The 72,089-nt window shown below is 45.2% G+C and overlaps 1 long non-coding RNA gene across 1 annotated transcript; it reads right to left on the bottom strand.

The window, feature by feature from the left end:
- Positions 1–22,539: 22,539 nt before the first annotated feature.
- On the bottom strand, positions 22,540–30,696 carry LOC119846957. The gene is made up of 3 exons (XR_005290035.2): positions 30,651–30,696; positions 26,171–26,226; positions 22,540–23,104 (listed from the first exon to the last, which is right to left on the bottom strand). It is a non-coding gene; the product is annotated as an uncharacterized LOC119846957 (long non-coding RNA).
- Positions 30,697–72,089: the final 41,393 nt, after the last annotated feature.

The following is a 72,089-nucleotide window of genomic DNA, read 5'->3' on the forward strand; positions in this document are numbered from 1 at the left end:
GTGGGGCCATGCGGGTACCCATCGCAGTGCCGCTGATTTGAAGGTATACATTGTCACCAAATGTGAAATAGTTATGGGTGAGCACAAAGTCACAAAGTTCAGCCACCAGGTTAGCCGTGACAGTATCGGGGATACTAAGAGTGGCTATTAAGACCTAAGAGTGGCTATACTTCAACAAAAAAGCTTCAAAAACAGACTTCAACGAGAGACTGCTGAATTGGAATTAATTTGCAAACTGGATACAATTAACTTAGGCTTGAATAGAGACTGGGAATGGATGAGTCATTACACAAAGTAAAACTATTTCCCCATGGTATTTCTCCCTCCCACCCCACCCCCCGCTGTTCCTCTGATAGTCTTGTTAACTGCTGGAATTAGCCTACCTTGCTTGTCACCATGAAAGGTTTTCCTCCTTTCCCCCCCCCTGCTGCTGGTGATGGCTTATCTTAAGTGATCACTCTCCTTACAGTGTGTATGATAAACCCATTGTTTCATGTTCTCTGTGTGTGTATATAAATCTCTCCTCTGTTTTTTCCACCAAATGCATCCGATGAAGTGAGCTGTAGCTCACGAAAGCTTATGCTCTAATAAATTTGTTAGTCTCTAAGGTGCCATAAGTACTCCTTTTTCTTTTTGCGAATACAGACTAACACGGCTGCTACTCTGAAACCTGCCCTAACAGAGGTTATGGAGCCAGTTTCTCTCTCTCTGGCCTGGTGACTCTTCAATCAGTTATATACCGTGGACAAGCTTCAATAGAAGAGACTGAGGATGCCGCATAGCAGAATGTCCCATAGCTCGGTTGTCAGGCTCTCACCCAGTTTAAGTCTCTGATCTACACAAGGTAGAGCAGAGATGTGATTTGGGTCTCCCATACCCCAGGGTACTGCAAAGAGAAGCAGCTCCTGATCTCCTCAGCTGTGGTGTATATGCATTTTTCCACAGGGAACAGAGTCCAAGTGAGGAGAGCGCCAAGAGCCCTGGAGATCAGCTTGAGTGTAAGATGCTGCTTCCCTTAGCGCTTTGATTGGTGTTTGGGTAAAAGGGTGGAGGACAGACGAGTCAAAGCAGGGTGACGCCCGGGCCTACAGGGACTTCTCAATGGGACTCTACTCGATGCCAAGTTAGAAGTAGGAGCTGGAATAAAGGTTAATTAGAGCTCGTTGTTAAACGCCTATTAGGGGGATGGGGGTGAAAAATGTTCATTTCTCCCCTGAAATTTCCTCAAAAAAACTCGTTTGTTTTGTTTTCCTACAAAAAGTGGGCAGAGGTGGGGGAGGAATGGGAAAAATGTTTTTGAAATCCATTTTCAGTTAAAGAAATTTTCATCCAAAAAATGGAAAAAATTTGACCAAAATGAAAATTTCCTGCAAATATTTTCATATGGGTCACAGTCATTTTTAATTGTGTGTGTGTGTGTGTGTGTGTATATATATGTGTATGTATGTGTGTGTGTGTATATATATATATATATATATATATATATATATATATATATATATATATATATATATATATATATATATATATATATATAATAAAATTTTAAAAAAGTTTCAGCAGCATCATTTGAACCAGCTCTAGGGATAAAGCAAGTTCTCTGGCATTTCAATGGAAGTTGATACTGATGCAGTCAATGTCTTTCCTCAGATGCCATGATTGTTGGATTTGGCAGGGCCAGTGCTACAGTAAGTGAAAACCTGAAAGTTATTAATTTGACATTTCTATAGTGCCAGGAGACTGCACAGTTCAGTCTGCTTCTGAGTCAGCCTTTTGTAGCTGATATATTGACCAGAAAGTGTTAAAATCAAACCCTACGAGCTGGTCTGACTGGGGTCTGGCTCAAAGCATAAGAACACTTTTGTCATTGGTAGTTTTACTATTGTCTCCTCAGGAAATATTGTAATTCTCATTCCTCCACCAGCCACCTTCTTCCCCAAATCAAACACTACAAGGCCTCTCCATATTACGGGCAACAAAATAAATTTGGTGTCTGAAAGCCATGCTGCTTTGGATATGTCAGCCACAAATCCTCCAGATCTCCAAAAAACCTCATACAATTTGAACCAAACTTTCCAAAAAAAAGTCCCATGCCTTGGGGCAGATGTGCCATAGACAACATCTGATGGGTTGGTTTGATATCACTGCAGTGAGAGGTGTGAAGGGTTAGGGTGGAGGCTAAAACTGAACTTATAAGGAGAAGCTGGCTTCACTATCACAGAGGTAAGTGACGGATAGTGGGTAAAATTTTCAAAAGCTCCTAAGTGGCTACATTCTATTCAAAGCCAGCAGAATTTAGGCTTCTAATCACTTAGAGCTTGTCTACACAGTATGGCAATGCACACGACAGTGAGTAAATTCTGAAGCACACCAACATATTACTCAAGATATTTAAGTCCAAAGCAGACTGCAAAGAACTCCAAAGGGATCTCACAAAAGAAGGTGACTGGGCAACAAAATGGCAGATGAAATTCAGTGTTGAAAAATGCAAAGCAATGCCTATTGGGGAAACATAATCCCAACTATGCATACAAAATGATGGGGTGTAAATTAGCTGTTACCATTCAAAAAACAGATGGTGGAGTTATTGTTGATAGTTCTCTGAAAACATCCACTCAAAGTGCAGCAGTAGCCAAATAAGCTTTTAACAAAACGTTGGGAATCATTAAGAAAGGGATAAATAATATGACAGAAAATATCATAATGCCACTATATAAATATCATAATGCTCACACCTGGAATACTGTGTGTAGTTCTGGATACCCCCTCTCAAAAAAGATATATTAAAATTGGAAAAGGAATAGAGAAGGGCAACAAATTATTAGGGATATGGAACAGCTTCCATACGAGGAGAGATTAAAGAGACTGGGACTTTTCATCTTGGAAAAGACGACTACTTGGGGATATAATTGAGGTCTATATAGAATCATAGAATATCAGGGTTGGAAGGGATCTCAGGAGGTCATCTAGTCCAACCCCCTCCTCAGAGCAGGACCAATCCCCAACTAAATCATCCCAGCCAGGGCTTTGTCAAGCCTGACCTTAAAAACTTCTAAGGAAGGAGATTCCACCACCTCCCTAGGTAACGCATTCCAGTACTTCACCACCCTCCTAGTGAAAAAGTTTTTCCTAATATCCAACCGAAACCTCCCCCACTGCAACTTGAGACCATTACTCCTTGTTCTGTCATGACTGGTGCAGATAAAGTGAATAAGGAAGTGTTATTTACCCCTTCACATAACACACAAACCAGGAGTTGCCCAATGAAATTAATAGGCAGCATGCTTAAAGCAAACAGAAGTATTTCTTCACACAACACACAGTCAACCTTTAGAACTCATTGCCAGGGGATGTTGCGAAGGCCAAGACTATAACAGGGTTCAAAGAATAAATAAATTCATGGAGGAAAGGTCCATCAATGGCTATTAGTCAGCATGGTCAGGGCTGTAACCCCATGCTCTGAGTGTCTTTAGCCTCTGATTGTGAGACGCTGGGAGTGGATGACAGGGGATGGATCACTCAATGATTGCCTGTTCTGTTCATTCCTTCTGAAGCACCTGGCATTGGCCACTGTTGGAAGACAGGATATGGAGCTAGATGGACCATTGGTCTGACCCAGCATGGCCATTCTTATTCACTAACTGGCCCAAGTACACCAAGGGGGCATGCATTAAAAGTTTCCTAGTGTATGTTAACATAGTGCTGACTATTCAAAACAGCCCCATATTAATGGGCACTAGGGAACTTTCAGTGCATGCCACCATGCTCTGCACTGGCCAGTTAGTGTGCAACACATTGGTGCACTTTAGAATTCACACCCCATTGGTGCACAATGCCACACTATGTAGAGAAGCCCTAGACACTTTTACAGTTTTTACTCAGGTTTCAGAGTAGCAGCCGTGTTAGTCTGTATTCGCAAAAAGAAAAGGAGTACCCGTGGCACCTTAGAGACTAACAAATTTATTAGAGCATAAGCTTTCGTGAGCTACAGCTACAGATACATCAAATGCATCCGATGAAGTGAGCTGCAGCTCACGAAAGCTTATGCTCTAATAAATTTGTTAGTCTCTAAGGTGCCACGGGTACTCCTTTTCTTTAGTTTTTACTCAGTCTCTCTATAGGAAAACTTTCTTTTCATTACAAGTTCTTTTCAACTTTCATTCATGTTATTAGTATCAAAAAAGCACTCTCATCGTCCACTCTCATTCTTTTTAAACTTGTCCTGCTTATTGCTTATGGTTCTACTATCTTTACAAAAGTGCACAAGGAAGTTAGGAACATAATATTCCTAAATCTCATAGATGTTTTTAGAATCCTAACCTTGATTTTAGTTACTAATTTTCCCCCATAGCTATTATTTTATTGTTCTTAGCAAACAGAAGTTATTCAATACCTCAGCCATTTTGATTACACATTAATTTTGTCCCTCTTCTTTCTTTATTAAGGGACCTACTGTATTTTCCTCCTGATTAACATATAAAACACTTTATATCCCCTTCTTCTTTGCCTGTGTCATTACTGGTCATTACTGCACTCCGTCCCCCTCTAGGGGTCAATAGATCACCTGTGATGATCCTCGGGGTACCCAGAGTTCCGAGGCACCTCGCTAACACATGCTGTTAGCTTGAGGAATCTTCTCTGTACCTCCTAGGGATCAACTGCCTGATGCCACCAGCCAGAGGCAACCACATGGGCTCCACTGTCTCTCAGGCCTGCAAGCACTGAGCAGACTCCAACCCCTGAGAACTCTGAGCAGCCCCCTGTGGGGTCCAACCCCTTAACCACTCACAGAATGACCAGACCCGCTGTTCCCAAAGGCACAGTACTCCACGGCTTATTAGTTATACCTTAGAACACAGCTCTGTGTAGCACACAGCACTTAATTTATGGAAAAAGCACATATATGTTTATTTAACAAAGAAGAGCGATTCAGTAAGAGCCAACAGAAATTCTGGAAACAAAGGGTTGCATATAAATCAAAATCATAACACACACTGTAGAGCCTAGACTCAATTAAGGAGGCACCACTCACCCATAGGCCTTCTCACTGCATTTTTTTAACCCAGATGGCTCTGACCCTCCTTTCATGAGACTAAGCCCACTGGCAGCTCGTCCCCCCAGGTGAAAGATACCAGGGCATCTTTCTGCACCCCTAGATACCTAGTTGAGCCCGACAATCTAGTCATCTTTCTGTCCACCTTATAGTCCATTCATCCAATCCATACTTCTTTAACTTGCTGGCAAGAATAGTGTGGGAGACCATATCAAAAACTTTACTAAAGTCAAGATATATCACATCCACCACTTTCCCCATATCCACAGAGCCAGTTATGTCATCATAGAAGGAAATAGGTTGGTCAGGCATGACTTGCCTTTGGTGAATCCATGTTGACTGTTCCTGATCACCTTCCTCTCCTCCAAGTGCTTCAAAATGGATTCCTTGAGGACTTGCTCCATGATTTTGCCAGGGACTGAAGTGAGGCTATAGTTCCCCGGGTTCTCTTTCTTCCCTTTTTTTAAAAATATGGGCACTATATTTGCCTTTTTCCAATCATCCGGGACCTCCGCAGATCACCACAAATTTTCAAATATAATGGCCAATGGCTCTGCAATCACATGAGCCAACTCCCTCAGCACCCTTGGATGCATTAGATCTGGACCCATGGACCTGTGCATATCCAGCTTTTCTAAATAGTCCTTAACCTGTTCTTTTACCACTGAGGGCTGCTCATCTCCTCCCGCTACCGTGCTGCCCAGTGCAGCGGTCTGGGAGCTGATCTTGTTTGTGAAGACTGAGGCAAAAAAAGCATTGAGTACTTCAGCTTTTTCCACATCATCTGTCACTATGTTGCCTCCCCCATTCAGTAAGGGTCCCACACTTTCCCTGACCTTCCTCATGTTGCTAACATACCTGTAGAAACCCTTCTTGTTACCCTTCAGATCCCTTGCTAGCTGCAACTCCAATTGTGCCTTGGCCTTCCTGATTACACCCCTGCATGCTCTAGCAATATTTTTATACTCCTCCCTAGTCATCTGTCCAAATTTTGACTTCTTGTAAGCTTCCTATTTTCGTTTAAGCTCACCAAAGATTTCACTGTTAAGCCAAGCTGGTCACCTGACATATTTGCTATTCTTTCTGCACATCAGGAGTGTTTGTTCCTCAATAAGACTGCTTTAAAATACAGCCAGCTCTCCTGGACTCCTTGACCCCTCATATTAGCCTCCCAGGGGATCCTGCCCATCAGTTCCCTAAGAGAGTCAAAGTCTGCTTTTCTGAAGTCCAGGGTCCATATTTTGCTGCTCTCCTTTCTTCCTTTTGTCAGGATCCTGAACTCATCCATCTCATGGTCACTGCTGCCTAGGTTGCCACCCACTTCTATTCCCCTACCAATTCTTCCCTGTTTGTAAGAAGCAGGTCAAGAGGAGCACAGCCCCTAGTTGGTTCCTCCAGCACTTTTACCAGGAAGTTGTCCCCAACACTCTCCAAAAACTTCCTGGATTGTCTGTGCACAGCTGTATTGCTCTCCAAGCAGATGTCAGGGTGATAGAAGTCCCCCATTAGAACCAGGGCCTGTGATCTGGAAACTTCAGTTATTTGTCCGAAGAAAGCCTCATCTACCTCATCCGGTATTCTATAGCACATGCCCACCACGACATCACCCTTGTTGCTCTCACCTCTAAACTTAACCCAAAGACTCTCAACAGGCTTTTCTCCAGTTTCATACTGGAGCTCTGAGTAATCATACCGCTTTCTTACATACAATGCAACTCCTCTATCTTTCCTGTCTAGTTGGCAGCCAGTATCAAGCGCAGTGCCCCAGGGGAGGATCCTGGGGCAAGTTTTGTTCAACATCTTTATTAATGATCTGAATGGTGGGATGAATTGCAACCTCAGCAAGTTCACAGATGACACTAAGCTGGGCGGGAGAGGTAGATACGCTGGAGGGTAGGGATAGGGTCCAGAGTGACCTAGACAAATTGGGTTGGGCCAAAAGAAATCTGATGATGTTCAACAAAGAGAATTGCAGAGTCCTGCACTTAGGAAAGAAGAATCCCATGCACCGCTACAGTGCATGGGATTCTGCTGCTTAGCCACTGGAGACCAAGTGGCTAAGTGGCAGTTCTGCAGAAAAGGACCTGGGGATTACAGTGGACGAGAAGCTGGATATGAATCAGCAGTGTGCCCTTGATGCCAAGAAGACCAATGGCATATTGGGCTGTATTAGTGGGAGCATTGCCAGTAGATTGAAGGAAGTGATTATTCTCTTCTATCTGGCACTGGTGAGGCCACACCTGGAGTATTGTGTCCAGTTTTGGGCCCCCCACTACAGAAGGGATGTGGACAAATTGGAGAGAATCCAGCAGAGGGCAATGAAAATGATTAGGGGTCTGGGGCACATGACTTATGAGGAGAGGCTGAGGGAAATGGGCTTATTTAGTCTGCAGAAGAGAAGAGTGAGACTCATAGATTCATAGATACTAAGGTCAGAAGGGACCATTTTGATCATCTAGTCCGACCTCCTGCACAACGCAAGCCACAGAATCTCACCCACCCACTCCTACGAAAAACCTCACCTATGTCTGACCTATTGAAGTCCTCAAATCATGGTTTAAAGACTTCAAGGAGCAGAGAAGCCTCCCTCAAGTCAACCATGCCCCATGCTACAGAGGAAGGCGAAAAACCACCAGGGCCTCTCCAATCTGCCCTGGAGGAAAATTCCTTCCCGACCCCAAATATGGTAATCAGCTAAACCCTAAGCATATGGGCAAGATTCACCAGCCAGATACTACAGAAAATTCTTTCCTGGGTAACTCAGATCCCATCCATCTAATATCCCATCTCAGGGGATTAGTCCTATTTACCCTGAATATTTAAAGATCAATTACTTACCAAAATCACATTATCCCATCATACCATCTCCTCCATAAACTTACTGAGTCGAATCTTAAAACCAGATAGATCTTTTGCCCCCACTACTTCCCTTGGAAGGCTATTCCAAAACTTCACTCCTCTGATGGTTAGAAACCTTCATCTGATTTCAAGTCTAAACTTCCTGGTGGCCAGTTTATACCCATTTGTTCTTGTGTCCACATTGGTGCTGAGCTTAAATAATTCCTCTCCCTCTTCTGTATTTATCCCTCTGATATATTTATAGAGAGCAATCATATCTCCCCTCAACCTTCTTTTAGTTAGGCTAAACAAGCCAAGCTCCTTGAGTCTCCTTTCATAAGACAGGTTTTCCATTCCTCGGATCATCCTAGTAGCCCTTCTCTGTACCTGCTCTGGTTTGAATTCATCCTTTTTAAACATGGGAGACCAGAACTGCACATAGTATTCTAGGTGAGGTCTCACCAGTGCCTTATATAATGGTACTAAAACCTCCTTATCCCTACTGGAAATGCCTCTCCTGATGCATCCCAAAACCGCATTAGCTTTTTTCACAGCCATATCACATTGGCAGTTCATAGTCATCCTATGATCAACCAATACTCCAAGGTCCTTCTCCTCTTCTGTTACTTCTAATTGATGTGTCCCCAACTTATAACTAAAATTCTTGTTATTAATCCCTAAATGCATAACCTTACACTTCTCACTATTAAATTTCATCCTATTACTATTACTCCAGTTTACAAGGTCATCCAGATCCTCCTGTATAATATCCCGATCCTTCTCCGAATTGGCAATACCTCCCAGCTTTGTATCATCCGCAAACTTTATTAGCACACTCCCACTTTTTGTGCCAAGGTCAGTAATAAAAAGATTAAATAAGATTGGTCCCAAAACTGATCCCTGAGGAACTCCACTGGTAACCTCCCTCCAACCTGACAGTTCGCCTTTCAGTAGGACCCGTTGCAGTCTCCCCTTTAACCAATTCCTTATCCACCTTTTGATGTTCATATTGATCCCCATCTTCTCCAATTTAACTAATAATTCCCCATGTGGCATGGTATCAAATGCCTTACTGAAATCTAGGTAAATTAGATCCACTGCATTTCCTTTATCTAAAAAATCTGTTACTTTTTCAAAAAAGGAGATTAGGTTGGTTTGGCACGATCTACCTTTTGTAAAACCATGTTATATTTTGTCCCATTTACCATTGACTTCAATGTCCTTAATTAATTTCTCCTTCAAAATTTTTTCCAGGACCTTGCATACTACAGATGTCAAACTAACTGGCCTGTAGTTACCCGGATCACTTTTTTTTCCTTTCTTAAAAATAGGAACTATATTAGCAATTCTCCAGTCATTCGGTACTACTCCTGAGTTTACAGATTCATTAAAAATTCTTGCTAATGGGCTTGCAATTTCAGGTGCCAATTCCTTTAATATTCTTGGATGAAGATTATCTGGGCCCCCCGATTTAGTCCCATTAAGCTGTTTCAGTTTCGCGTCTACCTCAGATATGGTAATATCTACCTCCATATCCTCATTCCCATTTGTCATGCTACCATTATCTCTAAGATCCTCTTTAGCCTTATTAAAGACTGAGGCAAAATATTTGTTTAGATATTGGGCCATGCCTAGATTATCTTTAACCTCCACTCCATCCTCAGTGTTTAGCGGCCCCACTTCTTCTTTCTTAGTTTTCTTCTTATTTATATGGCTATAGAACCTTTTACTATTGGTTTTAATTCCCTTTGCAAGGTCCAACTCTACTCGACTTTTAGCCAGTCTCACTTGATCCCTACATGTTCTGACATCAATTAGGTAGCTTTCCTTGCTGATCCCTCCCATCTTCCACTCCCTATATGCTTTCTGCTTCTTCTTAAATCACCTCTCTAAGATGCTTGCTCATCCAGCTTGGTCTACAACTCCTTCCTATGAATTTTTTCCCCTTTCTTGGGATACAGGCTTCCGATAGCTTCTCCAGCTTTGATTTAAAGTAATCCCAGGCCTCCTCTACCTTTAGATCCATAAGTTCTTCAGTCCAATCCACTTCCCTAACTAATTTCCTTAATTTTTGAAAGTCAGCCCTTTTGAAATCAAAAACTCTAGTTGCAGATTTATTTTTGTTAATCCTTCCATTTAGTTTGAACTGAATTAGCTCATGATCACTTGAGCCAAGATTGTCCCCTACAACCATTTCTTCTATGAGGACCTCGCTACTCACCAAAATTAAATCTAAAATGGCATCCCCTCTAGTCGGTTCAGCAACTACTTGATGAAGGAATCCATCAGCTATCGCATCTAGGAAAATCTGATCCCTATTATTATTACTAGCACTGGTCCTCCAGTCTATATCTGGGAAGTTAAAGTCTCCCATGATCACGCAGTTTCCATTAGTATTTACTTGATTAAAAACATTAAAAAGGGCTCTATCCATATCCAAATTAGATCCCAGAGGTCTATAGCACACCCCAAGCACTATCGTAGGAGAGGCTTTACTAGTTATCTTCCCCAATGTAATTTTTGCCCAGACGGACTCCATCTTATCCATTGCATTGCTTCTTATTTCTTTACATTCTATCTCATCATTGATATACAATGCTACTCCACCACCTTTACCTTTGTTTCTGTCTTTCCTAAACATCACATACCCTTCAATACCTGTAGTCCAGTCATGACAACTATTCCACCATGTTTCTGTTATCCCTATAATATCTGGTTTCACTTTCTGCACCAGTAGCTCTAGTTCCTCCATTTTGTTACCTAGGCTCCTCACATTGGTGTACAAACATCTTAATTTTTGCTGTTTGGCCTCGCTCACATTTTGTACCCTATTAGGCACAGTCATTCTACATCCAGTATAACCTATTAGACTAGTATCCACACCTCCCTCACTCCTTATGTACATTCTCCTACCCACGGCTGTATCCTTTCTGACATCGTCTTCTTCCCTCTCAATGCTAAAATCTGGCGTGGAGATTTCCTGGACATCTCCCAACCATCTCCCCCTAATTCCTAGTTTAAAGCTCTCTTTATCAGTTGTGCCAGCCTTGATCCTAGGAGTCTATTTCCTTCCCTACTCAGATGAAGTCCATCCCGAGAGAACTGTCCTCTGTCTGTGAATGCCTCCCAGTGGCCATACATCCCAAAGCCCTCCTTATAGCACCACTGCCTAAGCCATCTGTTGACAGTCATAATCTTGTCACACCTTTGTTGCCCTTCTCTAGGAACAGGAAGGATCCCACTAAAGATCACCTGAGCCTCAATTTCCTTAAGCATCTTCCCCAGCCTAGCATAGTCTCCCTTAATACTTTCCAGCGAGAATCTAGCCGTATCATTTGTTCCCACATGAAGGATAACTAGGGGATTCTTTCCCGCTCCCTTTAGGATCCTTTTCAACCTCAGGTCTACATCCCGTATCTTAGCACCCGGAAGACAGCACACCCTTCCATTCTCTGGATCAGCTCTAGTTACAGGCCTGTCTATTCTTCTCAATAAAGAGTCCCCGATCACATAGACCTGCCTTTTCCTGGTGACAGTGCTATTCTCCAGTCTCTCCCCTGTTCCCTCTGGCTGCAAGTTCTTTCCATTCCTATTTTCCCTTATAATCCTCTTCAACCCATCCTGTATCCTCCTGGGGCTCATATTTGATGTAGTCTCCCTTGACTCTTCCGCTTTTCCTGTAGGACTAGCCTCTCTTCTCTTCTTCCTTACCCTTCCACCTTCAACAAGTACCTGCTGAGCCCCCTTCTTCATTTTCCAACTCTGCAAACCTGTTCCTAAGCTCTGTTTCTCCTTCACTAGCCCGTCTTTTCCTCTGCCAGGTCCTTTTAGTCACATGCTTCCACTGACCACTTTCCTCACCCAGTCTCCCCTCAGAATTCCCCAGCCCTGCTTCCATCTGTGAGTCTGAGCTTTTCCCTTCAGATACCTCATATCTTTGCTCCATCATCTACTCAAACCCCTTCCTAAACTCAACGAGACTTTCCATCTGCATCTCCAAACCTCGGATCTTTTCCTCCATCAGCTCTATCAGACAGCATTTCATGCAGAAAAAACTCTTACTGGGTCCCCCCTCTAGGATCATGTACATACCACAGCTTCCACATCCAATCATCCTCAATGTGTCTTCCACTACAGGAGTTACTCCCACAGCTGCCTCCGTATCTGTCATCGCCTTCCCACCTACGTCCTGTTAATCTGGGAAACACAAGTCACACCAAAAAGACCACCCCCCCCAGCAAAAGCAAACCCCAAACAAGCACCACAATCCAAACTCCCCTTTCAAACTCCCACTCAAACTCCCCTGTTTACAGCTCTGTTTGCTAGCTCCTGTGCCGCTGCAGCTGTCTGTGTGAGGGGGGGATTTGATAGCAGCCTTCAACTACCTGAAGGGGGGTTACAAAGAGGATGGAGCTAGGCTGTTCTCACTAGTGGCAGATGACAAAACAAGAAGCAATGATCTCAAGTTGCAGTGGGGGAGACCTAGGTTGGATATTAGAAAACTCTATTTCACTAGGAGGGTGGTGAAGCACTGGAATGCGTTACCTAGGGAGGTGGTGGAATCTCCATCCTTAGAGGTTTTTAAGGTCAGGCTTGACAAAGCCCTGGCTGGGATGCTTTAGTTGGTGTTGGTCCTGCTTTGAGCAGGGGGTTGGACTAGATGACCTCCTGAGGTCCCTTCCAACCCTAATATTCTATGATCTCAGACCAGTCCTTTGTTCTTCACTGTAAAGCAGCCACACCATACCCGCTTTTTATCCCTTCCTGATAATTTCCACCCCCCCAAACTCTTCATTAGCATGTGGCTCAATATGCTAATAGACTCCTATTGTAAGATACACAATACACAATGGTCAGCTAGGAAGATAAGCATCTCTCACCTCCTGTCTGGTAGAAACTGTCACAAGGCGCACTACCTGCCTTGTGACAGTTTCTACCAGACAGGTGACCTGCCTTTAACCACAAGGCCTTAAGAACACAAGTTCTAATATATACCTGTCTCCTTCCATATTACCCACACATACACTTCGCAAAGGTTTGGAGCACCAGTGTGACACAGACTTTCAGTAGAACCTTCACATGACACACTTTGGTGAACTAGAATGTAAATACCATCCCCATGGGATCACTGTAACACTCAGGCCCTCCGTGCCCTCTGCCAGTTGGCAGCAAGAGGTCTGTAGGTTACACCACACATCTGGGTTAATAAACCTGCTTCAGCCTTTAGTTGAGGCCACAGAGACTCCCAGTTTTAGATTCAGAAGTCCCATAGACAATCCTCACTACCGACAATTCCCCAAGGGATTATACCTGCTTTTTATCCCCCCTTTGCCCATATATTTGTTCTGCAGCCTTAACAGGCTCATTTACACACTATTAATGCATATTTTCCATAGTGCTCACAGCCCAGCAGAGACATATCGGTGACCTACACAAACACAGGTCATTGCACAGCACAGACAGCAGGTCATTTGCCAGCTGGGGAAACAGAAGATGACTTACATCCTTATGGCATCGGTGAGCACATCTGGCAAGTATGAACCCCACTGGCCTCCACTATGTGAAACTTTTGGGGAGGGACCCAAGTCACAGAGTTTGGAGTGGGAGATAAATCTTGCCCTGAGCTTCCCCAAAGTTCAGAGGAATTCAGATTTCCTATTCTGGTCCGGTCCCATTCTAAAGATGCTGTTCTAGTCTGTGTAGATTCTAATCCCAGTCTCCATACAGTAGTATCTGAGCGCCTTCCAGTACCGCACTAAGCGGGATGACTAATGTCTGTCATGTATGGTTTATCCTCTCTCTCATTGGTTCAGAAAATGGCTTTTCTGTCCCACAAAACATTCTGAGATTTCCCAAGAATTTAATCCGGAATCAGTACAAGCAACCTAAAATTTTGAATTTTGTGCATGAAACAAAATTTTAAAATAAGTAATTTTGGATCAACTGAAACGTTTCATTTTGATCAAATCAAATCATTTCCTTTTTATTTGGACCCTTTGGGGGAAAAATACTTTAATATAAAATAAAGTACATTTCCAAAGAAAAACTGATTTTGAAATGGAAAAAAAAAATTTTTCAAAAACATTGAAATGGGATTTTCCCCCCAAGTTATCATATTTTTCTAACTTTTTAAACAAAACTTCATCAAAATTATTATACATGGAGTTAATCAGGAAAAGCTATTCTGGAAAAACTCCCCCTGTAGACAAGCTGTAAGAGGAGAATCATATCAAATATATTTGTGATAATGCATCTACCGAGAATGGAACCATTCCCCCTGCAAGTGATTATTAGTCACATGAATATTCCCATTGTAGTCAGTAGGGCTACTTGTGAGAATAAGATTATAATACCATCTGCAGCTAGGTAGGACTAGAGCTGAGAGAAGAAGTGATTATTCTGATTCAGTGGCAAAACCAAAAAATCTGGGGGGGAAATATTGTTCAATTCATAACCAAAAGTGATTTGTTGTTGTTTTTTCTTGATGAATGTTTCAGTTGAATAAATGGTTCATGTATCTGTGATGTCATGTGTGAATGTCAATTCAAAAGAAAATGTCAAAAATCGAGGGCAGGGGGTTGTTTGTGGGTAGGTTTAACTGAAACTATTTGAAAAAAAAAAATGAAAATGTATTATTTGCTAATTTTTCCCCCGCCTCTAATTATGATACTAAAACATGCTCACATTAAGTGCCCCTCAAAACCTCAGGTTTAGAAGCAGATAAATTCTTGGAGCAAAATTAATCCCACACATATATTAATGTGTGTCTGTCTGTCTGTCTCATGTATTTTGAAATATGTGTATGCACTTCCATTCAGAGTCAGGATCTCTGGTTCTAACTTATAGACTCCTCAATTGCAAGGCCAGAAGGGACCATTGTGATCATCTAGTCTGACCTCCTGTATAACACAAGCCAGAGAACTACCCCCAAAAAATTCCTAGAGCAGAGCTTTTAAAAAACATTCAGTCTTGGCCAATGCAGTCTGTTGTTACCATGAGTCTGCACTATACACAGGTTTGAGTTAATGTAACACCCACAGACTCCAGTCATCAGCGGGCAGCATCAAACCTGGGCCCTTAGAGCTTAGTGCATGAGCCTCTACAGCCCTGTTAACTAAGGCTATAGAGCAGACTCATTAATCTCTCGCTAAGTGGTCTTAGTGCCACTAGATGGGACAAAACACCACACCCAGAAGGTATGTGGGTTACATTAACAGCCCATATTCATGCTGGAGTTCAGGTTGGGCCGTTGAATTGCTGTGAATGTTCATTTTTATGATATTTCTCTCTCACACCCTTTGCAGGTTTTGGTCTCTAATGCGGATTCTCTGAGAACAATGGCCCAGGGCTCAGCTCTTGCAAACTCTTTGGATTTGTTTTCCTTTTTGTGCATCAGATTTGTTTTTTCCCTTTTGGAAACATATTTAGAGCCCTGAGTGACTGATCTGCTTTAGAAGAATATCAGCTCAGCTCCCCAAAGAACAGAAATCTTCTCCCTAGCATCCCCTCACTCCTGTCAGTCAACCAACAGCTATGCCTTTTGTGGAGCAAATGGCACATGAAAAACACAGAATTTAAGGTAGACAAGAAGTTCTATGTTTCATATTTAGCATTATATCAAACTATTTAACGCAGAGTGGCCTGGACTGGGAACTGGGCTCTTATCCTGGCTGTGCAATCTGGATGACCTTGAACAAGTCACAGCCCCACTCCGTGACTCACTTTCCCCATCTGTAAGTTGTGGAGAATGACACTGAAACCTCCTTTGTAAAGTGCTTGGAGATCTAAGGAGGGAAAACACTAGATACAAGCCAATTATTTTTACTCCTGATGGCCAGATGCTGCAGGCCTCACTACTACTGAGTAGTACCGTACTCAAGGAAGAGATAGCTCAGTGGTTTGAGCATTGGCCTGCTAAACCCAGGGTTGTGAGTTCAATCCTTGAGGGGGCCATTCAGGGATCTGGGGCAAAAAATCTGTCAGGGATGGTACTTGGTCCTGCTGTGAAGGCAGAGGACTGGACTTGATGACCATTCAAAGTCCCTTCCAGTTCTTGATTCTATGAACTTTCTATGAGTGGTTGCCTTGAAACCAATGGAATTTCTTGGAATAAGATGCTATGAAATGGGTTTCAGAGTAGCAGCCGTGTTAGTCTGTATTCGCAAAAAGAAAAGGAGTACTTGTGGCACCTTAGAGACTAACAAATTTATTAGAGCATAAGCTTTCGTGAGCTACAGCTCACTTCATCGGATGCATTTGGTGGAAAAAACAGAGGAGAGATTTATATACACACACACACAGAGAACATGAAACAATGGGTTTATCATACACACTGTAAGGAGAGTGATCACTTAAGATAAGCCATCACCAACAGCAGGGGGGGGAAGGAGGAAAACCTTTCATGGTGACAAGCAGGTAGGCTAATTCCAGCAGTTAACAAGACTATCAGAGGAACAGTGGGGGGTGGGGTGGGAGGGAGAAATACCATGGGGAAATAGTTTTACTTTGTGTAATGACTCATCCATTCCCAGTCTCTATTCAAGCCTAAGTTAATTGTATCCAGTTTGCAAATTAATTCCAATTCAGCAGTCTCTCGTTGGAGTCTGTTTTTGAAGCTTTTTTGTTGAAGTATAGCCACTCTTAGGTCTGTGATCGAGTGACCAGAGAGATTGAAGTGTTCTCCAACTGGTTTTTGAATGTTATAATTCTTGACGTCTGATTTGTGTCCATTCATTCTTTTACGTAGAGACTGTCCAGTTTGGCCAATGTACATGGCAGAGGGGCATTGCTGGCACATGATGGCATATATCACATTGGTAGATGCACAGGTGAACGAGCCTCTGATAGTGTGGCTGATGTGATTAGGCCCTATGATGGTATCCCCTGAATAGATATGTGCAGAGAGTTGGCAACAGGCTTTGTTGCAAGGATAGGTTCCTGGGTTAGTGGTTCTGTTGTGTGGTGTGTGGTTGCTGGTGAGTATTTGCTTCAGATTGGGGGGCTGTCTGTAAGCAAGGACTGGTCTGTCTCTCAAGATCTGAGAGAGCGATGGCTCGTCCTTCAGGATAGGTTGTAGATCCTTGATCATCTGGACCCATGGAAAAGAAGCTCTTGAGGAATTCCACCATGATTTCAACAATTTCCATCCCACCATCAACCTCAGCCTGGACCAGTCCACACAAGAGATCCACTTCCTGGACACTACGGTGCTAATAAGCGATGGTCACATAAACACCACCCTATATCGGAAACCTACTGACCGCTATTCCTACCTACATGCCTCTAGCTTTCATCCAGATCATACCACTCGATCCATTGTCTACAGCCAAGCGCTACGATATAACCGCATTTGCTCCAACCCCTCAGACAGAGACAAACACCTACAAGATCTCTATCATGCATTCCTACAACTACAGTACCCACCTGCTGAAGTGAAGAAACAGATTGACAGAGCCAGAAGAGTACCCAGAAGTCACCTACTACAGGACAGGCCCAACAAAGAAAACAACAGAACGCCACTAGCCATCACCTTCAGCCCCCAACTAAAACCCCTCCAACGCATCATCAAGGATCTACAACCTATCCTGAAGGACGAGCCATCGCTCTCTCAGATCTTGAGAGACAGACCAGTCCTTGCTTACAGACAGCCCCCCAATCTGAAGCAAATACTCACCAGCAACCACACACCACACAACAGAACCACTAACCCAGGAACCTATCCTTGCAACAAAGCCCGTTGCCAACTCTGTCCACATATCTATTCAGGGGATACCATCATAGGGCCTAATCACATCAGCCACACTATCAGAGGCTCGTTCACCTGTGCATCTACCAATGTGATATATGCCATCATGTGCCAGCAATGCCCCTCTGCCATGTACATTGGCCAAACTGGACAGTCTCTACGTAAAAGAATGAATGGACACAAATCAGACGTCAAGAATTATAACATTCAAAAACCAGTTGGAGAACACTTCAATCTCTCTGGTCACTCGATCACAGACCTAAGAGTGGCTATACTTCAACAAAAAAGCTTCAAAAACAGACTCCAATGAGAGACTGCTGAATTGGAATTAATTTGCAAACTGGATACAATTAACTCAGGCTTGAATAGAGACTGGGAATGGATGAGTCATTACACAAAGTAAAACTATTTCCCCACGGTATTTCTCCCTCCCACCCCACCCCCCACTGTTCCTCTGATATTCTTGTTAACTGCTGGAATTAGCCTACCTGCTTGTCACCATGAAAGGTTTTCCTCCTTCCCCCCCCCCCCGCTGTTGGTGATGGCTTATCTTAAGTGATCACTCTCCTTACAGTGTGTATGATAAACCCATTGTTTCATGTTCTCTGTGTGTGTGTATATAAATCTCTCCTCTGTTTTTTCCACCAAATGCATCCGATGAAGTGAGTTGTAGCTCACGAAAGCTTATGCTCTAATAAATTTGTTAGTCTCTAAGGTGCCACAAGTACTCCTTTTCTTTTTATGAAATGGGTGACATTCACTCCTCTTCAGCTCAAGGCCTATCACTTACACAGGGTGTAAGAGGTGCATAAGCCCTGTGCAAAGGCATGAATTTCATTCCAGGTAAACAAAGGCAGAAGTATCCAGCCTTTAGTCTCTCTTTCCAATACACAGTAGCTTACAAAAATGTGCTTTCATTTCCATTCATATATATTTCAGCATTGATGATTTGGCCACTTTCTTTTTTTCAAGGAAGCTACTCTCCTTGGGCTAATATACATGTGATGCTACAAGTTACAAACTGTCATGTACTGTGTGATGCTGGAGAAATGTCTCCACCAGTTACACTGCAGACATTTTACCTGTTCTCTTTCCCTTTCCACATTCACAGCTATGGCCCATTAATTTATGAGGCAGTTTTGCTGTCCAGAGTATATGTGAGCAACCCCAGACTTCCGCAGGCACAGGAGACAAAGTTTATTACAAGGTCTTTTAATGTATAACCCATGTTAAGGGGTTCCTTGGATTGAATCTTTCTAGTGTAGAGATATTGACAGAGCTGCAAATTCTTGAATTTCACAAAAGTACATTATTGAGATGAAATTTAAATGTTGTCCTTCAAATAAATGTTACTTTAGCCCTCGATCTAGAGCCTACTTTTGTCTTGTGTCTAGTGTATAGCCACAAAGGAAACACAACAATCCCACTCACTGGATCATGCTATTTAACATTAATATTTGTTGTTTATTATCAGGATGATCTTTGCAGTGAAAACACTCATTTGGGACGCAGAAGATCTGGGTTCAACTCTCAGCTCTGACACAGACAGCCTGTGTCCTTGAGCCAGTCACTTGGGGATGGATTTTCACAGGTTTTCAGGCACCTATAGCTGCAGATGGGCACCTAGTGGGATTCACAAAAGCTTCTAGGCGCCTAATTCCAGTAGATTCCAATGGGAGTTAGACTCACAGGTGATTTTCAAGCTCCAACTAGACCCCCATCTGCATCTCTAGGAGCCTAAATACCTGTGACACTCTGGCCCCAGGTGTGACCGCTCTGGCTTGAAGTGCTGGGGGTGGGGACAGCGGGGTGGGCAGAGGGTGGGTTGGATTTTGCTCTCTGAGAAAGAAAGCAAGATGGGTGAGCTGCAGCCCATGAGAAAATTCCGCCCCCGTAAGAGAAGTTGTGAGCAGCTAATCGCAACAGTGACACACCTTGGAGGTTTCAGAGTAGTAGCCATGTTAGTCTGTATCCGCAAAAAGAATACGAGTACTTGTGGCACCTTAGAGACTAACAAATTTATTTGAGCATAAGCTTTCATGGGCTACAGCCCACTTCATCAGATTCATAGAATGGAGCATATAGTAAGAAGATATATATACATACAAAGAACATGAAAAGGTGGAAGTTGCCATACCAACTCTAAGAGGCTAATTAATTAAGATGAGCTATTATCAGCGGGAGAAAAAAAAAAAAACCCTGGAAAAAAAAACCCGCCTAGCAGAGGTTTTTCCTGGCTCTCCCCTGTAATCTTCCCTGTTATTGCCCAGCTGAAGGCAGTGATGCCAGGTGCTTCTTATCGTGCCCTGCCCCCAAGGCCTCATCTTCCTGCCACCGGGGTTCAAAGTCCATCAATGGCCTCTCTGGGGTTTGGTGCTTCAGCTCAATTCAGTATTCAGACACCTCTGGAGACAGTGAATAGAGAATCTCTGGTGGGCAGAGAGCTGTCATTTATGGAAAATAACCCAGTAATTAGGGAAATGGAGGGCCAAAGGGCGGTATACCCTGAGCTCTGAGCGTCTCTGTGCAGAAGTTGGGAGGACAGGGATTGAAGGGCAGGGCTGCTGTGTATTAGAATGAGATGCAGTGTAATAGCTGATGGGCTAGTAGATTTCTTTTCTTGGCTGATAGTTATGAAGTTAGCAGGCCTCGTTCAAAATTTTCCATCTAAACTTTTATTTGTCAGAAAACTGGATTTTCAACAAAACAAAAAGTTTTGCAAAAAATTATCAGCTTTCATCCAACATTTTCATTTCTTTGTTGGAAAACCGAGAGCCTGAAAAATAAACATTTTCAGCCAAAATAAAAAAGATACAGCACAAAATATTTGGGGTTGTTGTTGTTGTTTTGGCTTGTCTGCAGTTTTTGGCCTAATTATTTTGGCTTTCAGTTCCAAAAAACAGAAATATTTTGGTTTGTGGGATTTTTTAAAGGGGGATGGAAGAAATTCTGACCAACTTTACCAAGAGGCAAAGAGGGATTGGACATTTTATGGATCACAAGAAGATCCAGAGTTTATAATAGTTACTGCTAAATCAAAGCATATAGAAGAGATATTATAGCTCAGGCTTCAGGGTTTAAGCCAGCCTCTGACTACCTGGGTTCAGGATGGAACCTTCAGGGTTCACCCATCACTGTCTATTGTGGGGGTCTTATACTTTCTTCTGAAGTATTTGGTTTTGGCCACAATCAGAGACAAGCTACTGCACTACTAGATAGACCTCAGTTCTGATCCAGCCTTGCTCTTCCCAGTGGGTTTGTCTAGACTATAGCTTTTGGACCTGTGGTAACTCAAGTTGACTCATTACCAATTAATTCATGTTAACTACCCCAGTTAGAAGTCTAGTCCAGACACTCCACACGCATTTACAACCACAGGTTCACCATGTGTCTGAATAAACCATTTATGGGGTGTCTAGATGAACATTTGCAAAGGTGTTTTGACAAACTCCAGTTCACTGGCAATCAAAAGTTGCAACAGGTCCCCAAACTCTAGCCTGGACACAGTGAAAGAGGGCAGCGCAGTCCCATGGTGTAACGGTTAGTACTCCAGCTCATCTCAGGCCAGGTCTACACTAGGAAATTAGGCTGGTATGACTGTCACTCAGGGTAAAAAAACCACATCCTCGAGTGATGCAGTTAAACCAACCTAACCCCCCGGGGTAGACAGCACTAAGTGAACAGGAGATGGATTAACTACACTGATGGGAGAAGCCCTCCCATGGACTTAGTGACATCTTTCCTGAAGCACTACAGTGGTGTACCTGCAGGGTTTTAAGCATAGACCTGCCCTCAGTGGGACCTGTATGTTTCACAGCTGGGGGGCAGGGAGAGAGACTGAGTGGGGAGAGGTTGCTGGGCTGTGCAGCATCCCTGAATATGGGGCCTCCTCTTGGCCAGACTTCAGTCCACGCTGGATCTGCTCTGGGAACCACAAGGAAATTTCTGGTTGAGTGGATGAGAGCTCTGAGATTAGACCCCTGCTGCCCATGTGCCGGCCAGCTGGGCAGTACTACAGGGGAACAAATACCAGGGTCTGTGTATTTGAGTTTCACACACTGAGAATCAGGAGGTGTTTGGAGACCTTCATTTCCCCCCTGTGCTCTGTACCCAGCCCCCTCCTGGCCAGCCCAGGCCAGTGGGGAGTGGAGGGTCCATGGCTTGGCAGAACTACATTGTTCTCGAGGGGAGCCAAACTCCTGAAAATCCAAGAAGGAATCAGCATTGCACAAATTCACACTGCAAGTTTATTGCAATGGGAATAAGCACACTGACATCTGCCCTGGCAATGGAGGGGAGCAGGGATGGGGGAAGCTAAAAGAAATGCACAGAGAGAGCACTGAGATGTTGGAGAGTGGGTAAGAGCAGGGAGGGGTCTGAAGTGAGCAGAAAGACTTTCCCTAAAACTTTGCCAAGTTCTAAGGCTACTCAGCGATTAGCCCATACAGGAGCCACTGGCCTCATCAGCTCCCACCATTTCAGAGTCAATGTAGACCGGAGGTGCAGGTTGGGCCATGTGTTTTAGAAGCCAGAGCATTATCTGGGCCTGCCACAGTCTTTCCCTATGATAGAATATGTTGTAGTCTCATTTTCCAGCACCCGAGGAATCTTTAAAACAAAAATAAAATCCTATTATTCATGTAATAACCCCAAACCCCTACAGCTAGAGAATGACACCATAGCAGAAAAGTCCTTTGAAGGGAGCTTCGGGCAAAGCAGCTAGTCAGAATATGGAGAAACAATTTTCCAAAAAGTATGTGGATTTATTTGCAGCTCACTGGTTTCAAAAGGAGCTGGTTTTTCTTTTTGCACAATTTGCCATTAATTTTTTATCAGAATTCTCAACAAATGTTATCAAAATCATTATAATTGTTTATTTTATTGAAAACCCAGTTCTCAGTAAACAATTTTAGTGACTGCTTTTGATATAAATGTGCACCAAATTTTTGCATACAGAATAGAAAATTTCAAAAGAATCCTGCAATTTTAATGGAAATTTTCATTTCAGACAAAAAGCTCACTTTTCTACAAAAAATTATTTTGTTTGAAAAATTTCAATCAGCTCTCAGTAGAGAGGCAGGAGCAGGTAGAGCTAGAAAACTGGGCAGGAGGAGAGAGAAATCTTGTCCTTTTCATGGATAGTTAAAAGCAATAATTGCAGTGGCAGAAGTTCTGGGCTGGACGCAGGAATCGCTGGGTGAGAATTTGCAGGAGTGCAGAGCAGGGGTCCTTTCTGCATTACAATCTCTGTGGCTGCTCCCTACGCCCAGCAGGGCAGAGAGAGGGATGCTAATCCGAGCTCACACCCCCAGCGCTGGGGGCAGCCCTGCTGCGCTCCAGCATTGGACAGTGTCTCATGGCACAAATTCTTGCTGGGATGCCCCAGATCCTGAACCTGAAATTCACAATCAAGATTCAACCAACATCGTGACTCACCCTGGCTGTGCTGAACTCGCCGATGGTGGCATCTGGGGAGAGAATTAGCAGAGAGCAGGAGGGTAAGTGCTGCTCCCTGGGAGAGTCACCCGCATCTCCTCCCCCAGGCATGCAGCACCCGCTGGAAACACCCACCCAGCCCCCCATCCTCTCCCATCCCCACACAGCCAGTGTCACGAAGGGGCCAGGGCCAGGAGAAAGGCTATCATGGCTGGGGATGACTTGCTGTGTCTCTCCAGCACCTCCAGGGCCTAGGAGAGGGGGAGGGGCCATTCCCACCTCAGCAAAGGAGTCTGCGAGCTGCTGTGATTCTCGGGTGGGCCCAGCTGCTCCAGGCACCTGTGTTCAGCTCAGTACCATGCTGTGCTTTGTGGGTGTCTCAGTTCATGCCCCACCTCACAGCAGCCTGCTGAACGCTAGTACAAGGGGGGGGCAGAGGACGTGCAGGGCCAACTCTGCCCCCACATGAGCCGACACCTCCTGCCCCTTACCCTTCTCCAGCAGCAGGGTCCCCCTGGGGATATCAGTGGATCTAAACTCTAGTTCTCCACCTACTTACACAGTCCCTAGTGCCACCCACGCTCATGGAGTTATTCTCCCAACCGCTCCCGGTGCAGTCGGACTGTGTTATACAGGAGGTCAGACTTGGTGATCACAATGGTCCCTTCTAAACTTGGAGTCTATGAAAAAGCTCATTAAGTTGTTTGCCACCATAACTCCGATTGGGGGCTGTACAGAACCTCATCTCTCTGACAATTAGAAACCTGGTTTCCAGCCTCAGTTTATTCATGGCTAGTTTATTGCCATTTATTCTTGTGCCAACATTATCCTTTAGCTGAAATAGGACAGCCCCTCCATGTTCCTGATCATCCCCATAGCTCTTCTCTGCACCTGTTCCTGTTTGAATTCATCTTGCTTGAACATGGGTGACCAGAATGGTGCACAGCATTCCAGAGGAGGTCGTACCAGTGCCTTGCACAATGGCATTAATACTCCCTATCTCTACTGGAAATACTTTGCCTGGGATCACATTTGCCTTTTTTATAGCCGCAGCATATTGGCAGCTCATAGTCGTCCTGTGGTTGACCAAAACATTTGGTTATTTCTCCTCTTCTGTCACTTTCTACCGATAAGCCCCAGCTTGTAGCAGAAATTCTTGTTATTAGACCCTAAGTTAACATTTTTTACTCTTGAATTTCATCCCATTCCATTACATAGAATCATAGAATCATAGAATATCAGGGTTGGAAGGGACCCCAGAAGGTCATCTAGTCCAACCCCCTGCTCAAAGCAGGACCAAGTCCCAGTTAAATCATCCCAGCCAGGGCTTTGTCAAGCCTGACCTTAAAAACCTCTAAGGAAGGAGATTCTACCACCTCCCTAGGTAACGCATTCCAGTGTTTCACCACCCTCTTAGTGAAAAAGTTTTTCCTAATATCCAATCTAAACCTCCCCCATTGCAACTTGAGACCATTACTCCTCGTTCTGTCATCTGCTACCATTGAGAACAGTCTAGAGCCATCCTCTTTGAAACCCCCTTTCAGGTAGTTGAAAGCAGCTATCAAATCCCCCCTCATTCTTCTCTTCTGCAGACTAAACAATCCCAGCTCCCTCAGCCTCTCCTCATAAGTCATGTGCTCTAGACCCCTAATCATTTTCGTTGCCCTTCGTTGTACTCTTTCCAATTTATCCACATCCTTCCTGTAGTGTGGGGCCCAAAACTGGACACAGTACTCCAGATGAGGCCTCACCAGTGTCGAATAGAGGGGAACGATCACGTCCCTCGATCTGCTCGCTATGCCCCTACTTATACATCCCAAAATGCCATTGGCCTTCTTGGCAACAAGGGCACACTGCTGACTCATATCCAGCTTCTCGTCCACTGTCACCCCTAGGTCCTTTTCCGCAGAACTGCTGCCGAGCCATTCGGTCCCTAGTCTGTAGCGGTGCATTGGATTCTTCCATCCTAAGTGCAGGACCCTGCATTTATCCTTATTGAACCTCATTAGATTTCTTTTGGCCCAATCCTCCAATTTGTCTAGGTCCTTCTGTATCCTATCCCTCCCCTCCAGCGTATCTACCACTCCTCCCAGTTTAGTATCATCCGCAAATTTGCTGAGAGTGCAATCCACACCATCATCCAGATCTTCCTATATCGTATTCCAATCTTCCTCTGCATTGATGATGCCTCCCATCTTCGTGTCATCAGCAAATTTCATTTGCACCCTCCTACTTTTTGTGCCAAGATCAGCCATAAAAATATTAAATAATTGAAGTGGGATTTTTTTTCCAAAAAAATCAACCCCCTGAAAATCAAAATATTTCAGTTCTGAAATCCCACCACTGTCGCTCTTGGGAGTTACAGTTTGGTATCCTCATGCTTCCATTCTCTTCTATTGTGGGGGCTCCCCATCTGGATTTTATACACCATGATGTACTGTGATCATGGCAATCCCAGGATGCACCTAGAAGGGAGTCCATGGTGCATCATGAGAGATGCAGTCCAACCACAGAACCAGTGCACAGAGGAGAATGAAAGCATGAGATACATGAAGTACAACTCCCATGTTGCACTACGTTGGGACCAAAATAGTTCTAATTTTTATTTTTCCCCCCAAAATGCTAATTTTGATGATAAAATTTCCCATAAAAAAAAATTCTGACAAGCTCAGTTCTGAAATACCAGGATGGGACTGAAGTTCAGCCATTGTTTTGATTTTTAGGTAGATCGTATTCAACCCAGATGCAACCAATAAGGAATAAAAGTTAGAGATCAACGTGCCATCTGACAGTTCTCGTAGCTCCAGCCCCAGGCAAATAATATGAACCACCAGCAGCTGGCAAGGAATGACCAGGGACAACACTGACAATGGGAAATCAGTAGCTCTTAGACTTCACAGTCGCTGACCCCTAGAACTCACTGAACTCTCCTCGTCTGGTTTTAAAGATACTTCATGTTCTGCAAGCTGCTGGCAAGGCAATGTGACTAGCACACTGACCACCCGTATGACTCGTATGATGATCCATACCCCATGCATCGGGGAGGGCACTGGGCCTTACCCATCCAGAACTGAAAAGGGAAAAAGGCAGGTTCTTACACTGAATCAGATCATCTGTGCCCATATTCTCAGTGCTTCTGCTTAGATCATGTTCCCTGTGGAAAGCAAGAGTGAAATACATCAGTGTAGCTGGGAATTTCTCTGTGTTTATGCCGCACACCTGCCTTCAGGCAGTGAGGTGTGCAAAGGGGTCACTCTCTCTGGGTAACTGTTTCTCAGTCTGGATTATGGCGACCACAACTGGCACTGACATAAGAATAGCCATACTCGGTCAAACCAACAGTCCATCTAGCCCCTTATCCTGTCTTCTAGCAGCGGCCAATGCCAGGTGCTTCAGAGGGAATAGAACAGGTCAATTATCCAGTGATCCATATCCTACCATCCAATCACACCATATGGCAGTCAGAGACTTAGCCATCCTCGCTAATTATGGACAAATTGGAGAGAGTCCAGAGAAGAGCAACCAAAATGATTAAAGGTCTAGAAAACATGGTCTATGAGGGAAGATTGAAAGAACTGGGTTTGTTTAATCTGGAGAAGAGAAGAATGAGAGTGGACATCATAATAGTTCTCAAATACCTAAAAGGTTGTTACAAGGAGGAGGGACAAAAATTATTCTCCTTAACCTCTGAGGATAGGACAAGAAGCAATGTGCTTAAATTACAGCAAGGGACATTTAGGCTGGACATTAGGAAAAACTTCCTGTCAGGGTGGTTAAGCACTGGAATAACTTGCCTAGGAAGGTTGTGGAATCTCCATCATTGGAGATTTTTAAGAAAAGGTTAGACAAACACCTGGCAGGGATGGTCTAAATGATACTGTTCCTGCCATGAGTGCAGGGGACTGGACTTGATGACCTCTCGAGGTCCCTTCCAGTCCTATGATTCTATGGATTTGTCCTCCGTGACCTTTTCTAATTCTGTTTTGAACCCAGTTACACCCGACGCCAAGAGAAAAACAGGGCAATCCCAATTCAGCATAAGAATCATAGAAATGCAGGGCTGGGAAGGACCTCAAGAGGTCTAGCCCATCCCCCCACACTGAAGCAGCAGTAAGTATCCCTAGACCCTCCCTGTCAGGTGTTTGTTTAACCTGCGAGAGTTGGAAAACTTTTCCTAATAGCTAATTTTCACTTACTACAGATTAAACTAATTACTTCTTCTCCTGCCCTTGATGGACATGAAAAGCAATGATCACCATCCTCTTTATAGCATGCCCAGTTTTTAACCTTTCCTCATAGGTCAAATTTTCTAAACATTTATTTTTCCATTGTCGTTGCACTCCTCTGCACTTTCTCCAGTTTGTCCACATCTTTCCTAACATGTATTGCCCAAAACTGGATACACCAGCTGAAATCAGACCAGTGTTGGGTAGAGCAGGACAGGTACCACTCCCCGCCCCGCCCATGTTTTATATTATGACTCTCGCGGTTAATACACCCCAGCATGACATTAGCTTTTTTCACAACTGCATCATTGTTGACTCATAGCCAATGTGTGATCTACTATAACTCCCAGGTCCATTTCTGCAGTGCTACCACCACTTCATCCCCATTGTGTAGTTGTGCATTTGATTTTTCCCTGCTCAGTTATTGAATTCTCCTTTTTATCAAGGTCATTTTAAGTTCTCATTCTGTCTCCAAGGCGCTTGCAACCCCACCCAGCTTGGTGTCATCCCCAAAATTTATAAGCATACTTTCCACTCCATCATCCAAGTCATTAGTGATGATAGAGAATAGTTCTGGACACAGGACAGACCCCTGTGGGATGCTACTAAATATACCCTCCTTGTTTAACAGTGAACCATTGATAAGTACTCATTGACTAAGATTTCTAAACCAGCTGGGCATAAATTTTATAGTAATTACATCTAAACCACATTTCCCTAGTTTATATAGAGAATGTTGGGTGGGACTGTGTTAAAAGCTTTATCAGACTCAAGCTATTTCATGTCTACTATTTCCCCCATCCATTAGGCTAGAAACCCTGTCAAAAAAGGAAATTAGGCTGATTTGTTCTTGACAAATCCATATTGGCTATTTCTTGTAACCTGTTATCCTTGATAAGCTTACAAATTGATTGATCAATAATTTGTTCCAGTATCTTTGCACATATCAAAGTCAGACTGGCTGGTCTATACTTCCCTGGATTCTCTTTGCCCCCCTTTTAAAAGACTGGTGCTATAGTTGCCATTCTTCAGTCCTCCAGAACCTCACATGTGCTCCAGGAGTACTCAAGAATAAATGCTAGTGGTTCCAAGATGGCTCCAGCCAGTTCCTTAAGTATCCTAGGATGAATTTCATCAGGCCCTGACAACTTTAATACATCTAATTTATCTACATATTCCTTAACTTGCTCTGTCCCTGTTCTGGCTTGTGTTCCTTCCCCGTTATTGTTAATATTAATCGTGTTAAGCATCTGGCCACAATTAATTTTTATTAGCGAAGACTGGAAATCACTGCCATGACATTCACCAGGGCAGCTGAGCCCTCAGTTTCCTTCCCCACCCCATCCATTCCCATCTCCATTCATCACACACTAAGGAATTATTGTTTCCTACCTTTCATGGAGCTGTTTAGGCGCAACTAAAACAAAAAGGAAAAAAAAGATTTTTGGAAAGCCCCCCCTCCATGCCTGACAAAGAGATTGAGTCAGCAATGCTGTGACTAGGGACAGGACTCTGCACCATGGTTAGTGTGGGCTTTTCAAAGGTTCTGAAGAGATTGGGAGGCCCAGTTCCCAAATTAAAAAGAGTCCAAAACCCCAAAGCAGGTTTGACAAATTGTGGCATGAATGTAGCTGCACGTCTACCTTCAATGGACCAAACACAGCTCATTTTAGCCACCTGGTTATTATTAGTATTAGTATTTATATTATGGTGTCACTTCTCAGCCAGAAAGGAGAGTAGAATTTACCCAGTCTATCAACAGCTGATCACTACTCTCTCCATCCATCTGTATTGCCTTTGGAACCCAGTAGTGACTAGGCATTTTGCATAAAATATACCAAAGCATGTAAATCAATTAGGAGGCTAAGCCATGTCGCCAACCCCAGATGTTCAAAAATCATGTCTCAGGTGCCAAAAATCATGAGATTTTTAAAAAAAAATAAACATTTTTGTAAATTATTCTTTGGTTTCTCAGCCTTAATTGGACTCAGGTCACATTTTAAAGGTTTTCTCTGCAACCACAAAGGGATAGACACTTCCTTTTAAAAAAAAAAGTTGAGATTCTCACACAATTTATTGATTCCACCATCAGGGACTATTAGGAAAACACCAAGTACCATGAGAATCACAATTAGTGGTGAGCGAATAGTTGATTATTCAGTGCAGGGTCCGAACTGAAAAAACACGTCCCCAACCCCAAAAACTCAAATTAACTTTTTCAGTTTTCCTTGACAAAACGGAAAAAAAATTGTTTGAACTGAACAAAACATTTAATTCAACCCGAAAAAATTTGGAGTGTTTTTTTTTTTCATTTCTGGTCATTTTGGGATATTTTTCCTCCTTTTTTTAATTTAGCTAAATTTCTAGATGAAACTGTGTCAAAGGGAAACATGAAAAGGTTTCATTTGAAACAGTCAAAACAAACTGCTTCAATTTAAAAAAAAAAGTTGCTTCCAGTTGAAGGTTTTTTATTGAATTTGAACCAGATTTATAAATACCTGTACCCCAAAAATGCATTTTTGGGCAAACTGCTATTTGCAAAAAAAAAAAAAAAAAAAATTGCCCAGAGCTACTCAAGGTAAAATTGCAAGAGACGGCAACTTTACCAGAGCCTCTGTCAAGGTTCCTTCCCCACTCTGAACTCTAGGGTACAGATGTGGGGACCTGCATGTAAGACCCCCTAAGCTTATTCTTACCAGCTTAGGTTAAAACTTCCCCAAGGTACAAACTATTTTACCTTTTGCCCTTGGACTTTATTGCTGCCACCATCAAGCATCTAACCAATATATAACAGGGAAAGAGCCCCCTTGGAAAAGTCTTTCCCCCCAGAATCCTCCCCAAACCCTACACCCCCTTTCCTGGAGAAGGCTTGATAAAAATCCTCACCAATTTGTATAAGTGAACACAGACCCAAACCCTTGGATCTTAAGAACAATGAAAAAGCAATCAGGTTCTTAAAAGAAGAATTTTAACTGAAGAAAAAAGTAAAAGAATCACCTCTGTAAAATCAGGATGGTAAATACCTTACAGGGTAATCAGATTCAAAACATAGAGAATCCCTGTAAGCTAAACCTTAAGTTACAAAAAGATACAAAAACAGGAATATACATTCCATTCAGCACAGCTTATTTTATCAGCCATTTAAACAAAACAAGAAGAAAAGGAGTACCCGTGGCACCTTAGAGACTAACAAATTTATTAGAGCATAAGCTTTTGTGAGCTACAGCTCACTTCATCGGATGCATTTGGTGGAAAAAGCAGAGGAGAGATTTATATATCTACACACACACAGAGAGAGAGAGAGAGAGAACATGAAAACAGAATCTAACACATATCTAGCTAGATTACTTACTAAGTTCTAAGACTCCATTCCTGTTCTGTTCCCGGCAAAAGCAACACACAGACAGAGAGAGCCTTTGTTTCTTCCCCCTCCCCCCAGCTTTGAAAGTATCTTGTCTCCTCATTGGTAATTTTGGTCAGGTGCCAGCGAGGCTATCCTAACTTCTTAACCCTTTACAGGTGAAAGGGTTTTTCCTCTGGCCAGGAGGGATTTTAAAGGTGTTTACCCTTCCCTTTATATTTATGACAGCCCCATTGAAATTATCACTTTAAACTCACCTCCCAAAGCTTTCACTGGAACTTTGGTTCTTTGGAAAATGTTCCTGTTCATCTCCCATTGGCTGACAAGGCTACCTGATTGTCAGGAGCCCAGGTGGTGAGCAGTCTAGCCTAGTGGTAGGAGCAGGAATCAGGCTTACTGGGTGGAATGAGGGTCAGAATTGGAGTGAGAAATGCCAGAGCCCAGGATTGAGGAAGATATGGAACCAGGAATCAGAGCCGAAGGTCAGAACATTACCTACCTTTTTTCATCAGAAGATAAGTCACTGGAACCAGAATCAGACAGGAACCAACTGCAGTACCAACTGCAATGCCCAATATAATCTCTAGTCGCAATCCTGGGGAAAAGAAATAAACATGAAGAGACCTGTTCTGGCAGAGAACCAAGACTATAGGTCTCACTCCCCAAGGAGTCTTCTGAGTTATCAGTGAATAGTGCATACAAATGCTGTAATCATATGTTTGTGCTCTCTCTCCCTGCCAAACTGACCCCCAAATGATGCAGCTGTTGTGTTTCAAAACATCCAGATAAGTTATATATATATATAAAAAAACATATTACTATATTTCTTAGAATCCAGAACCTTAAATTACAAAGAAACAAAAACAGAGAGAGAGAAAGCAAGCTGTTCCCTAAGGCAAAGAGGCTCAACTCACTCAACTTTGCTCCCCACTGGCTCGTGGCAGACTGACTACTGCTAGACCCAGTTTGCACACTTTCCTACAGAGCTCCCAGCCTGCAAGCAGGACCAGGCAACCCCCCTGTAGTTGAATATGAAAGCTTACAATTGTAACATGTTTTTCCATACCCCAAATCAGCAAAGATCATAGAATATCAGGGTTGGAAGGACCTCAAGAGGTCATCTAGTCCAACCCCCTGCTCAAAGCAGGACCAATCCCCAATTTTTGCCCCAGATCCCCAAATGGTGCCCTCAAGGATTGAACTCACAACCCTGGGTTTAGCAAGCCAATGCTCAAACCACTGAGCTATCCCTCACCCTCTAAAGCTGGATAAGGATGGAAGGAACCTCAGAACAAATACCCAGAAGAGCTAGGGCATTTCAGAGCCACACAGCAATTCAGCACCCATGAGAAAAATCAAAGTAATGGGAATAGATCCCTAGAGAGACCAAAAGGAGTGCCTACAGTTCAGGGGGGAGCGTATGGGGGGAGGAAGCATCGAGGGATGGATACAAGTGGCCTGGGGTTCAGAGGACACTGAATGTGACTGGATGATCCACACAGTTTCTCTCCCCACATTACAGCCCCATTTCCCTGTCCTAGACATATCCGTAGCACTGCTGGGCATTTTGGGACCCTAGGCCACTGACACCCCCCCCCACCGATGGAAGGTGCTAGACAGACCCTTGCTGGGGGAGACAGAGCATCCCTTGGGCCAACCATAATTGGGGCCCGCTATGCTAGGTGAAGTACAAATAGAGAAATAGATGGCCCCTGCCCAACAGTCCAGACAGACCCTCGGTGGAGGAAAGAGTAGGGTGCACCAGCAGAATGAGCAGTGTGATAGCAGCAAACAGCCTGTTGGTGCCCGGGTGGGGTTTTTGTTTTTGTTTTTTTGATGGGTTTAGTTAGGAGGGGGCTAGCAAAATGGAAAAAGTGAATGCTGCTATTTCAGCAGTGCGGGAGGCCCTTAAAGGGGCCAAAGATGCCCTGACTGGCTGGGTGTCAGTGGCCCCTAAAATGTGCCCTGCCCCTCACACAAGCCCTGGGAGATGCTGCCAGCTGTAATGGGGGGGAGCGGCTCTGGGGAGATACCAACGGTTAGAGTCTCTCTCAGCCCTGGCCACTCTTGTGTGTGCTGCTCCCCCCACACTCCCTGCTGTGGGGCAGGTTGGATGGGGGCTGCTCAAGGCCACGCCTAGAACAGGACACCCCCCTCCCATCTCTGAACATGAGGCACTCAGCATTCGGGCCTGATCCACAGCCCACTGTGGCTCGGACACTGAGGGGGAGATTTTGAAGAGCTCTAAACCCAATGTGCTCTCAGTGTGCTGAGCGCTGTGGAAATCAAGTCCGTGGTGAATACAGTCACTCACCTTCCAGAGGTGGAGTGTTCTCAGACTGGCCAGTGACTGGGCTGTCATCAGGGGAAGCCTTCCTGTCTTGGCAATAAACACAGGAAATATCACAGTGTCTTAGCTGGGAATAAATTCCTGTGGGGTCTGCATCTTACTATGTCTGAATACCTTTACATGTCTGGCTCCTGGCTCCCCTATAGCCAAAGCTCAACCTTTCAATACATGTGAAATTTACAAACTGCCCTGTCTTCACGACAGTTTTACCTTGTTAGTTAATTCTAGTGGAGAACACAGCTGTTTTCCTATTGAATGCACAGCTTCTGCAGCAGAAAATGACACAAAGACACCTGAGATGGTCGGGTGAGGCAGTGGTAGCACAGAATAACTTTCTAAATGCCTGATACCTGCCTGCTCACCTGTGACCTTCAGTTGCAAGGGGGCACTGAGATCAGAATTGGCCACCTGTTTTTTCTCATCCTTGTGCTGATACCCACAGGAATAGCGCCCTGCACTCATACTGGAGGTGTTAAGGAGCAATGTGTAACTATCTTGTCCTGGTTTGAATTTTTGGCTGGAAACCTCCACCATGTCTTTGCAGAAAATAACTTTGGTAACAAGAAAGTTTGGAAGATCTGCACATCGGGCTAAAACTGGGAACCCATCCGGAGCTGATGTCGTATTCAGGAAAAACTGAGGCGCGGGGAGATCTCCTGGAACAACAAAGAGACATGGACGCGTGTGCCTGAGAGGGGAATGACAGGGAGCTGAGTGTTATCTATCACTGAGATGAGAAAAGCAGTGACTGGTGAAAGGCTGTTCACATCGGAATTTACATTCATACACCAAGACGTATCAGACTTGCTTATTTAGTCTGTTTTATTTTGGATGGGTGTGAATTCCTGCTACGCTGGGCCAAATCCCCAGCTGCTCTAAACTGGCATCAAAGTGGAGTGGAGTGGAGTGGCATGGCATCTAAACTGGAGTCAATGGAGCCAGATCCCAGCTGGTGTAAATCAGCCACATCTCCTTTAGGGTCAATAGGACCAGAGCCCCAGTCTGTGTAACTCAGCCATAGCTCAGTGGCATCAATGGGGAAAATACCCAGCTGTTGTAAATTGGCCCCACTCCACTGGAGTCAACAAAGCTACACCCGCTTACACCATCTGAGACTCTGCCCCAAAACATTTCCTTTTTGTTAATGTTCATGGTCGCCCACTGTGAGTATTCATTCCTTAATTAACTGTGCAATGAACAGGATTTCAGGCAGGGATTTCACAGAAGGTTTCTCCCCTCCCATCTCCTCCCATTGCAATCTCCCTGGGGATTTTCTTCCTTGCTCTGCCATTCTTTTCCTTCCCATGTCTCTTGTGCTCACATACTCACCTGGGGAGCTGCAGAACTCCTGGCCTGTGACCCCAGCACCTGCACCAAACAGCAGAGATGGTGAGTAGCAGACAGGGCATCTCTAACAATAACTAGCCTGCACTGGGGAAATGCTAATATTGACATTTGAGCAAATAACTGTCAGAAAATCCAAGCAATCAGAGGCCCCTGTTCTGCAGTGAGATCCATGCTGGTGAAGGTTCCTCACACCCGATCTGACTCCAGGATCAGGGCTTTAACTGCGCCTTGCATACACTCACCACAGGATCACACAATGCTCACAGCAGTAAGAGACGCGCAGGGTTACACCATCCTGTCCTTCCCCACCCCCCGGCCATGGCCAGAGCAAAATATTCTCTCTCTCTCTCTCTGCCCCATCACCATAGCATGTAAGCACCAAACATTAATGGATTGGGTCTGGTGAGATGGGGAAGTATAATTATCCCTGCTGTTCCAGGTGGCACCTGAATCACAGAGTGATCTGGGGTCACAGTGGGACTCAGTGGCAGAGCCCCAACTTCACCCCAGATTTCTCGGGATCCCAGGTTGGGCATTAACAACAACCCCAGTTGCCTCCTCTTTCTCCAAACAATTTTGAGAAGTCCCAACCGATGGGGTCACAACCATGTGCAACGACAGACCTAACGGCTGGGTGCCAAAAACCTCCGTTCACTGAACTAGACCAATGAACATTCACTACTTAGAGTCTGAAGAACTTGGACTTTTGTAGACATTTCATATTCTGCTTGCACAACAGACAAATTTTAACAATTGTTATTGTAATTATTAAGTAATCTTAGTACTGCATTGAGGTAGCACCTGGAGATTCCACCTTATTGTGCCAGATGCTGAACACAGCCATAACTGGGTTTGGAAGAATGCAAACTTTATTTTTTATAATTTCAATGGCTAATATTAATGATTTAGGCATTTTTTTCCATTTTATCCATTTAAATGTTCACAGTTGTAGGAAATTATGGGGGCAGACAACTGGAGGCTCAGCCAATGATTGTTTAGTGACAATCAATGCTGAGACACAAAAACTGAAAGCTTGAGAGCTATTAAAGGACAAAATGTCAAGATCACAGGTCAAAATACACAAAGTAAAACACCCTTAAATCAAACTCCATACGCTCTCAGGCAGCACTTTTGTTTCTGTGCCCAGCTAGACATTTGCGTTATTGCTGATGGAAATATTGATTCATCGGTTTCTGAGTTTATATAGTAAAATAAAACTAAAAGTAAGGTAAACACTTACTGGCATGTACTGATAAAAATCTCATCCTTCCAAGCCTAAATCCTAATAAAAAGATAATCATTGCGCTAGAGAGTTTACAGTATAAATAAATGATGCATAACTTTAGCCCCTGGACCCTCACACAGTTGAGCACCTGCATATTTTATTCATGGGAGTCACCCTGTTATCTTCAACGGGATTACTCACAAGAGTAAAGTTATGTATGAGCACAAGTGATAGCAGGCGCAGGGTCTCAGTAGTTAGGGAGTGTTTTCTTTCCAAACTAGCAAAGCCAGAATTCCTCACTGGGGTACGGCCATGTCGAAAATGTGACATTTTAAACTTTATCCATTTAGTTCAAACTTCTTTGTAACAATATTTTTTTCTCACCTGTCTCTAAAACAATTGAACAGCTTTGTAATATTAATTAGGGGGCTCTTTGCAAAGTTTCCTAGTTGATGTAGAATATTCCCAGATTGCTTTTCAATATCACAGCCTTGCCACTGAAGGTCAGTGTCCGTATCCCCATTGTACAGATGGGGAAACAAAGGTTGGATGAAAAACTAGGAGAAGGGAGCAGGGGAAATGAGCAAACATTTTGTCTAAAATTTTCCCATTTATTTGCAAAGTTTAAAATATTCTCAAATTTTTGACCATGTCTAATCCCCCTTGTTTTCTGCAGACTTGATTAATTAATCTTCCCAGAATGTTTGATAACAAACAAAACACAATCAGTGCATGTGTGATAGGTCTCAATGCAGATACCAGTGGAAAGTCCCAGTTAGGAATATGACAAACTCTGGCTAGTTTTAGGGTAAGACTATAAAGCCTCCAGTAGAGTTTGAGGGTTTGACAAGAAGTCAATTGAAGTCAATGGAAAAAAAACTCTCCTTGACATCAATGATCAGACTGTAAAAAAAAAGAAAAAAAACCCTTTAATAAGAAAGAATCCCCCACAATTCCCTGGGAAACTCAGAAGATGGAGCATAGGAACATTTTCCAATATTTTACACCTTAATACATCAGAGTTTTTGAGTTTGAAACCTCAATAACATTCTTTTAATGTAGTTTATTTATGTGTATTATTAGTATTCTCTACTGCGGTGGCACCAAGCAGTGCCTGTTATAGACCAGGACCAATTGTGCTAGGGGCTGTACAAACACAGAACAAAAAGATGGCCCCTATCCCAAAGAGCTTACAATCCAAGTAAACTCAGAGGTTCTAATTTTCAAAGCTGTCTACAGGATTTGGATCCAAATTGCATAATATTTAATGGGAAATGGGTGTTTCAACAACTAGGCTGCTTTGAGGATATACTATATATATCATCCTATGACACCTTCACAAGGACACGTAGAGCAGAAGTTACAAACATAGGAAGACGATTGAAAAATCATGTCAGACATTGTAAGAAACTGCATGCCATGAATTTATCACCAGCTTTTCAGTCTGAGATTAAATAACTGCCCAAATCCTGGTGAAATAGCCCCGAGTAGCCCCCATTTCAAATATTTTTAATAATTCTGATCCCAGGCTGATCCCCGCATCCCCTCAGTCCAGGAAGACCCATAAACCTACATCTCTCCCTGCTCTCCACATCCAGAGACACCCCCTGCCTAAGCCTGTTGGCAGAGAGCTCCCCAAACCTACAGAGCAGCCACAGCAGGATCATGGGGAGTGGAAGATGGTGACCAAGCCAGGAGATTCTGCAGCAGTGTCTGGGCCTCCGAGGAGAACTCCCAAGGCTCAGTGCCTCTAGTTCCCTCCTCCCCAGGGAAGCAGAAGAGGAACTGGCGGGTTGTGGTCTCTTGTAGCATGTCTGGGAGCAGCCCTGACATGTGTATGGCCAGAGGGGCCCTCCCCTGTTGAGATGTGAGTGGAAACATTTTCCACCATTCCCTGCCCACCCCAGGCTGGTCTCTGTGTCTGTGATGGCTGAATGCGCTGGTTTTCCATTTACATTTCCCAGCACACACACTACTAGCCAGAGGTCAAGGCTGGTCTCACTCACAGGGAGCAGTCACCCCCACCTCACCCCCAGGCCAGTGCTCCAATGGGGACCCCATGGCTCACAGGTGGGGCAGTGACCTACACCAATAGTGTGAAATCCACGGACTTCAGCATCACAAACAGGGGCACTTTCCCAAGGACAATTTTTAGGATCATGAAATACTCAGACAGGACACAAAGGGGCATGTGATTGGCCTGAGCTGGTGCCTGTCCACACAGCTCTGGTCTCCGCAGCCTCTCAGGGACATTGTACCCAGAGCAGGAGCTTAGCACGTGGGAGACTTTACCAGCAAACACTGAGCAAGTGACATTAACATGAGCTCTGACTTCCAGTCCTGCTCTGATAGCATCAGCCCTCATCCACCGCTCTTCACTTCACACCCTCAGCCCAGCCCCCGAGCGACCCTCCAGGGACCATGTGTCCCTGTCACACAGAGCCTGTCCTGCTCAGCCCAGGCACACAGATCGGACACACACCATGTGACAACCTGCTATGTGCACGGAGGGAATGAAAACCTGGCTCATCGCAATGTTTGGGCATCCCCGGGAAAATGAGGACTGTGCTGCTACTACAGGACATGTGGCCCCTGTACAACACTCCCAGTGGCTGGGGGTGATACAGCAGCTGGGGATTGGGTGGCTTCAGGAAAGTCCTCGCCATGCCCCCATTCCCAAGCCACGCCCCCTCTCCAAGTTCAGAGTGATACACTAGGCAGGGATTGGCTGGGCAGAGGAATGTCCTGGCTCTGCCCCCTTTCCCAGGCCTCGCCCTATGCCAGTAGCTGGGTTGTGGCTAGTCCAGTTGACACATGCTGCTTCGAGCTTCTAGTACAGCTGGGGTCATGGGAACGGGGTCAGTGAGGGGCAAGGATCCTGCACTGCAAACACTTCTGATAATGCAGTGATCACAGATGGGGCGGGGCATGCAGCTCGGTCTCTGGGTCTGTACATAGCAGACAGGCAGGTCCCTACATGGGTCAGTAACCACAGCACCATCTATGTTAGTTTACAGGTAGCTCCTATCTTGTCTCTCTCTTCCATCTACTTTTGCTCGTTATATTTAGGAAACTTCTTTAAAATGTGCCTTAAAATTTTTCTTCCTGATAAGATGGTTGCTCAGCCTGGGCCCCATAGATCCATGGATACTGAGGCCAGAAGGAACCATTGTGTTCCTTTATTCTGACTCCCTGCATCACCCAGGCCAGAGAATCTCATCCACTGACCCCTACATCCCGCCCATAGCATGTGGTCGAGTTAGAGTGCGTTGTTTAGGCACAACTGTTAGGATAAAGATATTCAGGTCTGTCTGCAAAGGCCTATACTTTAAGAATTTAGGTGGATTCTTATCACTTAGCTAGTTATAGAGGTACAAAATAAGAATCAAAATTACAGTCTGCCTGTTTATAGGCCTTCTCTCACTATGATAATCTAAGGCCATGTTCTTAGGCTAAGATTTTTGGCTAAGTAGCAGAGGCAGCCATAAGCTGGGAAGCTAACGGTCACATCCTCATCAGTCACACTGAAATAAGGTGCTATTGGGCTGTTAGGAATACAATCCTGTCCTGATAATGCCCATCACCCCCAGAGAAAGGGAAGAGCCTAGAAGATGTAAAAAATGAAACTTAGTTTGATAGCATCCTGTCTGGCAAGAACTCACTTATCAATAGCAGGGATGTGAAATCCTTATTTCTTTGTTGTTCTATCACTGTAGTCTCCATTTCCCCATTATTTATCTGTATAATCTCTGTCTGGTTCTGTGATTGTTTGTCTTCTGTATAATTAATTTTGCTGGGTGTAAACTAATTAAGGTGGTGGGATATAATTGGTTAGATAATCATGTTACACTATGTTTGGATTGGTTAGTTAAATTTCAGTAAAACGATTGGTTAAGGTATTGCTAAGCAGAACTCAAATTTTACTATATCGTCTGCAGTCAATCAGGAAGAAAGGAGGGGAATGGGAACAGGGAATGGGGGTGCGGGAACCGGACTTATGTTTTGCTAAGATGGGGAATGGGAACAGGGACACAGGCAAGGCTGTGTGTTGTCAAAACTGGGAAGGGGAACGCTAAGGAAGGAAATTGGAATCATTGCTTGCTGAAAGTTCACCCCAATAAACATTAAATTGTTTGTACCTTTGGACTTCAGGTATTGTTCCTCTCTGTTCATGTGAAAAGGACCAGTGAAGTGAGCAGATGAAGGAATAAGCCCCTTAACAACAACCATTTTACTTACACACTCCAAGTGTTGGAGAATCCCCCATGTCATAAAATCATAAACACATAAAATCAGCACTGATAAAATCTGCAGAGGAAACAAAAACTGGGGGCACAGATAAATAATGACTAGGACAGGTCACTGATTCAGAGCCACCTAGATCATTTGGTAAACTGGGAGCAAGCAAGAAATATGTGTTTTAATGCAGCTAAGTGTAAGTATTGTGACAAAGTTCCTGCTCTACCTTGGTGGGTCTTGCACTTATTGGCAGATTTGCTCACGTTGGAGCTTCACTGCAGTCCTCAGCTTGGCCATTTTTCTGAATTCACAGTCCTGGTCAACTCTTCCTGAGTCTGACCAGGAGTTGGGAGGATTTGGGGGGAAGCCGGGGCCGCCCTCTACTCCAGGTTCCAGCCGAGGGCCCTGTGGAATGCAGCTGTCTAGAGAGCCTCCTGGAACAGCTGTGTGACAGCTACAACTCCCTGGGCTACTTCCCCATGGCCTCCTCCCAACACCTTCTTTATCCTCACCATAGGACCTTCCTCCTGGTGTCTGATAATGCTTGTACATCACCCTCACCTCCTAGTGCCTCTTGCTCCCAGCTCTGCGCGCGCACGCACGCACTTCAATGGGTACCCGCATGGCCCCACAGTATGCCAACATTTTTATGGCTGACTTAGAACAACGCTTCCTCAGCTCTCGTCCCCTAATGCCCCTACTCTATTTGCGCTACATTGATGACATCTTCATCATCTGGACCCATGGAAAAGAAGCTCTTGAGGAATTCCACCATGATTTCAACAATTTCCATCCCACCATCAACCTCAGCCTGGACCAGTCCACACAAGAGATCCACTTCCTGGACACTACAGTGCTAATAAGCGATGGTCACATAAACACCACCCTATATCGGAAACCTACTGACCGCTATTCCTATCTACATGCCTCTAGCTTTCATCCAGATCATACCACTCGATCCATTGTCTACAGCCAAGCGCTACGATATAACCGCATTTGCTCCAACCCCTCAGACAGAGACAAACACCTACAAGATCTCTATCATGCATTCCTACAACTACAATACCCACCTGCTGAAGTGAAGAAACAGATTGACAGAGCCAGAAGAGTACCCAGAAGTCACCTACTACAGGACAGGCCCAACAAAGAAAACAACAGAACGCCACTAGCCATCACCTTCAGCCCCCAACTAAAACCTCTCCAACGCATCATCAAGGATCTACAACCTATCCTGAAGGACGACCCATCACTCTCACAGATCTTGGGAGACAGACCAGTCCTTGCTTACAGACAGCCCCCCAATCTGAAGCAAATACTCACCAGCAACCACACACCACACAACAGAACCACTAACCCAGGAACCTATCCTTGCAACAAAGCCTGTTGCCAACTCTCTGCACATATCTATTCAGGGGATACCATCATAGGGCCTAATCACATCAGCCACACTATCAGAGGCTCGTTCACCTGCACATCTACCAATGTGATATATGCCATCATGTGCCAGCAATGCCCCTCTGCCATGTACATTGGCCAAACTGGACAGTCTCTACGTAAAAGAATGAATGGACACAAATCAGACGTCAAGAATTAGAACATTCAAAAACCAGTTGGAGAACACTTCAATCTCTCTGGTCACTCGATCACAGACCTAAGAGTGGCTATCCTTCAACAAAAAAGCTTCAAAAACAGACTCCAACGAGAGACTGCTGAATTGGAATTAATTTGCAAACTGGATACAATTAACTTAGGCTTGAATAGAGACTGGGAATGGATGAGTCATTACACAAAGTAAAACTATTTCCCCATGGTATTTCTCCCTCCCACCCCACCCCCCACTGTTCCTCTGATATTCTTGTTAACTGCTGGAATTAGCCTACCTTGCTTGTCACCATGAAAGGTTTTCCTCCTTTCCCCCCCCTGCTGCTGGTGATGGCTTATCTTAAGTGATCACTCTCCTTACAGTGTGTATGATAAACCCATTGTTTCATGTTCTCTGTGTGTGTGTATATAAATCTCTCCTCTGTTTTTTCCACCAAATGCATCCGATGAAGTGAGCTGTAGCTCACGAAAGCTTATGCTCTAATAAATTTGTTAGTCTCTAAGGTGCCACAAGTACTCCTTTTCTGTCTGAAAACTAGAACATTTCGAGTTCAGGTATTTCACACTCAGGCTTTCTAAAGCCAGGAAACCGAGCGAAGGGTCAAGCCTGTGCAACCTTAACTCTGCCCTCGTTGATTGATGCCCCAATACGCCCAGGCTCTGCCTTCTCCCTGTAGCAAAGAGGAGCTACAGGCACCCGCCCGCCGCTCACAGACTGAGCCTGCTCCACCCTAAGGACTCTGCCTCTGCTACATTTACACCCCTTCCCCCAGCCCCCCGCTCCTGCGCGCACAACGCCATTTAATGCTCAACTTTCCCTCACCCTTCAGCAAACCCACAGAGCAGCCCCACCCCCACCTCCCTGCTGACAGTCCCCGTGCCGAGAACACCCCCGAGCCCAGCAATTGGCACAGCCTGCACAGAGCAGTGCTGCACAGGGCAAACTGGGTCTCTCAAGTACAAACACCTCTTGGGCCTTTGCTCACCACCCTTACCCGATGGCTTTGGAGCCCATCACAGCCCTGCCACGCTTCTCAGACGAACCCCTCCACCATTCACACAGCCACACCTAGCGCAGGAAACACAGCCGGAGCACAGACCCATGGTTCCCAATGGCTGCCGCCAGCTCCCGGGGAGCAGAGGTGAGGTGCGTGTACGTTTACCTTAACTCTGCTTTTCCTGGGGATCACAATCTGAGCTTTGCTGGACTCAGTGCCCTGTCAGGGCAGGAGCTATCGCCGGGCACCTGAACCCTGCATTACCAGCGTGTTTTGTCAGTGACTGATCCAGAAGCAGCTCTCACAAGTGTGTCCTCCCCTGTTCTGTGCCGCTAAAGCAGCTTCGCTGCAGACACCCCCAGAGCAGGTGTTGTGTTCCCCTGTCATGGGGGAGAATTCCTGCTACTGTCAGCTACCGACTGGGGGAACTGGGGCAAGTGGCTTCATGTCCTTGTGCTGGTGAAATGGGAATAATTCTCCCCTGCCTGCCAAGGGTGTTGGGAGGGTGAAATCTGGGTATGAATGGGAGCAGCTGAGATGCTACAGTGGTGAGGGCACCTAGCTAGACACGGCTAAGGCAGAATGTCGTCTCCCTGTTCCAGAGAGAAAAGCAGCTTCAGTTGGGCAACCCGGACAAGCCAGGGCCTGCTGTAGCTCAGCCACAGAGCTGACCAGCCCGACAGACAAATAACGTGGTGAATTCATGTTACTGGGGCTGGGGCTTGAGCTGTGGGAAGTAAAACCTGGGTTTGGGCACGAGATGGCGATTTAACATGTGAGAACTCTGGAAAGGTCTATTGGGTTGCTAGGAGATGACATGGCACATTCATGCCAGTTTCAGCAGGTGGCCGAGGACAGTGGGAAAAGAGAATTGGGGGTTGATGGCTAAAGGTGGGGTTTTCCTGGGGTCCGGCTGAAGGTGCCAGAAATAGATGATCAGGACATCAGAGACTAGTCCCTGAGGGGGCTGTATGGTCCAGGATACTGGGAAGGTGGCACTGAGACCAAGTTCTGAGGACATAAGACCCAGGAGCTTCTGAGAAGAACGTCTGGCCTGGGATCTGCAGTGAGACTTTCCTGACTTGAGAGGGTAAAGAGGACACCCCTAGATGGACAGTCACTGAGTTCACTCCTGGATTTATGTGCAAGTAGTAAAGTAAGAGTTCATTAAACAAGCCTGGAGGGGAGCTGTGGTGAGTATTTGTTCCTGCTGTCGCCTTCAAAAACCACTTACCGTGTTTATCAGCGAGCGTCCCACTCCTGTGGCCAAGGGCCTGGGAATAAGGAAGCAGAGTGAGGCACAAGTAAAATTTCCCAGCATGACGCTCAGTAGTGGCAGGATTTACGTAAGCCCAAGGCCTAGGAAACCAGAGGTTATGACCGGTGGCTGTGCTGTACAATGAGCACTGGGACCACCAGAGGGTGAGGGATGGGAAAGGAGGAGCTAGGCCATGAGGAGAGGTGATTCCCTCTTCCTGGAGGTTGAAGATCAAATGCCTGAGCTCTATAAAGGAACAGGATGATCTGACCTGTCTGGATTCTGGTTCTGAGACAGTTACAAACTGGTTTGAGTACTGGCCTGCTAAACGCAGGGTTGTGAGCTCAATCCGTGAGGGGGTCATTTAGGGATCTGGGGCTGCTGCGATTCTCACCACTTCTCCCAGTGGTCCTGCCGCTGGGCCTCTGCCCGCTCTGAGTATGGACACAACTGGCTGGGTTTAGCTTGGCTTTAAGGGAGACTGAGAACAGCTAATGAGTCAGTTAATTAGGTCTAATCCTGTCAGGGTGTGCTGAGCCCCTCCTAGGAGGTATGTTCAGGGTCTGCTTTTTGGCATCCGCAGCTCCACCAATTACCATTGGAGCAATTTTACAAGGGTCTTGGTGGATTCTCCATCACTGGCAGTTGATGGTTGGTTTTCTAGCAGATCTGCTCTGTTCAACCAGGATTATTGTGGGGAAGCTCTAGACAATCACAATCATCCCTTTGGTCTTAGACTCTATGAATCTAGGAACCGTGTGCATCCATGCCAGCCCCAGCGAAGGCGCAGTGTTCAGTAGCCTCTAAGCACTGTCCCATAGAGCACAGCCCTGTATTGCCATCACGGTTAGCAACTGTAAAATGCTTCCAACTCTTTATTCCAACTCTCCTTTCTGCTGCACATTTGAATTCAGAGGCAAATGCTGTGAAATATGTTCTGTTTGCAGCAGGGTAATCCAAGAAACTGAGCTTCCCACTGACCCAGCAAGACAGCAGGATATATGCAGGATTTTACATTTTTATATGAACTTAGAGTTTTTCACTCTGTGCATGGGTCTGTTCTGGACTCTCCTACGAAATCTGAGAATGCAGCTCAATCACAAATTTACTGCCAACTGAATTTCTACTTTTGATCGTTGTTTGAATATTACTTTCTTCAGAAACCCTCCATGCACATATCACCCCAAATCACCCTTTCTGTAATGTTAGGATCAGTTAAACTGTCAAGTACAAGCCTCAAATAAAATAAAAGGAAATTTCAAACAAGACATTTTCAGACATCCTAAAATGTATCTAACGTTAACTCGTCTGAGTCACAGAGCTGTAATTTTAAGATCGTATATCATATAAATTGCCAAAAGAAGAAAAATTATTGTAATGTGAACAATCTTTATTATTTGTCCACCAATCATACATTGCTAGCCAGAATTCCCTTCATTTTATACTAAAGCTACATTTTCATTGCAAAAAGAGGTTTGTTTGTACATCAAGAAGGCAACCTCCCTGTACAGTCCTAGTGGAGACAAGGCACAGCTAGTTGTTACTTCAGCGTAGCAAGACAATGTAAACTCTAACCCCGCAGCTGGGGTTGACCTTGCAGAGCTGCACTGCAGTAAAAACTCCCAGTGTCTTTTCTCCACCAGGATTTTATGCCAATTTAGCTATGTTCATGTCAAAATACATTGTTTTCAGTGAAGACACGGCCTAAGGGAAAGACAGCAAAGCAAGGAAGAACCAAACTAAAATATCCAGGAGGGTGCACAATGTGTTGTGTGAGTGTGTGTGTGTGTGTGTGTTTACTGTGGGCTGTGTCTGAACTGTACATGATAACTCTGTATTCACTAGAAAATTTAATCTAAAAGTCCTATAAGTGCATTAACACCATACGAACTCTAGTATAGATAAGACTTCTGTGGCAGGAACTGTTTTTATTGCTGTTTTAGTTAAACGAAGTTAGCCTCCACAAAGTGATGATCAATATGGCCCCAGTTGTAGCACTCATGTCCATACTAGTGCTAACATCCATTCAGCTGAACTGGGGCTCATACCAGTCAGATTTTTTTCTCAATTTTCTCAGTGTAGGCAAGAGCAGAGCAGACCCTCAGGAATTTAGAGCTGCAGGACACAGAAAACATACTCTGCAGTTACATAGCAACAGCCATCCAGAAGATCTGCAATGGGACACACCAAATTGCTCACCCCAATTATCTTTGTGATACCAGTCTCAGCCTGGTCTCTGATCCAGGACAGAATTTTGCCAGAGTCACTTTAAATGCCTGATCTCCATTTCAGGAAAAGGAGGAAAGGAGCTGTCTGAAACACTACAAGCAGCCCGAGGGGGAGGTACTGTATGCAGAGGGCAACCAATAAAAAACAAATTAGTTCCTTGCACAGTGGCAGAATTGTAGGAATTTATTCTGTGGTTAGGATGATGACTGAGATGATTTATCAGGTGTATTACAATAGCCCCTAGAAGCCCCAGTCATGGCCCAGCACCCCATTGCAAGACGCTGTAAAGGTTCCTTCCCCACTCTGAACTCTAGGGTACAGATGTGGGGACCTGCATGAAAACCTCCTAAACTTACTTTTACCAGCTTAGGTTAAAACTTCCCCAAGGTACAAACTATTTTACCCTTTGCCCTTGGACTTCCACTGCCACCACCAAACATCCGGGTTTACTGGGAAAACGTTTGGAAACATCTTTCCCCCAACATCCTCACCAAAACCTTGCACCCCACAGCCTGGGGAAGGCTTGATAAAAATCCTCACCAATTTGCATAGGTGACCACAGACCCAAACCCTTGGATCTTAAGAACAAAGAAAAAAGCATTCAATTTCTTACAAGAAGAATTTTTATATAAGAAAAGGTAAAAAGAATCACTTCTGTAAAATCAGGATGGTAAATACCTTACAGGTTAATCAGATTCAAAACATAGAGAATCCCTCTAGGCAAAATCTTAAATTACAAGAAAGACACAAAGACAAGAATATTCATTCTATTCAGCACAGTCTAATTTCTCAGCCATTTAAAAAATCATAATCTAACGCATCTCTAGCTAGATTACTTACTAAATTCTAAGACTCCATTCCTGTTCTGTCCCCAGCAAAAGCACCACACAGACAGACAGACCCTTTGTTTTTCCCTCCCTCCAGCTTTGAAAGTATCTTGTCTCCTCATTGGTCATTGTGGTCAGGTGCCAGTGAGGTTATCCTAGCTTCTTAACCCTTTACAGGTGAAAGAATTTTTCCTCTGGCCAGGAGGGATTTAAAGGTGTTTACCCTTCCCTTTATATGTATGACACACCCCCCAAATCACAGATAGGGTGAAACATTGTCTGGGATTTCTTCCTGGAGCTCTAGGAGAAAACAGAGTTAATAAGACACATGCACCTCTAAATATACTACCAAGTATATAAAGACTAACAATATTTTCCACATCTCAAGGACGATTTTAACCAGTTGATTCTGGGAAACTTTCACAGGAGACTGCATCAGCCACTTTGTTAGAAGCTCCTGAGATGGGTTGGATGTCGAAATCAAAATCTTGGAGAGCTAAACTCCACGGAATAAGTTTTTTGTTATTTCCCGTGGCGGTATGAAGCCACCATAGCGCAGCATGGTCAGTTTGCAGGTGGAAACGCCGTCCCCAAACATATGGGCGTAGCTTTTACAGAGCGTAGACTATGGCGTAACGTTCTTTTTCACTGACTGACCAGTTGTTTTCCTTCTCAGACCGTTTTTTGCTGAGAAACACTACAGGGTGGAATTCTTGATCCGGTCCTTCCTGCATTAAAACTGCTCCCGCACCACGCTCGCACGCATCTGTGGTTACTAGGAACAGTTTGTCAAAGTCTGTAACCCTTAGTACAGGGTCAGACATGAGTGTCGCTTTAAGTTAGCTAAAGGCTTTCTGATACTCTTCGGTCCACTGAATGGCATTTGGCTGTTTCTTTTTGGTTAGGTCTGTCAGCGGGGTGGCGATTTGGCTGTATTGCAGTTCAAATAGTCTGTAACAACCGGCCAAGCCTAAGAAGGATTGAACCTGTTTCTTTGACTTTGGGACAGGCCACTTTTGGATAGCATCCACTTTGGCCTTATGGCGGTTGATAGTTCCTTGACCCATCTGGTGTCCAAGGTAAGTTACTCTGTTTAGGCCTATTTGACACTTCTTAGCCTTAACAGTTAGTCCTGCCTCCCTTATGCGCTCAAAGACTTTTTGTAGATGTTCCAGGTGTTCTGCCCAGGAATCCAAAAATATGGCCACATCGTCAAGGTAGGTGACGGCATATTCTCCTAATCCCGCTAGGAGATCATCTACATGTCTTTGGAAGGTGACGGGTGCATTCTGCAGCCCGAAAGGGAGTACATTAAATTTATACAGCCCGACATGTGTGGTGAAGGCTGACCTTTCCTTGGCGGATTCATCTAGCAGTACCTGCCAGTACCGCTTGGTTAAGTCCAAGGTTGAGATGAACTGGGCCCATCCCAGGTTCTCTAATAGTTCATCTGTGCGTGGCATTGGATAGTTGTCTGGTCGAGTTACAGCATTTAGCTTATGGTAGTCCACACAAAAACGTATTTCCCCATCTGGTTTGGGAACTAGAACCACTGGAGATGCCCATGCACTGCCAGAGGGGTGGATTACACCCATCTGTAACATATTCTGGATCTCCCGTTCTATAGCAGTTTTAGCTTGAGGAGACACCCGGTAAGGTTGGACTTTAATTGGGTGAGCATTACCTGTGTCATTGGAGTGGTATGCCAGTTCACTCAGTCCTGGGGTGGCTGAGAACGTCGGCGCATAGCTAGTGCACAGTTCCTGGATCTGCTGTCGCTGCATACGCCCGAGGGTCGTGGAGACGTTCACCTCTTCCACGCCACCAGCACTTTTCCCTTCATAGTAAACACCTTCAGGCCACTCAGCGTCATCTCCTCCCTGGGCTGTAAACTGACAAACTTTTAATTCTCTGGAATAAAAGGGCTTTAGAGAATTAATATGGTATACCTTAGGCTTTGGGTTGGAGGTGGGGAATGCTATGAGGTAATTAACAGGTCCCAGGAGCTCCTAGACCATGAATGGCCCTTCTCAAGATGTTTCCATTTTATGGGCCTGGAGAGCCTTTAAGACCATAACCTGGTCTCCTATTTTGAAGGAACGCTCTCTGGCATGTTTATCGTACCAGGGTTTTTGCTCTTTTTGAGCATCCTGTAGGTTTTCTTTAGCAAGAGCTAGAGAGTTTCGGAGTGTGTTTTGTAGGTTGGTCACAAAGTCCAGAACGTTAGTTCCTGGAGAAGGTGTAAATCCCTCCCATTGCTGCTTCACCAACTGTAATGGCCCCTTAAGCTCACGGCCATATACAAATTCAAATGGTGAAAACCCTAAACTGGGATGTGGTACAGCTCTGTAGGCAAAGAGCAACTGCTGCAACACTAGGTCCCAATCATGGGAGTGCTAATTTATGAATTTACGTATCATGGCCCCCAAAGTTCCATTAAACTTCTCCACCATGTCATTTGTTTGATGGTGGTAAGGAGTGGCAACCAAGTGATTTACCCCATGAACTTCCCAAAGGCTTTCCATAGTTCCCGACAGAAAATTAGTTCCTGCATCTGTGAGGATGTCAGAGGGCCAACCTATCCTGGCAAAAATGTCTGCTAGTGCCTGGCACACACTTTTAGCCCTGGTGTTACTTAGAGCTACTGCTTCTGGCCATCGGGTGGCAAAATCCATGAAAGTCAGTATGTACTGCTTTTCTCTGAGTGTCTTTTTCGGAAAAGGACCCAGAATATCCACAGCTTCTTGCTGAAATGGAACTTCAATGATGGGGAGTGGCTGGAGAGGGGCTTTGACCTGGTCTTGGGGTTTTCCCACTTTTTGGCATACCTCACAAGACTGGACATAGGTAGAAACATCCTTGCCCATTCCCTCCCAGTGGAATGACCTCCTCAACCAGTCTTTGGTCCTGTTCACCCCAGCATGGCCACTAGGATGATCATGGGCTAAGCTCAAGAGCTTGACCCGGTACTTAGTTGGAACTACCATCTGTCTTTGAGGATGCCAGTCTTCCTGGTGTCCAACCAGAAAGAGTTTCCTTGTATAAAAATCCTCTTTCTACAACAAACCTGGATTGATTAGAAGAGCTGAGAGGCGATGGGTTGCTCCGTGCCGCCGTCCAAGCTCTTTGGAGGCTTTCATCTACTTCCTGTTCAGCCTGGAACTGTTCCCTTGATGCTGGAGACATCAGTTCCTCATTGGATTATAGACCTATGCTTGGTCCCTCTGGAAGCGATGTAGGGGATGGAGCTGTTTCCGTTGACTGTGAACCGTTCTCCGCTGGTGCACTATGTTGGGGTTCAGGCTCTGGCTGACCTTCTTCTGTAGGGTTATCGGCTGCTGCCGGTTCAGGTTCGGTGGGGCCCTCTGGGGTTGGAGTTGCAAGTACTGGCTTCAGTGTTGGCAATGGGTCTGGTGCTGGTTGTTCCACCGGTTCTGGTTCTGGGACTGGCTTTGGCTGGGTCTCTGGGACTGAATCCACTACTGCTGTTGAAGACATTGGCCTGGGGTCCGGGTCCATCACCTCTGACTGGGTCCTGGTAGAAGTTTCCAGAACAGCACTAGGCGTGATGGCTGGTTTATTCTGGCTGTGGGTGACCATTCCCACCCTCTTGGCTGACTTCACATGATTGGCCAAGTCTTCCTCCAACAGCATGGGGATGGGATAATCATCATAAACTGCAAAAGTCCATGTTCCCGACCAGCCCTTGTACTGGACAGGCAACTTGGCTGTAGGCAAATTGAAAGAGTTGGACTTGAAGGGTTGAATCGTCACTTGGATCTCTGGGTTGATTAAATTGGGGTCCACTAAGGAAGCATAAATAGCCGACACCTGTGCTCCGGTGTCCCTCCACGTGATGACCTTCTTCCCACCCACACTCACAGTTTCCCTCTGCTCCAAGGATATCTGGGAGGTATCTGGGCCTGAGGACTTCTGGGGTGATTCAGGTGCAATGAACTGTAATCTATTGGGGTTCTTGGGGCAGTTGGCCTTTACATGCCCTGGCTCATTACATTTAAAACATCGTCCAGCTGACGGGTCACTGGGGCGAGGTGGGTTGCTGGAGAACGGTGTGGCGGGACGATAAGGTGGCTGGAGGGTTCCTTTGGGGGTACGTGGGGTCTTGGGCGGCCCCCGGTAGTAGGATGTGGTCTGAGGTTGTCCCTTCTGGTATCCGCTCCAACTGCAACCAGTTTTTTTCTTCTCTGCCACCTCCACCCATTTGGCTCCAATCTCCCCAGCCTCGATTACAGTTTTGGGCTTCTCATCTAGGATGTATCTTTCTATTTCCTCAGGAACACCCTCTAAGAATTGCTCCATTTGCATTAGGAAGTGCAAATCTTCTGGAGATTTAACACTTGCTCCTGATATCCAGGCATCCCAATGTTTCACAATGTGGTAGGCATGTCAGGTAAATGACACGTCTGGTTTCCACCTTACGGCTCTGAACCGCCAACGGGAATGCTCGGGGGTTAGCCCCAGTCTGACTCTCACCTTGGTTTTAAACAGTTCATACTGGTTCATGCGTTCCTTAGGCATTTCAGCCGCCACCTCAACTAAGGGTCCACTGAGCTATGGCCTCAGCTCTACCATGTATTGGTCTGTAGAGATGCTGTACCCAAGGCAGGCCCTTTCGAACTTTTCTCAGAAGGCCTAAGTATCATCGCCTGCCTTCTGGGGGGAACTTTCTGGGATGGGAAGTGGTACCTGGAGAAGGATTGCTAGGTTTTGTTGGTATATTCTGCTGAGCCTCTGCCTTCTCCATCTCCATCTCCAGTTCATGCTTCCTCTCTTTTTCCTTCTCCTCCAGTTCTTTGGCCCTTGCCTCCCTGTCTTTCTCCTTTGCCTCCATTTTTCTCCACAGGAGTTCTATCTGTCTTTCATGTTCCTTTTGTTTTTCCTCAGCCTCAAACCTGGCTAATTCCAGCTTTTGTTGAACCATGAAATCTGTCATCCTAACCTCTCTGTTTTTAACTAACTTTACACTCAAGAGTTAGACAGAAAACCAAAACAAAAAATAAACTTGGCTTGTAAAATTTTGCTGTGCTGAATATGATACCTATATTCTCTGATAGTGATTGTCAACCTACAGAGAAATCCTAAAAAAAAAACCTAACATCTTTGGCTCCAGGCAAATAGGCAGAAAACCCCTCTAGTTGCTCTTACAGGGGAAAAAAAAAAAAACTTCAGGTCTGTGAAGACTGGTGAATTTCCCTGCAGGAGGTTAACTATCCTGCCTTTAGGTAGAGAAAACTCCAGCTCACAAAAGACAATTGTCTCTGCTCTGGCCCCAAAGCAGAGAAAAAAAACCTCTGTTTTCAGTTTAACCTGCATTCCAGCAGCCCAAAGGAAAAAAAATTTTCTTTTCAAATCTGTGCTTCTGGTTCAAAAAAATCTCAAAATGATTTCAAGTTGATCCCACCACTCTGCCACCATGTCAAGGTTCCTTCCCCACTCTGAACTCTAGGGTACAGATGTGGGGACCTGCATGAAAACCTCCTAAGCTTACTTTTACCAGCTTAGGTTAAAACTTCCCCAAGGTACAAACTATTTTACCTGTTGCCCTTGGACTTCCACTGCCACCACCAAACGTCCGGGTTTATTTTTTGAGAAAGAGTTGTTTGGAAACGTCTTTCCCCCCAACATCCTCACCAAAACCTTGCACCCCAATGCCTGGGGAAGTATTCCTGCCGCTACCAGCACAAGGACGACAGGAACCAGAGAAGACTTCTCTCCCCAGTACCCGCCAGTACCTGAGTGCTCCAGGTAACACACTGAATGAAGGGAGGGCTGCTTAGCACGCAGGGGAGAGGCAGCGGGTGTGCGGTGGGAGCAGCCAGTGGCAGCTAGAGTAAAAGTATCTAAATTTCCATCTCTTTTGCTGAACTGTCCATGCCTGAACTCTAGCTCAACGCCCGTTAGTTTAGTTTAGTTGAGCAAGATTCCACCAGCCCTTTCAGAGTGTTATGAAGGTGAAGAACAGGACTGACCTGTTCAAAACATGGGCAAATCCTTAAATGTGAAATTTGGCAGGTGCATCGTCATTAACATCTACACAGGCTTTGCTTTAAGCTCAGAACCGATGGGGGTAAACTAACGGGGTTGCAGGGCTGGATTAACCTTTTGGGGGCCCAGCGCCAAACATATTTGTGGGCCCCATGGAGGCAATGGAGCATGGCGTGGGGAGGTCAGTCCCAGGAGCAAGGAGCCAGCCAGAGGCAATGTGGCATGGCATGGCAGGGGTGGCCCTGCTCCACCCAATGCAAGGGCACTATTTAAAAACCGGCAGTTGCCAGACGCACAGTGGCCTACCCAGCCCTGTGCTGCCAGCATGCCCCTTCCCCACACTACACAGCCCCCCTCCCGCTCAACACCCCCGAACTCCCTGTGGCCTGAGGCCCCTCAGACCCACTGGGCCCAGTGCCCCCCAGACCCACCCACAAATGCACAGCGCCCTGCACAACACCACCCCTGCCCTCAGCCCCACTACAACTGTCCAGCACCCCCCACAGAAGCCCCACTCTCTAGTGCCCCAACACACACAGATCCTCCCGACCACTTCACAGCGCAGCACCCCTCCAGACTCCCCACAGACCCACTCCCCCAAGCCCTGCTGGGAGGCAACTGTGTCTGCTGGGCTGAGCCGGCAGTGCAGCCAGGGCTGGTCCCAAGGCCAGGAATCGCTCCGACCCCTTGGGAGTGGTGTGATCAGCCAGGCCAGGATCTGCCTCAGCCAAGGTCCCTCAAGACACACTTGCCTGGAGGGGCCCAGCCAAGCCCTCCACACTGTTCCCCCCACACACACACACCTGGCTGAGACTGGCCAGGCTTCTGCATCAATCCCAGGGGGCTCAGCTCTGGGGGGACAGATGGGGCCCCACAGGTGGTGGGAAGCAGAGACTTCCCAGAGCCGGAGGTGCACTCAGGTCCAGCCACGAGGGTGAGCGGAGCAAAGGGTGGCGTCAGGGGATGGAGAGGTGCCCTCGGCCAGAGTGGTTTTTTTGTTATTTCCCGTGGCGGTATGAAGCCACCGTAGCGCAACATGGTCGGTTTGCAGGTGGAAACGCCGTCCCCAAACATATGGGCGTAGCTTTTCCAGAGCGTAGACAATGGCATAACGTTCTTTTTCACTGACTGACCAGTTGCTTTCCCTCTCAGACAGCTTCTTGCTGAGAAACACTACAGGATGGAATTCTTGATCTGGTCCTTCCTCCATTAAAACTGCTCCCACACCATGTTCGGATGCAACTGTGGTTACTAGGAACGGTTTGTCAAAGTCTGGGGCCCTTAGCACATGGTCAGAAATGAGTGTTGCTTTAAGCTGGTTAAAGGCCTTCTGACAAGCTTCTGAGAAGCTGGATATGAGTCAGCAGTGTGCCCTTGTTGCCAAGAAGGCCAATGGCATTTTGGGATGTATAAGTAGGGGCATAGCGAGCAGATCGAGGGACGTGATCGTTCCCCTCTATTCGACACTGGTGAGGCCTCATCTGGAGTACTGTGTCCAGTTTTGGGCCCCACACTACAAGAAGGATGTGGATAAATTGGAAAGAGTACAGCGAAGGGCAACAAAAATGATTAGGGGTCTAGAGCACATGACTTATGAGGAGAGGCTGAGGGAGCTGGGATTGTTTAGTCTGCAGAAGAGAAGAATGAGGGGGGATTTGATAGCTGCTTTCAACTACCTGAAAGGGGGTTTCAAAGAGGATGGCTCTAGACTGTTCTCAATGGTAGCAGATGACAGAACGAGGAGTAATGGTCTCAAGTTGCAATGGGGGAGGTTTAGATTGGATATTAGGAAAAACTTTTTCACAAAGAGGGTGGTGAAACACTGGAATGCGTTACCTAGGGAGGTGGTAGAATCTCCTTCCTTAGAGGTTTTTAAGGTCAGGCTTGACAAAGCCCTGGCTAAGATGATTTAACTGGGACTTGGTCCTGCTTTGAGCAGGGGGTTGGACTAGATGACCTTCTGGGGTCCCTTCCAACCCTGATATTCTATGATTCTATGATTCTATGACACTCTTCGGTCCACTGAACGGCATTTGACTGTTTCTTTTTGGTTAGGTCTGTCAGTGGGGAGTGCCATGCTCAGGAGGATGCTAGACCACAGGTATTAACTTTAACCACGTGCTCCAGTCCTATTCAAGTCAAGGGATGACCATGCGAGTGGAAGGGACGGTTCATTGGCCTGCAGGATCAGGGCCATGGACACGACAGCCCTGGCTCTGCTCCCACTGCAATAGATGGAAGAGCTCTCAGTGACCCCAATAGTGCATTTTCTGGCCCATAACATGGCATGGGGTCAGGGTTGGCTGTTTTCCTAACCCATCTCCAGCAGGTGTCTGCATGCTCACACCAGCCTTCAGCCATGAGTTTGGGGTCCAGCGAGCTCTACATGCTGGTACAGGGAGCCGTTCCTTATCCGCACTCAGACTGAAATGCACCAGCTAACCCCAGACTTCTCCTCGGGCAAATAATAAGTTATGCACTGTGGGCCATATCCCCAGCTGGTGTAAATGCACCTGGCTTCATTGCTCCAAAAGGGGCAGATCCGTCGCTGGGATCCTGGGATGCTGATTTACACTGGGAGTTGGTAACCAAGCTGCACTTTGTGCCTGTAAAAATCCCCCCTGTGCTGAGAGGAAATTGGCTCCAAAGAGCTTACCAGAAAATTCATTCTGACTCTGGGGAGGGGATAAACGCAGGGGAAGAACGTGACTCATCATTATTCTCTCTACTGGCTGAAGCTAGATTTGCCTGGGCCCATGAATCATAGAATCATAGAATATCAGGGTTGGAAGAGATTCCAGGAGGTCATCTAGTCCAACCCCCTGCTCAAAGCAGGACCAATCCCCAACTAAATCATCCCAGCCAGGGCTTTGTCAAGCCTGACCTTAAAAACTTCTAAGGAAGGAGATTCCACCACCTCCCTAGGTAATGCATTCCAGTGTTTCACCACTCTCCTAGTGAAAAAGTTTTTCCTAATATCCAACTTAAACCTCCCCGACTGCAATTTGAGACCATTACTCCTTGTTCTGTCATCTGCTACCACTGAGAACAGTCTAGATCCATCCTCTCTGGAACCCCCTTTCAGGTAGTTGAAAGCAGCTATCAAATCCCCCCTCATTCTTCTCTTCCGCAGACTAAACAATCCCAGTTCCCTCAGCCTCTCCTCATAAGTCATGTGTTCCAGTCCCCTAATCATTTTTGTTGCCCTCTGCTGGACATTTTCCAATTTTTCCACATCCTTCTTGTAGTGTGGGGCCCAAAACTGGACACAGTACTCCAGATGAGGCCTCACCAATGTCGAATAGAGGGGAACGATCACGTCCCTCGATCTGCTGGCAATGCCCCTACTTATACATCCCAAAATGCCATTGGTCTTCTTGGCAACAACAGCACACTGTTGACTCATATCCAGCTTCTCGTCCACTGTAACTCCTAGATCCTTTTCTGCAGAACTACTGCCTAGCCATTCGGTCCCTAGTCTGTAGCGGTGCATGGGATTCTTCCGGCCTAAGTGCAGGACTCTGCGCTTGTCCTTGTTGAACCTCATCAGTTTTCTTTTGGCTCAATCCTCTAATTTGTCTAGGTCCCTCTGTATCCAATCCCTACTCTCCAGCATATCTACCTCTCCTCCCAGTTTAGTGTCATCTGCAAACTTGCTGAGGGTGCAATCCATACCATCCTCCAGATCATTTATGAAGATATTGAACAAAACTGGCCCGAGGACCGACCCTTGGGGAACTCCACTTGATACTGGCTGCCAACTAGACATGGAGCCATTGATCACTACCTGTTGAGCCCGACAATCTAGCCAGCTTTCTAGCCACCTTATAGTCCATTCATCCAGCCCATACTTCTTTAACTTGCTGGCAAGAGTACTGTGGGAGACCGTGTCAAAAGCTTTGCTAAAGTCAAGGAACAACACGTCCAAAGCTTTCCTCTCATCCACAGAGCCAGTTATCTCGTCGTAGAAGGCAATTAGTCAGGCATGACTTGCCCTTGCTGAATCTATGCTGACTATTCCTGATCACTTTCCTCTCCTCTACATGCTTCAGAATTGATTCCTTGAAGACCTGCTCCGTGATTTTTCCAGGGACAAAGGCCAGAGACACTCACTTTCCTTTAGAGGATGCCACTGTATTTCCAGCTCCAGTCACTTTAATTCCCCGTTCCACCTCCCCTCCTGCACTGAGACCCTTTGTGTTTATTTCACAGGCTCCCTTGTCACGAGCCAGGAAATCTGCAGCTCTCCCAGTGAGTAACTGGTCCCTGTGAGCGTAGCAGGGATTGGAGGGCTTGGGTTCAACCACGCTCCACTGGAGTCAGAAGGTCAGATCCCTAGCTGGTATAAATCAGCCCCGCTCCATTGCAGAGAGTGGAGCTTTGCTGATTGACACCAGCGGGGGATCTGGCCCCAGGTGTTTAACACTGGTGTGTTTGCTCCCCAGGCACTCTCCCCGCCCTGCGGCTGTTCCTGGACAGGCTGTCTGCCCGCCAAGGGGACACAGCCATGCTGTCGTGTTTAGTCCCTTTGGACGCCCCCATGACCTGCACTGTCTTCTGCAAAGAGGCGAAGGAGATTTCTGTCCAGCCCAAGGGAGGAAACAAACTCGCCTGTGACTCACCCCACGCAGTGTCCAGGGAGAGCTCAGGGGCCTTTTCCTGCCACTACCAGCTCATGGATGACAATAACCACGAGAACAATTCTCTCCCCATTGACGCCCAGCACCTGCATGTGGCCGGTAATGCACTGCACTAATGGTGGGCTTGGTGCAGAGGGGTCAGGGAGCTGGGATAGGCTGGGGTCACACTGTGATATCTAGAGTTAAGGTAGGTTTCAGAGTAGCAACCGTGTTAGTCTGTATTCGCAAAAAGAAAAGGAGGACTTGTGGCATCTTAGAGACTAATAAATTTATTTGAGCATAAGCTTTCGTGAACTACAGCCCACTTCATCGAATGCATTCAGTGGAAATCATCTGATGAAGTGAGCTGTAGCTCACAAAAGCTTATGCTCAAATAAATGTGTTAGTCTCTAAGGTGCCAAAAGTACCCCTTTTTTTTAGAGTTAAGATATAAAACTTCCCCCGCCTTCCCCGACATTGCCCAAGTGAGAACTCTGCCCCTGGGGGAATGGTTACATGTTCTTAGTGACTAAGCACCATCCTCTGAGCCACTGCCGAGCTCCACAATGAAGCAGCGCAAGCTTTTCCCACTAATTAAAAGAAAAAATGTTGTGATCTTCTCTGTGGGGTAAAGCGTGAAAACAGACAAACTGTCACCTGAAATTCACCGGGTTCCTTGGCATCATGGTCTGCTTTACTGTACTAATGCCATCAGGAAACACAGGTGTGGAACAGAGCTGTGAGAATAACTGTTTTTCAGTTTCCTGGCAATTCCAAAACATCTTGGGGGGGAAATTGTTTCAGGCTGACCTGAACAGAATGGGTTTTTTCACAATTTTCAGTGAGTCACAAAGTTGAAAAAAATATTGTTTTCGGTTGAACAAAACTTTTCATTTGAACAGATTGTTATGGGAGGGGTTATTTTTTAAAATAAAATTGAAGGAAATTGCAAAACTTGAAGTAATTTTGAATAGAAAAATTGAAATGCTTGGTTTTAAAGGTATTGACATTTTGACTTTTTTTAAATCGTTTGGGGGTGGGGGCTGGGTTTGTTTGTTTTGTTTTTCTGCGATGAATAATTCAGCCAAACTGACACAAATTCGGAAAATGTTTTGGTGCCACCAAATCTGCATTTTTGTAGGAAAAAAAAATAGCTGGAAATTTTCTCTCATACATAGTGTGAAGTGACCAGGCTACGGCCATTTGAAAACATACCCTGGCAATGATGCTGGTAAATTATCTGCTGTCACATGTGCCCATTTACATGTATAGCAGCTCTTCCCTAATTCTAACCTGATCCCAGTGGAAACTCCAAATACCAAGAGAGAAAATTCCAAATTTGGTTCTGAATATATCGGTTCTGTCCTGTCTCTCTCATGTAGATTATACAGCTTGTTTGTTTAAGAACTCAGTAGTAAACGGATGGCCCTTGGAGGGAATTTGTTTCTCATGGAATTGAAATATTCTCCTAGTGTCAATTGAATTCTTATCCCATTGAACTCTCTGGCAAACCTTCCATGAACTTCAATCAAACCAGATTTAGCTCTGTTCTGAAAATATCAAAATGAAACATTAGAGAGACAAGGTAGATGAGGTAATATCTTTCATTCGATGTACCTCTGTTGGTGAGAGACAAACTTTTGAGCTTACACAGAGTTCTTCTGCAGGTCTGGACACGTACTCAGAGTGTCACAGCTAAATGCAAGGTGCACCAGATTTGTTCTTTTGCATAGAGACTGTCCGGTTTTAAGAGCAGTGCTCTTAAAGGGTGGGTGTTGGTAAGGGTCGGCATTTTTATTAGTGCCCTTACCTTTCGCTGATCAATCTGTCTCCCTTCTTGGCCATACAGGGGAGTTAAAGGGTGAATTCATTTTTAGAATGATCCCCTGTTGTTCTAATTCCTGGATGGTTTGCACCAATTGTGCCTCTGCCACTCTCAGGTAGGAGTATTGTCTTCGGGGAGGCACAAATTCCCCAACAATCTCACAAGAGGATTAATTTTACTGCAATCTGTTTTCCGTTTAGGCCATACTGAGGGGAATTTCAAGCACCACTTTGGTTATGAACCTGCACCTCTGTTTCCCTACTGGTGGTGGGGGTTCCTCATTCAGCAGGCACCTCTAATCTTGCCCCGAAAAAGGGAGCGGATCCAGAAGACATTGCAGAAGGGGGTGATGCACTAAGAGTTACACTAGCAACCTCTGGCTTCCCTGATTAGTTCTTGTGTGGGGGCCCTGTTCCACTGGTCTCGGTTTGCCCCGTGCTGCATTAGCATTCACCAGGCTAGTCAGCAAACCTCATTTTCTGTGAACCCAGCTCCCTCTTTTAATTGCTGGGAGGAGGGTGTCTGATACTGATGGAGATCTGGGTATAACTGATCTACTTGTCACCCCCTGCTTTCCCCGCCCATGGGAACAGCCTCTAGCATATCCTCTCTGGGATCCCGGGATTCCCTTTGTACCGCTCTCATTGGTGTATGTAATGGATGGCTCTAATGCAGCCACATAGGCAGTTTTTTCCTTTTTTTATAGTGGTCTATGGTCCAGAAGGGGTAGTTATTTGTTGGACCACATCTCTTAGATCCCCTAGGGTAGCTGGGTGACCCTCTTGCCAAATTCCAAGTCTCCCAGAGTAGTAGGGAAGCAGCACAGTCTCTTAAGGATTGTATGTTGAATACCCTGTATCCAGCATGGTGGCACTGCCCAACAGTTTAGCCGGCCATTACCTGCATCAAATCCCATCGGATTAAATAATTCTCGGGGTCCTCATTGGGCTTTTGCGTTGTGGCACCTGCCTAATTGCTCTCAAAAAGTCCCATTAAAGTCAATATACTGCTGTTCTCACTGACTCTAATCCTTTGTAGGGTCCCCCGAATCTCTGAAGCTGTGCAGACGCTCATGAAAAGGCGGACTTCAATTGCATTCAGCTCTTCCCTTACTGCGAACAAAGACACATTAGAACTCCATCTGGAGAAATTGTCTCTCTTTAAAAACAACAAGGCGTCCTTGTGGCACCTTAGAGACTAACAAATGTATTTGGGCTAAAACCCAATTCATCAGATGCAGGAAGTGGAAAATACAGTAGAGCGGTATAAATATACAGCATTTGAAAAGATGGGAATTGCCTTACTAAGTGTGGGGTCAAGTGCTAACAAGGCATTTAAATTAAGGTGGAAGTGGCCTAGTCTCCATAGTTGACAAGAAGGGAGGAAAAATCCCAGTTCTGCAGTTTCTCGTTGGAATCTGTCTTTGAAATTTTTTGTTGAAGAATTGCCACTTTTAAGGCTCTTACTGAGTGTGCATGGAGAATGAAGTGTTCTCCTACTGGTTTTTGAATGTTATAATTCTTGATGTCTGATTTGTGTCCATTTGCTCTTTTGTGTAGAGACTGTCCGGTTTGGCCAATGTACATGGCATTGCTGGAACATTATCGCGTATATCACATTGGTCGATGTGCAGGTGAACGAACCTCTGATAGTGTGGCTGTTGTGATTAGGCCCTATGATGGTGTCCCTTGAATAGATATGTGGACAAAGTTTGCACCCGGGTTTGTTGCAGGGTTTGGTTCCTGGATTAGTGTTTTTGTTGTGTGGTGTGTAATTGCTGGTGAATATTTCCTTCAGGTTGGGGGGGCTGTCCGTAAGTGAGGGCTGGCTTGTCTCCAAGGTCTGGGAGAGTGAGGGATCGTCCTTCTGGATAGGTTGTAGATCCTTGATGATGCATTGGAGAGGTTTTAGTTGGGGGCTGTAGTCGACGGCTCGTGATGTTCTGTTATTTTCTTTGTTGGACCTTTCCTGCAGTAGGTGACTTCTGGGTATCCTTCTGGCTCTGTCAATCTGTTTCTTCACTTCAGGTGGGTATTGTAGTTTTAAGAACGCTTGATAGAGATTCTGTAGATGTTTTCCTCTGTCTGAGGGGTTGGAGCAAATGCGGTTGTATCTTAGAGCTTGGCTATAGACAATGGATCGTGTGGTGTGGCAACTCTCTGACACCAAATTCTACCGGCCATTATCATCTGATCCAATGAGGGTTACCAAAAGAAATTATACCATCTGCTCAAGAAACTCCCTGAATAAGCACAGGAACAAATCCACACTGACACACCCCTAGAGCCCCGACCTGGGGTATTCTATCTGCTACCAAGCTCCATAAATCTGGGAATCCTGGATGCCCCATCATTTCAGGCCTTGGTACCCTGACAGCAGGATTGTCTGGCTATGTAGACTCTCTCCTCCGGCCCTTCGAGACACCACTGACTTCCTTTCTACTGTATTTTACACTCCATGCGTCTGATGAAGTGGCTTTTAGCCCACGAAAGCTAATGCCCAAATACATTTGTTAGTCTCTAAGGTAGCACATGGACCCCTCGTTTTGTTTGCTGATACAGATTAACATGGCTACCACTCAGAAACCTGTCTCTCTTTAGGGGTCCCAATTTATCAACTATGGCTTTTAGGTCAGCGGCTGACACCAGGACAGTGGTGACAATTGTGTTTCCCCCACTCTCTGTCAGTGTTTTGACTGTTGTTCGTTGTATGGCTGTGATAGAGTTTTGTTCAATAGAGTACAATATCTGGGGCTCGTCCCATATAGCTCCATTCCAAGCTTCACTAGGGTCCCATTCTCCCTCCCATTCGGGCATCTAAATGGCTTGGCTTGGCCCCATTCTCCTGCCGTCACAGCCGCTTCTTGGCATGTGACAAACACCAACCTTGTTTGGAGAGGTTTAATAATGGATTCACAGGGGTTGTGATTTCTGGGGCTTTACCTCGTTCCAACGTTAGTTTCTTTAGCATCCCCTGCAAAACCTGGTTCTCTTTTTGTATTTCATTTTTTCCCTCTATCTATTCAGATAATGCCTTCTCTTTTATTTTTACTTCTTTTAGGGTATTTTTGAGACTGTCCAACTAGCTTTGGACTCCGGTAGCCAGTATTTTCCATCTATCAGTTTTTCATTCAGATACACCAAGTTTCTCATGCAGGGTGGCATTCTCTTCTCAGCAGCTAGCCAAGCATGATTTCCACAATGGTCAAATTGCAGCTGAGTCCCTTTTTATCGGTGTCGATGGCCTGTTGACCAACAGATATTTTCCCAATGTATTTTCCAAATCAGCTATAATATGGACATCGGCTAATGCTTGTTCAGTCCATGGGCTTTGCCCAAACTTTTGCAAAATTTTCTTAAAAGGAGTAGCTTCCTGTACAAATGGTAATTTTTTTCTGCTTTTCTTGAGCGTTTTCCTTAGGGGACTTCTTTTTGCCTGAATATATTTTCTTTATGAATCTCTTTTACCCTTATGACTTTTCTGTGCCCACGCTGGTGCAGGAACTTATATAGCACAAAAAGTCTATACCCACTAAAAACCCTGACTTACGGAGCAGGACGGGGGAACAATAAGCAGGATTTTGGGCTTAATCCTGCTACGTCTGAGGGCATATTCACCTATGCAATTTTTCCCCAATGGATGGGTATGAGCAGCGTGGACTCTAATCCTCCCCCTTATCGCCCCCTATTGCCCCCTATTGCCCGGTGCATATCTTCTCCCTTTTACAATTCTCCACAAAAAAATGTTATGCTTATAAGAAGCACATGAGTTCTTTTTCAGGGGAAAAGGCTATATGCCGGATTTATTAGCGATACAACAATTAGCATGTGCATTCAATCACACACACACACACACACACACACACACACACTGCCCCTCCAGTCGATGTTATAGTTACCAGTCCAGAGTCCGGACCAATCTAGTGGCCAACTAGGTTGATCACTGGTAGGATTCCGTCGGTTGCAACACGATGCTCCAGGAAAGTCTTGGCAGGACGAACCCAAAGTTTCATGGCAAAGCACCCTGTTTATATAGTGATTTTCCTTCATTGGGGCCAAGGAGTTTTTCACTCTCATGCTGTAATCAATCACTGTTTGACGAGTGCTTGTGTTCTTAAATTGTTCTTCTTAGTCTTTATTTTATTTCTTCATTAGTCTGTCGGAAAGTTGCCCTATACTGCTTTTGATCACAGCTATCTTGTCCCAATTGATAGGTGCTTGTCTCATCAATCTGTCCTCCTTTGACATCTCAATAGGGGAGTGTTGCAATCTCCTGGCACCTTTACATCTGTTCTTGGTTCCTCCCTAGAACATCTGGGCCGGTGATGACCTTCACACTTATCTTCTAACACACACATTCCTCATTCACACACAAAACAAGATTGATTTACACAGAACATTTGAACAGCAATGCAAGAGAAAACAATAATTGCATTCTTTTACTTATTTCAAAATGCTAATTTTAAACCTACATCAAAACAGTGACCCTAAAGGTCTATTACTGCCTTGAAATCAGCTTCAGACACACTATTCTGGCTGATGCATCTTTACCAATGGCACACTAGGCCATTCCTTTCTCCTTTCAGGATAGGTGGCTGGCAGAATATGGTCAAATCATATAGTGCATCAATACATTTAATACATGCTACATTATTATTCTTTATCCTTCATTCTAAATTATACAAAATACAACCATAAAATCTTAGTACTACATGAGAACCCCCACTCCTGGGCTGTTCATGCACAGCCTCTGGGAGGTAAGTTGCTCTGTGGATTGTGCAACCAAATAACAGCCGACAGCGTGCAAACGAATGACATGAGCCAATATCTCCGGTCCCAGACACAACCCTAGGCATCTCCATCTTGCAGTGCCCAGTTATGCCCGCTGGACACTGCAAGCTCATATGAGTTCCTAAATTTAACAAATAAATTGATATGGACCAGGCTTGTTATCCCAAGGGGAGTCTCTGACACACTTCAAACCATAATATATTGTTTCAGCTAGAATAAACAAACAAATTTATTAACTACCAAGATAAATTTTAAGTGATTGTAAGGTCAAAGCATAACAAGTCAGATTTGGTCAAATGAAATAAAAGCAAAAGACATTTTAAACTCATCTTAACATTTTCAATGCCCTTACAAAGGTAGATATTTCTCACCTCAGGCTGGCTGGTTGTCCTTTGATCAGTATTTCAGTCACTTGGTGTGGTGTCTGTAGATGTAGGTAGAAGAGAGAGGAAGAGCATGGCAAACGTCTCTCCCTTTTATCATATCTTCTCTTCCATCTTGGCTTTGCCCTCCTCCCCTTCAGAGTCAGGTGAGCATTAGCTCATCACAGTCCAAAACTGGCCAAAGGAAGGGGGGTGACTCACTTGAGAGTCCAACAGATCCTTTTGGATCTGGCCAGCGTCCTTTGTTCCTGTGAGGCTGGGCTGGGTTTGTCCCATACCTGCCCTGATAAGGTGTGAACTGCCCCTCTGCTCTTGCAGACTTTTTGCCTGGGTTTATGTTAAGTCATGAAGATACATTTTCAGCCTCATAACCACATACATGAAATTATAACCTATAAGATTACTTTCACAACAATGCACAGTGCATAATGAGCCTTCCGAAGACAGCGAAAATGACAAACGTGGCATTGGATACCACACATTCATTTTACCAGGCTGAACATGGGAGTTCTGGGGGTTCCCCCGAGGGCCAGAGCGTCACAGACCATCAATCTTTTGGTGAGCAATGGCATCCTTTTGTATCTGTGGATCTGCATTGACAATAGTATATTGCAAACAATTATTACACCATCACTTTACATCTTCCTTTAGGGTGGGCCACCGTGTCTCTGACCCTTTCCAAAGTTTTGTCCACCCCAAAATGCCCTTGCTCATGCACATATTGAAGCAATTCAGTCCTAACTTTCTTAGGTACTAGCCATCTTTTAGGCTGTTTCCCAAGGTCTGAGTCATGCTTCATGACTCACACTACCCCTTCTGGGTCTTTCTGTACATGCCATTTTCCTCTGATTGTTTCTTGCTTCAGTAATTGTTTAATTTCTTCATCCCTTCTTGCAGGGTTTGCAAATCCAATGTCTCTGGGCTTGTCACCTGTTTTCATATTCTCGTTACTACACTGATTATCTCCTCTGCCTTGCTTTCTGTTAATAGGGCCCCTAGCTTTGCTAACACATCTGCCTGTTATTCCAAAGTCCTTCCTCACTGCATGGTTTCTGATGTGCTTTCACATGTGTTACATAAGTATCCCCCTTTCTACCCTTTAATAAAGCCGCCACTTGCTCCCAGTACTGCTTTCCATCGCCCATGTACGTGTCCGTATCTGTCCAAATGGGTAGTAACACCACTATGGCTCTGAACACTCAGTCCAAATTGGTAAATATTGCGAAGGAGGCTTCCTGATCCTCCACCTGTAACATCTTCAGTACCGCCACCAAGTCTGCAGCTTGTGCCGAGTGTGGCTTTACTCGTCCCTTAATTCCTGGTCAGTATTTACGTTTACAGCTCCAAATCCTAACGTAACTCTCCCAGCACTATAATAGCTAATATAATAACTAATGGCTAACTGTGTCTTTTTCTTGGGCCTCAGCCAGGCAAAATGGGGTAGAACCCTGGTGCAACAGAAAGTAGATGCAATCCAAACATTGCCTTTACCACAGGACCCCTTTAGATCCTCTTTGGGTTTAACTGGATACCAGAGGGATTTCATTCCCAGTTTTGCTTCCATTGCAGGTCCTTTGTATCAACATTAAAAAAAAAAAAAAAAAGGTGTTTGATGGAAAATCAAACCTATGCCTCATATTGAATGTCATCAATTGAACTTAAGTATGACAATTGTGAAAAGTAGCTATTGGCAACCAGTTGGGCCATACAATACTTTTATTTTCTAATTTGACTCAGCCCAATCATATTACACTCTTCGCAAACTCCCCTTCAGTTCTTACTGTCCAAAAGTGTAAAAGATGGGCAAGTCTCAAATACTCACCTAGCCCACGGATATTTGGGATGTTGTGTGATATTCCAAAACTCCTCACTATACCTGAAGAAGACCTACACCAGCAATGCAGGACACTAGAGACAAAGTTTTGGCCCAAGCATTTGAGCTCCCTGCCTCAGGGGTCAAAGATGGCTAAGGGGAGATATGATTGAGGTCTATAAAATCATTACTGGTATAGAGAAAGTAGATAAGGAAGTGTTGTTTACTGCTTCTCATAACACAAGAACTAGGGGTCACCAAATGAAATCAATAGGCAGTAGGTTTAAAACTAATATTGTGAAGGCCAAGACCATAACAGGGTTCAAAAAAGAACTCGATAGATTCATGGAGGATAGGTCCATCAATGGCTATTAGCCAAGATGGGCAGGGAAGGTGTCCCTAGCTTCTGTTTGGCAAAAGCTGGAAATACGCGAGAGGAAATGGATCATTTGATGATTACGTGTTCTGTTCATTCCCTCTGAGGCAATTGGCACTGGCCACTGTCAGAACACAGGATACTGAGCTAGATTAATTTTTGTTGTGACTCAGTATGGCCATTCTTTTGTTCTTATGTTCACTGACTTGACTGAAAAACAAATACAGGGCCCGTCTAACTGTTGAAGATGACTTCTGTCTTTACCTCAGCCTCACAGAGACCCACTTCAGGGATTTGTGTTCATCAGTGCAAGATTCCCCCCTCCCATTAGGTGCATATTGGATATAACGATTGTATTGTGATTGTATTGTGAATTAAAATATTAAGTGACTACTTTTCATAGATACGGCCTTGTAATGCATTTTTATTTAAAATACTAACTATTCTGAGTTTAAGCAGGGTCTGAATGAATGCTTCCCTGACAGCTAGCTGGGATGGGGTACAGACCCTGGGTGTGATTATGTAAATATAGTTTGCTCCTGCTTTGCTAGATATTCAGCAGATAGAGCGGTGCTTTGCTCATTGTAATTAACTTAGCTGTTGTTGGGTCACAAATTATGTTAGTACTGAATGTAGGGATAGTGAAAGATGTTTACCAATGTGTAATTATTGTGGGAATACAGATTAAGCACAGTCCTGTTTTTCTGTATTCCCAAAATAATTATGCAGCACTGACCACAGGCAGCAACTGTGAGTGGGGTGCAGAGAAGGGGTGCACATATGAAGGAGACTTATGGATTACTGGATTTAAGAACCTGAGAGGAAAAGGACACTGCCCAACGTACTTGAGGTGGATCTTTAATCATGGTTTATGAACCCTGTTTGTGGCGTTTTCCCAAATTAATGATGAGTTACTTCCCTTTTATTAAAAGTTTCTTTTCTACACTCAGACTGTGCTTCCAAAAGGGGAGATTTTGACTCTCAGAGGCGCGCAGGGGTGGTGTGTAAATTTCCCACGTTACTGGGTGAGGGCTCGAGCCGATTCTGTGTTGGATCGATGGAAAGATCCTAGATGCTAGATCCTAGATGATAAAATAGGGAAAGAACGAGTTAAAAGTTACCTGGTCAAGTTGGATGTCTTCAAGTCACCAGGGCCTCATGAAACGCATCCTACTCAAGGTACTGGCTGAGGCAATATCCGAGCCATTAGCTGTTATCTTTGAAAAGTCATGGAAGACAGGAGAGATTCAAGAAGACTGGAAAAGAACACATATAGTGCCTATCTATAACAAAGGAAATAAGAGCACCCCAGGCAATTATGGACCAGTTAGCTTAACTTCTGTACCAGGAAAGATAATAGAGAAAATCATTAAGGAATCAATTTGCAAACATCCAAAAGATAATAAGGTGATAAGTTACAGTCAGCATGGATTTTTCAAGAACAAATTATGTCAAACTAACCTGATAACTTTCTTTGACAGGGTAACAAGTGTGGTGGAAGTGTTATGTGCTATGTCTAGACTTTAGTAAGGCTTTTGATACAGTTTTGCATGACCTTCTCATTGAGAAACTAGGGAACCACAATCTTGATGGAATTACTATAAGGTGGGTGCATAACTGGTTGGAAAACCACTCCCAGAGAGTTGTTATCAATGGTTCACAGTCATGCTGGAAGGGCATAATGAGTGGGGTTTCGCAAGGATCAGTTCTGGGTCCGGTTCTTTTCAATGTCTTCATCAAAGATTTAGATAATGGCACAGAGAGTACACTTATAAAGTTTGCGAATGATACCAAGCTGGAAGGGGTTGCAAGTGCTTTGGAGAATGGGATGAAAATTCAAAATGATCTGGAGAAACTGGAGAAATGGTCAGAGGTAAATAGGATAAAATCTAGTAAGGACAAATGCAAAGAACTCCACTTAAGAAAGAACAATCAGATGCACACATACAGAATGGGAAATGACTGCCTAGGAAGGAGTACTGTGGAATGGGATCTACGGGGGTCACATAGTGGATCAGAAGCTAAATATGAGTCATCAGTGTAACGCTATTGCAAAAATAGCAAACATCACTCTGGGATGTATTAGCAGGAGTGTTGTAAGCAAAACATGAGAAGTAATTCTTCCATTCTGCACTGCATTAATTAGACCTCAACTGGAGTAGTGTGTCCAGTTCTGTGCGCCACATTTCAGGAAAGATATGGACAAATTGGAGAGTCCAGAGAAGAGCAACAAGGATGAGTAGCATCCGATGAAGTGAGCTGTAGCTCACGAAAGCTTATGCTCTAATAAATTTGTTAGTCTCTAAGTTGCCACAAGTACTCCTTTTCTTTTTGCGAATACAGACTAACATGGCTGCTACTCTGAAAAAAAAGGATGAGTAGGGGTCTGTAAAACATGACCTATGTGGGAAGATTGAAAGAACTGGGTTTGTTTAGTCTGAAAAAGAGGACTGAGAGAGGACATAACAGTTTTCTAATACCTAAAAGGTTGTTACAAAGAGGAGGGAGAAAAAATATTCTCCTTAACCTCTTATGATAGGACAAGAAACAATGGGCTTAAATTGCAGCAAGAGTGGTTAGGGTTGGACATTAGGAAGAAACTTCCTAACTGTCAGGGTGCTTAGGCACTGGGATAAATTGCCTACTGTGGTTTTGGAATCTCCATCATTGGTTATTTTTAAGAGCAGGTTAGACAAATACCTGTCCGGATGTTATAGGTCGTACTGGTCCTGCCATGAGTGCAGGGGACTGGACTTGATGACCTCTCGAGGCCCCGTCCAGTTCTATGATTCTGTGATATTGAACATGGCCCTGGCTGCTGCTGTCTCCACCTGGCAGAAGGGTTACATTTTGGGGAGCTCACCTGGGATAGACTGTCCAGCTGGGATCCTCTCAGGGCTGATAAGGCCTCAATCAGAAGTCACGGTGAGGACTGAAAGGACAGAATGTAAATAAGTGCTTGACACGGGATTCAACTGACTATTATATTTCAGTCACTCCACCAACAGATGCTTAGGCACCTGCCTATACAGCCACTGACTGGCCTTGGTCTGTGTGGCCTCAACATGTATGAGTCATAGTGCACCTGGAATTACCAGAGGAGGTGGCTGGCGTAAGAGAAGAGGTGGACACCGCTGCCACAATATTCCCTGACCCTGAACGGACCTCTGATGTGTCTGTGCTCCAGTCTCTTCAAGTTACTTGCAGACGACGGGCTGGGAACCAATACCTGAACACCCTGATGATCCATACGCTTTGTGCTGAAGCCTACAGGAAAACTGAGAACACTAAAAAGGAAATATCTAAGCTACCAACGGTACATTGAGATATGTGGGCACAACCCCCTTAGAAGTTCCTGCAAGGACGGAGCAAGAAGTGCTTGTTCTGAGTCCCTGGCTGAAAGGCAGTAAGGGAACATTAGCAATGGCAGAGCAGTTGGCTGAGGGAGGACTCCCTGAAAGAGTGCTGATTCCCAGTGGAGTCATAACCTTACCTGCTGAAACCCAGAAAAAGGTGATTATACTGAATGTTAATAAAACAAGCCGTGATGTTGTGAAGCTAGGGCAAAAGATAGCAGACCTCTTTGACCCTGAATCAATTCTAAGACCCCCAACAAGACCCCCCCACAAGAACTTGTGAAATTCAAGTTCTGACAATAGACCCAGCAAAGTTTGAATTTGGAGATTTGCGATTGTCTGTGAAGTGGAAGGATCGCCTGAGGAAGAAACCTTGTGAAAGATCCAAGCTGTTCTCATTGCATGACTGGGACATGGGATGTGCAAAAGTGGTAGAGCACAACATCAAACTACACAACTGTCAACCCTTCTGAGAAACATCTAGGCGGATTGCTCTCTCTCAGCGATGGAAGAAATGTGACATCATCTTCAGGAATTGGCTGTGAATGGCATCGTTACAGAGTCCTGCAGCTCATATGCAGGGCCATCCCTAGCTATTCTGGGGCCTACCCCAGTGTGTACTTTGCATATGGGTAAGGATGGCCCTGCTCATATGCCTCACCCATCATGATGGTCCATAAAAAGAATGGGAAAATCCGGATGTGTATCGACTACCGCACCCTGACCAGCCATACTGTGGTTGACCAGTACACCATGCCTCGAGTACAAATTGTGCCAGACCAGCGTTTCTTCCATGCGGCCAGCATGTGGCCACCGGGGGCTTTTCATGAGACCACAGATTCCTGGGCAGTGATGGTGGGGAAAACCAGTGATCCCTCTCCCAGGGCCACCAGCAAGGTTGGACCCTGCTCCCCCTCTGGAGACACACCTGATGGAGGAGCAGGCAGCTAGTGAGTTACCCACCTTCCTGGGTAGAGTCGGGATACATCCCTGGGGTGATGGGCAGCAGGCTCTTGCCATGGGCTCTGTAGCAGATTGCTAACTCACCGGCACAGTGCTTCCTGCTGGTCGTTTGGGAATTAGCTCTTTTCCAGCCCTCGGAGCGTCTCCTGCTGGCTGGCGTCTCTCCTGCCTCAGGCCCCTGTGTCCCTCCCGGACCCTGGTGCCCTTTACCTTCGGGGTCTGCCCACAGCAGTACTCCCACACTCTGGGTCTCCCCTCCCAGGAGAACCCCCAACCCTCTATCCCCACCTTGCCTCAGTGGCTACTGCCAGTCATCATCTAGCCCCCTTTCTCTGGGGAAAACTGCAGTCTGTAATGGCCACTCATCACTGGCAAGGGGGTTGGACCGGCTGCCTCTGCCTATCTCTGGGCTGCCCCTCTGTATCCCCAATACCTGCATAGGCCTTTACCAAGGCCTCAGCCTGGGGAGTTGCCAGGCCAGAGCTCTCCTGCTTCTCTTGCCCTTCCCCAGCCATGCTCTGCTCCAAGTACCGTGAGCTCCCAGGCAGCCAGGTCCTTCCCACTCCAGGGCTGGCGTGAGACTCTCTAGCTCTGCCTCAGCCTGCTTTTTTATCAGGCCAGTGGCGCTACCCAGCCAGCCTCCCTCAGCTGCTCTCAACATTTTAATCCAGGAATGGGGTAACAGCCCCACTACAGACTCCATGCCTGGCTGCAGGGTTCACCCACCCCATCGCCCGTGGCCCCAGCTACCTCCACCGCGCCTCCTCACTTCCACCCTACTTCCCCCCCATCCAAGGCTCAATTTGTCCCTGGGGTTGCCAAGAGTGAATAAGTCTGCTGCTGTGAAAAGTGATATTTGTACGTTTGTTACGATCACTTGTCACAGAAGCAGACATACAAGCTAGCAAGTCTTTAAAAAAAGCAACCAAAAAAAGCAAAAGAAAGCAACAAAAAAGGCAAGAATCTGCAGAGCACCTTAGAATCATAGAATCATAGAATATCAGGGTTGGAAGGGACCCCAGAAGGTCATCTAGTCCAACCCCCTGCTCAAAGCAGGACCAAGTCCCAGTTAAATCATCCTAGCCAGGGCTTTGTCAAGCCTGACCTTAAAAACCTCTAAGGAAGGAGATTCTACCACCTCCCTAGGTAACGCATTCCAGTGTTTCACCACCCTCTTAGTGAAAAAGTTTTTCCTAATATCCAATCTAAACCTCCCCCATTGCA

Source organism: Dermochelys coriacea, chromosome 23, assembly GCF_009764565.3.
Source record: "Dermochelys coriacea isolate rDerCor1 chromosome 23, rDerCor1.pri.v4, whole genome shotgun sequence".
In the NCBI taxonomy this organism is placed as follows: Eukaryota; Metazoa; Chordata; order Testudines; family Dermochelyidae; genus Dermochelys; species Dermochelys coriacea.